At 30.6% G+C, this 58,901-nt stretch overlaps 9 protein-coding genes across 11 annotated transcripts; 4 read left to right on the top strand and 5 right to left on the bottom strand.

Annotated features, from left to right (window-relative positions):
- Window positions 1-5,286: 5,286 nt before the first annotated feature.
- On the bottom strand, window positions 5,287-11,479 carry LOC126842916 (endoplasmin homolog). Its single transcript, XM_050580142.1, has 9 exons — window positions 11,253-11,479; window positions 11,078-11,176; window positions 9,981-10,141; window positions 9,802-9,918; window positions 8,293-8,624; window positions 7,455-8,207; window positions 6,968-7,373; window positions 6,287-6,557; window positions 5,287-6,201 (listed from the first exon to the last, which is right to left on the bottom strand). The coding sequence occupies exons 1-9, from the start codon at window positions 11,311-11,313 to the stop codon at window positions 5,990-5,992; spliced, it is 2,412 nt and encodes an 803-aa protein (XP_050436099.1). The 5' UTR covers window positions 11,314-11,479; the 3' UTR covers window positions 5,287-5,989.
- Window positions 11,480-13,083: 1,604 nt separating this feature from the next.
- LOC126842917 (heterogeneous nuclear ribonucleoprotein H2-like) lies at window positions 13,084-16,910 on the bottom strand. The gene is made up of 8 exons (XM_050580143.1): window positions 16,744-16,910; window positions 15,986-16,183; window positions 15,555-15,713; window positions 15,279-15,422; window positions 14,530-14,668; window positions 13,817-14,234; window positions 13,621-13,740; window positions 13,084-13,537 (listed from the first exon to the last, which is right to left on the bottom strand). The coding sequence occupies exons 2-8, from the start codon at window positions 16,152-16,154 to the stop codon at window positions 13,202-13,204; spliced, it is 1,485 nt and encodes a 494-aa protein (XP_050436100.1). The 5' UTR covers window positions 16,155-16,183; window positions 16,744-16,910; the 3' UTR covers window positions 13,084-13,201.
- A 1,461-nt stretch (window positions 16,911-18,371) lies between these two features.
- LOC126842920 (N6-adenosine-methyltransferase non-catalytic subunit) lies at window positions 18,372-21,148 on the bottom strand. Its single transcript, XM_050580147.1, has 6 exons — window positions 20,822-21,148; window positions 20,458-20,754; window positions 19,600-19,773; window positions 19,312-19,521; window positions 19,055-19,227; window positions 18,372-18,952 (listed from the first exon to the last, which is right to left on the bottom strand). The coding sequence occupies exons 1-6, from the start codon at window positions 20,885-20,887 to the stop codon at window positions 18,709-18,711; spliced, it is 1,164 nt and encodes a 387-aa protein (XP_050436104.1). The 5' UTR covers window positions 20,888-21,148; the 3' UTR covers window positions 18,372-18,708.
- A 334-nt stretch (window positions 21,149-21,482) lies between these two features.
- LOC126842918 (serine/threonine-protein phosphatase 5) lies at window positions 21,483-23,220 on the top strand. The gene has a single exon (XM_050580144.1). The coding sequence runs from the start codon at window positions 21,639-21,641 to the stop codon at window positions 23,118-23,120; it is 1,482 nt and encodes a 493-aa protein (XP_050436101.1). The 5' UTR covers window positions 21,483-21,638; the 3' UTR covers window positions 23,121-23,220.
- A 13-nt stretch (window positions 23,221-23,233) lies between these two features.
- Window positions 23,234-25,890, bottom strand: LOC126842923 (ell-associated factor Eaf-like). Its single transcript, XM_050580149.1, has 6 exons — window positions 25,697-25,890; window positions 25,243-25,477; window positions 24,805-25,023; window positions 24,579-24,705; window positions 23,500-23,674; window positions 23,234-23,436 (listed from the first exon to the last, which is right to left on the bottom strand). The coding sequence occupies exons 1-6, from the start codon at window positions 25,803-25,805 to the stop codon at window positions 23,360-23,362; spliced, it is 942 nt and encodes a 313-aa protein (XP_050436106.1). The 5' UTR covers window positions 25,806-25,890; the 3' UTR covers window positions 23,234-23,359.
- Window positions 25,891-26,187: 297 nt separating this feature from the next.
- LOC126842915 (putative leucine-rich repeat-containing protein DDB_G0290503) lies at window positions 26,188-33,702 on the top strand. Of its 2 annotated transcripts, XM_050580139.1 has the most exons (16): window positions 26,188-26,360; window positions 26,429-26,519; window positions 26,595-26,710; window positions 26,792-26,983; window positions 27,378-27,533; window positions 27,707-27,781; window positions 27,863-28,088; window positions 28,226-28,260; window positions 29,406-31,662; window positions 31,842-31,972; window positions 32,221-32,364; window positions 32,461-32,502; window positions 32,665-32,777; window positions 32,862-32,982; window positions 33,074-33,163; window positions 33,239-33,701. In XM_050580139.1, the coding sequence occupies exons 1-16, from the start codon at window positions 26,289-26,291 to the stop codon at window positions 33,260-33,262; spliced, it is 3,885 nt and encodes a 1,294-aa protein (XP_050436096.1). In that variant the 5' UTR covers window positions 26,188-26,288; the 3' UTR covers window positions 33,263-33,701. The 2 variants fall into 2 exon arrangements, with proteins under 2 accessions (XP_050436096.1, XP_050436098.1); XM_050580141.1 differs by lacking the exon at window positions 32,461-32,502 and having other exon boundaries at window positions 33,239-33,702.
- A 552-nt stretch (window positions 33,703-34,254) lies between these two features.
- On the bottom strand, window positions 34,255-36,247 carry LOC126842925 (transmembrane protein 177-like). Its single transcript, XM_050580153.1, has 3 exons — window positions 35,842-36,247; window positions 34,978-35,206; window positions 34,255-34,913 (listed from the first exon to the last, which is right to left on the bottom strand). The coding sequence occupies exons 1-3, from the start codon at window positions 35,979-35,981 to the stop codon at window positions 34,359-34,361; spliced, it is 924 nt and encodes a 307-aa protein (XP_050436110.1). The 5' UTR covers window positions 35,982-36,247; the 3' UTR covers window positions 34,255-34,358.
- Window positions 36,248-36,701: 454 nt separating this feature from the next.
- Window positions 36,702-44,747, top strand: LOC126842922 (ceramide synthase 6). The gene is made up of 7 exons (XM_050580148.1): window positions 36,702-37,144; window positions 37,206-37,439; window positions 39,161-39,269; window positions 39,381-39,602; window positions 42,829-42,947; window positions 43,506-43,653; window positions 44,056-44,747. Exons 1-7 carry the CDS (start codon window positions 36,966-36,968, stop codon window positions 44,152-44,154), a joined length of 1,110 nt encoding a protein of 369 aa, XP_050436105.1. The 5' UTR covers window positions 36,702-36,965; the 3' UTR covers window positions 44,155-44,747.
- A 354-nt stretch (window positions 44,748-45,101) lies between these two features.
- Window positions 45,102-58,544, top strand: LOC126842919 (coiled-coil domain-containing protein 177-like). Of its 2 annotated transcripts, XM_050580146.1 has the most exons (10): window positions 45,102-45,296; window positions 45,406-45,511; window positions 46,242-46,428; window positions 46,509-46,715; window positions 46,917-47,262; window positions 47,676-47,855; window positions 47,944-48,125; window positions 49,011-49,223; window positions 50,112-50,267; window positions 50,608-51,397. In XM_050580146.1, exons 1-10 carry the CDS (start codon window positions 45,162-45,164, stop codon window positions 50,639-50,641), a joined length of 1,746 nt encoding a protein of 581 aa, XP_050436103.1. In that variant the 5' UTR covers window positions 45,102-45,161; the 3' UTR covers window positions 50,642-51,397. The 2 variants fall into 2 exon arrangements, with proteins under 2 accessions (XP_050436103.1, XP_050436102.1); XM_050580145.1 differs by lacking the exons at window positions 45,102-45,296; window positions 45,406-45,511 and adding an exon at window positions 58,459-58,544 and having other exon boundaries at window positions 46,248-46,428; window positions 50,608-50,666.
- Window positions 58,545-58,901: the final 357 nt, after the last annotated feature.

The raw sequence follows: 58,901 nt of genomic DNA, 5'->3' as shown, positions 1-58,901 counted from the left end.
ATAAGAACCTAGGGAGGCATACAAGTGTTTTCCATATCAGTGATTATGCGGTCCGCCAATGTGCCGTTGGCTTTTGCCATTGCGACGTGTCTGACGGCGACTTTCGGCCACGACGACGACCGCCGAGACAGGAAAGACCTAGAGCAAAAGTACTTGCTGTTGCAAAGCTTGGACACGGGATACGAGTACCGAGTAAGATACGCCGCGGAAGACCTGCCGGAATTCCGCAAAGCCGACATCGGCAACAAGATAAAAGAACTGTGCGACATCATAGTGTGCTACTACGTGTTCTTGACGGGCTACCACGAGCGTCTTGTCAGGCATCACATGCAAAAGCCCGCGTACACGGAGTACCTGAAGAAGTATTCGTTTTTCAGAGAAGCCCAGCTGTTGCTGATAGTGGCGCACGCGATCAACGGCGGCCCGAAAAAATCCACCCGGCCCCTGTGGCTGAGCTTCATGTACGAGCTGTACCTGCTGTTGCTGGCCAACGGCAAGCTGATGGCCGGCCCGGGCGTTTTCCCGGCCGTCCACGACACGGTCATCGCGGAGTTGACGCGGTACGCGGCGGGCAGATGCCACCAGAGAAACAAGTACAACCCCGCGTACAGTCGCTCGGTGTACGAGGGCAACTTGCAGAGGCTGGCCAGGCATCCGCACTCGACGCAGGTGCGGTGGTTGCTGGTCGCCATGAACAAATACCGTATCGTCTACCAGTTGAGCGACAACAAGCTGACCCTTCGCACCGTGGCCGACAACGAATCGTGGTTCTCCGTGGACGCTATCTACATGAACTGGGTGGTGCAAAACGACGATTTCATGGTGCACCTGCTGAGGGACTTTGCCGATCAGCGCCAATGGAAGACCGTGTTGACGCTGATCCGGCAAGACTTCGGGACGATAGCCCAACAGGACCGACCGGACCGGTGGATAAAACAACTAGGGTATTTCCTGGACAAATTCGTCGACCTTCTCAAGGTGGTCATGTTGCGCATCGTCTGCGGGTACGTCGATAATCTTCGGTACGCGGTGCCGACGTTCACCACTATCTGGGCGTTGGGCCTAAGATGGATGTCGGCGCCGTGTGTGTTGCGCAGGAACGGCCAGGCGATTTTGGATTCGCTCAACGAGTTTGTCAAACACTTCGACTTGGAAAGGGACCTTCGGTTCAAAACCGTCGTCCAAGCGTTCGGCGATCCCGTTTGGAACTTCATCACCAAACGAAGGAGAAACAGGCTAGTAGACAGCATAAACGCGATTATGGCGGACATGTTGACACCGTCCAAGTTCAAGATATCCTATTCGTCGAACGGACTACGCGCCGACAATGAATGTTTTCAACGAATATTACACATGAACGCTCAGCACGGCATATTCGCAGAAGAAGGAAACGCCACGCCGAACGCACTGGTCAATCACAGCATCACTATTGCTGCAATTTTCGTCGAATTTCTTAAGAAAGCGTTGAACGGCATAAGCATGAAAGTCATTAGATCGTATATAGAATTTGCTCGAGATTTAGACGATTTTCAGTACTAATAAATGAAATCCCCGACTTCAAACCGTCAACTCGTGGAACTTATTTAATAACGTGTCGTTAATTTTACCGTTTTATTACTGAACTGTAATTGTATAAGTTGAAATAAATAAATTATACGACAAATGGCAATTAGTTTTGTACATCGTCGTCAAACCCGCGTCTCCCAAACTTAGTGATAGACTTAAGTTCCAGTTTAACAAATTGTTCTTTGTTTTTTAAAAATTTCTATTGTCGTTTATTGAATTATTTTTCATTTGAAGTAATGAAATATTCTTGTGTTTTCACTGTATATCGGGTATACTATGTCTAAAAAAATACCCCACTTAGGTTTGGAAATAATTAAACTTTTTTTTCAAAAAAGATATAGCGTGTCGTAATTTTATGATGCAAAATGTGCACACTTTTAGGAAATAGTATTTTTTAAATGCTTGGCCCAATAATGTATCTTTTAGGTACGCATTCTGATCTAAGCTTGCTACATGACAAAGAAAAATAATAATACTAAAATATAAAAACACATTTTTGTAAAACAAATAACTCCCACGCTCCGCATCGAAGCATAAATATATTTTTTCAAAAGTAGGTACACATTTATTATTTCAAGAGTTATACGTTTATACAAAAATGTTGCCTTCCTTGTTTTTTTTATTGTCATTATACTTACATTTATCCGACCTGTAAAATATATTCAACTGATATTCGTAAACAATATAGACACCAGCGCCATAGCAGAATAATATGAAAGTTTGCTCTTACACAGTGGGCCGTGCTTGCAAGCGGTACGAACATGTTGTCCGCCAAAGTGTCGTCGACTATTTTCACAGCGATCTGCCTAATGGCGGTATTGGGCCAGCGGAGTTTAGCGGTCGAGAGAAAACCGCATCTAGTGCAGATTTTTTTGTCGTTACAAGCATTTGACACGGGATACGAGTTAAAGCGAACGTATTCCGAGGCAGAAGTGGCGTTGTGGGATCCGGCCGCTGTCGTGGACATGGTAAAAAAGCTCTACGGACAAGTAGTGTGCTATTATGTGTTTTTGGCCATGCATAACCATCACTTGACCGATTACAACGTGCCAACGTCGACGTCCACTCGGACCGGTGTCGGTGCGTCTTTTGCCGGCGAATCCACAACCATGTTAACGGTAATGTATTCGCAGCTACTCGGCGTCCCGGACCGGATGATGAGCCCGCTGTGGCTCGTCCACACGTACCAGCTGTACCTGCAGTTGGTCCAGCACAAAAGCACGCTGGTCGACGAGCGCGTTTCGCACAGTGTCCGCCGAGAGTTCTTCGCCGCCCTGACCGAGTACACGACCGCAAATTGCGCGCCCGACAACAAGTACAACGGGTCGCATTTGGGTTCCGCGAACCAGAGGGATCTAGTGTTGCTGGATTGCACTTATAGAAACGCGTTTGCCACTTTCGACGAGTCCCTGTCGCGGAGCTTGGAGCGCAATAGAAGCCTGATCGCCGACAGCCGGCGGCACCTGTTGACCAGCGCGGCCGACGTCGGCGGAGAGTGGTTTTCCCTGGACGCGCTTTATCTGAACAAAGTGGTCGACAGCGAAGACGTTATGACAGCCTTGTTGCGAGGATTCGGCGAACAGGACACTTTGGACACGGCGCTGGTGTTGCAGGAACATTATCGGCAGGTGGCGAGACAGAACCGACCGGACCGATGGGCGAAGCGTCTTGGCCGTTTCTTAGACAAGTTCGTCGACGCACTGAAAGTCATCGTGCTGCGCATCGCCTGCAAGCATGTGGTTTATCTGAACAAGAGAATACCGCCGGTCAAGCTGAACACATGGTATACGGGAATTAATTTGCCCACAAAGACGGTGCCGCGTTTGCTGAGAGAGTACAACGGCATATTCTCGTCTAGACTGAACGAGGCCGTCGAATATCTCGGCTTCACCGAGGACCCGGATTGGCGAGCCTTGCAAGACCTGTTCCACAAGCCGGTCAAGATGTTTATCAGAAAAAACGTCAGAGACTCCATCATCGACGACATAGTGGACAAGATGAACGACATTTCGCCATCGTTGGACTTCAAGGTGTCGTGCACGAGAAATTTTCAAGCCGAGCGGAAATCCATAGATATAATAAACGCTTTAGAAGATGCAAACAATTTCGACGTGTACGACGGTTATATCATACAGGATAATCTGATGCAGCGAAGTGCTATGACTTTGGAGATATTCGTTCAATACTTACAGCGAGTATTGGTCGGAGTAGACATGAAAGTGATCAGATCGTTTATTGAGTTCGCAAAAGATTTAAAAGAATTCAAAATAGAACCTCTACATTTATATTAAAATTAAACATGTTGAATAAGTACGTTTTCTTGTTACTATTTATAATATATCATATACATACATTTCTTTAAAAAATATTACAAAAAAACTCCACTATAGTTGATCACAATATTAAACCAGGACAATTTTTATTTACAAACAAATAATTGTTTGAAAACAATATGCTATTGAAATTAGTTATTATTTAAAAAAAACAAATTTTTACTTAAGTAAATTTTTATTTAACCTGTTATTTTAAATAATTTTGACATTACAAATTTATATTATTTGAATAGTTTAACTTTTATTTAAATAATTTGTTTAATTTTAATTATTATTTCCTTTTTTTATCTAAATAAAAAATAATTTATTGATTATTAATTGAAAATTTGTTTTTTTTTTTTTGGTTGCTAAAATTTAAAGAAAGGGGTAATATTATTGAAGTTTTGGTTCAAAAAATTAATTTTTGGGGATCGATTTTAAATGTACAGACTTGTTACATGTAGAAGTCGGCCTAGTAGCACAAAAATAAAATAATATGAACTATAAACACATATTTTTAAAAACAAACAATACTTCTCAGCTCCACATCGAAGCAAAAACATTTTTATTTTGAACAAAAGTACACATTTACACAAAAATGTTGTTACTAATTTACAGTTATCCATACAGAAAACGCTTGTATAAAATATTTTATAATACCAAAATAGGTAGTTGGAAATCGAGAAAAACGCCCCATAAATTGACATCTTTTTTTAATTAAATAGCCAAAATATAATTAAAATTTGACAATATGGTTTTCATACAAGGCACAATAACGTGCTAATGTAATATACAGCCGTTTGTCCGTTTTCTATAATACATAGTAATTAGTATTATTTTAATGAAGAAGACTAACTCACAGGATTTCCGAATGTGATATAAAAAAAAAAAAAAACGTAATACTTATTAGGTGGGAACTTTTGAAAGAAAACAAATAACAATGTACAATCAAATCAACAGAAAATTGTGTACATTTAAACAACTGCGATTTCCGACTAGCAGCGGCTAGCTGCAGTTGGCAAATATTTTCTTAACTAAAACTGCTATTACAATGTAGCCAACTTTAAAACATAAGGTAGCTTTTCTAATTTTCAAATTTAATCATCCTTTTGGTTTTCACCGGGTTGGTCTAACTTCCAAATTTAAATTGTTGTACCTTGGTGATTTTGTCCACACGGTATGCGCCAAAATCCTTAAAAAAAACATTAGGACTATGCTCGTTTTATTGCTGGAATTGTTAAACCGCTTCTCAGTTATGAATTTTAACTAAATTTCAAATTAACTCTTAATAAAAATTAATATCCATGAAATAATAGTAAAAAAGTAGACGTCCCAAATGTAGGACATTATGACTGAAAATCCAAGTTCCCTCCCTATAATTTGCGCCCCTGATAATTTTTTTTACATATTACTAAACACAGCATGTTTATTTCTAATTGTGCAAAACTTAATATCACAAACATGTCAATTACAACTTATGAGGTACACATGTTTTAAATTGAACATCGATTAGATTAAATAAAACTAGTTGAAATTATATATTTCTAAAATTTAAAAATCGTTTTACTTTTTAACTAAGTTGATGACTCTTCTTAAAAGAACCTAACACAATAACCATTTTAGTGTTCCATATCTCATTACACAAATTGTATACAATTAAAGTAATTCTTCTATAAATTATTAGAACAACAATCTAAATAAATTCTTTTGTAGAAAAACTAATTTCAAAATGGAAAGAAAAAACAATTTAACATTGTCTTACATAAAACGAAAAACTATACTTAATTTAGTGATAAACAAATATATATTAGGTATTCTTTATCAATAATAATTTGTACAATACAATATATTTTTTAGTCTCGTCTGATGATTTAGAGTTAAACACTAATTAAAAAAAAAAAAAAGTAATTTCAATAATAAATAATCTAAAGATGAAAACTTTAAATAAAACACACAAACATGTTACTGGCATTTTATAATAGTAAAATATAGACATTACTTATGTAAACAATAAATAACACTCTGACATGTTGAAAATCAGACTTATAAAGAAGATGAACTGATACAGTTTATCTTAAAAATAATATATATTTTTATACATTCAACCCCGTTTACAGCTCTTCGTGTTCTGGTGATTCTTCTTTTTCTTCTTCTTCTTCTTCGGCCTCTGCTTCTTCTCCTTCTTCTTGGTCAGCAACTGGTTCTTCGTCCTCGTAGGTAACCTTTTCATCGAGTGGAATACCTAACGACTGTCGCATAAGTGCTTCGACACTTTCTGCAAAACTAGCAGAGTCTTGGAGCATAAATCCTGATCTCAGAGTGGCTAAACAAACGTAAATCAATAATTTTACAATGAACTTTTTTCAATAAAAAACAGTTTTTAACATATTTATGTACAGCAAACTTACCCGTTCTATACAACATGACAGAGATATCTTTGGCTTTTTGGTCTTCGGGGTCATCTTGCACTCTCCTCAATAAGTCTTTGATGAGAGGATGGCGAGGATTGATTTCCATAGATTTCTTTTGTTTCAAATAGAATTCTCTTTGCGGGTCATCAGCTTTTTGATGAGCATTAGACAAAGCTAACCTTTCCATATTACCAGTCCAACCAAACATACCTGCGACAAGAGCACACGGAGAGTCTGCCAAACGATCTGATACGACTGCCTTTGAAATCTATAATTATTAAATACACATCAATAAGGTTTTACTTTATACACAATCTGAAAGCGCTAATTTACTCTCTTATTTCATTGATTGAATTTATTAAAAATGTTAAATTATCAATCTGTACAACAATATTTTATATGGAGAGCAAACTGCAATTAAATTAATGAAAAATCCACCCAGTAAACCGAAAATGGTGCAAAAATCCACAAATAAACAACTCAACTGTTTTAAATAGGTGCCTACACTGGGTGGTTTTCTCCTCAAAATACATGTCTGTAACTGTAAATACAACAAGTACTTATATTTCAAGAAATATAAATACTCATTGTGCAAAGCCGAACAGATTGTATATAATATACAAAAAATAAAATAAGAAAAAAAAAAGAGATAAATTTTCTAAAGTTATTTGTATATACCTGTTCTTTGAGAGCATTGTCTCCGAGCCATTTGGTGAGTGGTTCGTATTGTTTCTTTAATTCTTCAGCCTTCGCCTTATCTTCGGTCAATGAGACACCTTCCTTTGCAACGTTCTGGAATTTTTTGCCTTCGAATTCTGGTATGGCAGATAACGTATACTCATCGACAGCTTCGATGAGGTACAAAACTTCATATCCCTTGCGAATGATTCCCTCCACAAATGGGGACTTCTCGAGTTCAGCCCTGCTAGAACCAGCAATGTAATAAATGTGATCTTGCTTTTCCTTCATGCGCTTTACGTAATCAGCCAATGACGTAGGGGTTTCTTCTACTGATGATTGGAAACGTACTAACTTAGCAAGACGTGCTCTGTTAGATGGATCTTCAATTATTCCTAATTTAATGCTACGAAAAAAAATATGCGATTAAATTATGAATTGTATTTATAAATAATACTTCTGAGTGAGATATTAGTCATGTACTTACTTAGTAGAATATTCAGCCCAAAATTTCTTGTACGATTCATCGTCTAACTTTTTAAGCATGTCCAATGCTTTACGGATCAACTTCTTTCTGATTATTTTAAGTAACTTGTGTTGTTGAAGTACTTCTCGAGACACATTCAATGGTAAGTCATCAGAATCTACTATACCTTTGAGAAAACTTAGATACTTAGGCAATAATTCATTGAATTCATCTGTAATAAATACTCTTCGGACATAAAGTTTGATGTTATCAGTAACTGTTCCGTATTTGTTGAATGTATCCGAAGGTTGGGCAGTGGGGACATATAACAACGATTTAAACGATACTTCTCCTTCAGCATCGAAATGTGTATAGGCTAGCGGTTCTTTATGGTCTTTTGTCAATGCCTTATAGAAATCGTGGTATTCTTGGTGTTCTACCTCACCTGATTTACGTGTCCAAATTGGCTTATTGTCATTCAGAATTTCCCAATCCCAAACAGTCTTTTCTACTTTCTTTGTTTTTGGTTTATCTTCTTCTTCTTTGTCTTCTTCAACAGCTGCATCAACATCAGCATCTTCATCAGATTTTTCTGACTTATCTTCTTCAGATTTTACTTCTTCTTCTTCTTCTTCTTCAATTGGTTCTTCTATGGTTTCGGTTTTGCTAGCCCATAAATAAATTGGGAAGTTGATAAACTGAGAGTATTTCCTCACTAGGCTCCTCAAGTTATCCAAATCTAAGTTATCAATAGCTTCTTCTTTTAGTTGTAAACTAAACAATTAACATAAAGATGTTAAAATTATTGAAATATAATAATAACACAGGTGTATTAAAAAATATTATTGTTTTTACTAACCTAACTTGGGATCCTCTTTTAAGTGTTGGTCCTCTAGGATCTTCAGCAATTGAAAAACTGTTAGCATCCGATTCCCATATATATTGCTTATCGTCATTGTGCTTGGTGGTGACCAAAACTTTATCGGCAACAAGGAAAGCGGAATAGAATCCAACACCAAACTGTCCGATCATATCGTTCATATTTTTATCTTGGGTTTCTGCTTCCTTTAAGTTGCTCAAAAATTCTGCGGTACCAGACTTGGCAATGGTACCCAAGTTCTTCACTAGGTCTTCGCGAGTCATACCGATACCTGTGTCTGTAATGTGTAACATACGCGACTCTTTATTTACCTGAAAGCATAAAATGATAATTTATTATTAATACTAGATGTGCAAAACCACATGTTAGGTATTAATTGTACAATTACTTATAATTCATTATTTGAATTTCAGTAATAAAATTAAAAAATCTATTAGCTATCAGGATAACAGAAGTCATAACACAAGGATTTTTTTTAAAAATATGTCACACAAGAGGACGCTAGCCACTCATTTATTAAAAAATGAAGTATAGGAAATTTTTCAAAAAATTATGCTTAATTAATAGCATATACTTAAATATTAATACAGTAATGAGGATTTTTTATATATTGTTTTTATATTTTTTTCCTAGACTATCCCAGTCATTTCTATAAGAAAAATTACAGTTTTTTTCCATCAAAATAATTTGCGTTAATTAAAACTAGTGTCTTCGGATTGTAAAATGACCAAAATTTTACAGTAAATAAAGGAAAAGTTTATCTGTGCTTTAGTGCTTTTGAATTTTCGATAATTTAATCTACTACTTTTTAATAATTTATTAAAAAAACAATTTGAAAATTCATAAAAAAAATAATTAATTGATCAACAAAAATGTACTAGGTCTAAGCATAAGTAATATTATTCTCATTTATTTTTCTATGAAAATTTAATAAATTGATTGTCATAACCTCTACAGTACTTATTCTGTGGTGTCTTCTCAATATATTAAAACAATTAGGTATTCGTCCATTTTTACATATAAGTAATTTATTCCAATACGTATACATAACAATAAAAAAAACAGTACAGTGGGGTCGGGGCATAGTGGGGACGGAGCTTAGTGGGGACGGGGAGGTCACAGGTTTACAGGAATTTTTAAATCTGAAAGTGATAAAATGAAATAAAATCACTAAAAAATAGAAAAGAGAATATGCCCTAATACACCACTGAATGTGACACTGATATTTTCTTCATTTTATTATGTCATATACTTCTTAATAAAAACATTTTTTTTTTGTTAAATTATTAATAGAGGAATTTAGAAAAATAGATTTATAAAGTTAATCTTGATACTTTGACCAGAATGAGATTTTGTTTTGTAAATTCTCATTTATTCCTAGCGGACCCAATTAATTAAAAAAAAAATATTTTATGGAATTATAAGAAACTAGCTTGTGCTTAATTTCACTATATACAACTATTAAGAAAACTATCTAGTAAATCATACCTTAATTCTTATGGACATTTCGTTGGTTGCGTCCAGAAGATTAGGATCTGTCAATGCTAATAATCTTATTTTGTCAAGAGCATCAGAAGCATTCGATATGAGTTCTCGCAAAAATATCTATAAAACACAATTAAAAATAAGCTACAATTTTATCAATGTTATGAAACCAGAATACTTACATCTTTGTTTCTGTACAATGAGTTAATAATAAGTTTCATCATACGATTAACCTCTGCTTGGAATGTGAATTTCTCAGCGCTTTCACCGAGTTCACGCAACTGAGCTGCATTTAACCCATCTAGATTTATTCTTTCTTCCTCAATTTTGGCGGCATTTGGATCTACAAAGCAAAATATTTCAGTATCGCATTATGTGATCGCTGGTTAATAAAACCAACATAATATGTTAATATTATTAAGATTTGTTTTCATAAATCTCAAACTAAAGTTATAATACTGTCAACAATAAATTTAATAGCATCATTTAGATAAACTTGTCTAATGCTATAATTTTTTTTTTTTTATAGTTAGTTAAGTTACATAGGAACAAATCATATGAGCTTTGTTCATTTTTAAAAAAAAGTGTACACTAATTAGTGTAGTGTACACTTTTTTCACAACTACTCTACGGTCCGTGTGAAAAAAGTGTACACTGATACAACACTATTTCAAAACTAAGGCTTTGGTGTACACTTATTGTCAAAACGAACAAACCTATTGTTTCAATATTAGTTTGTATGTTATCAGCACCAATAAAAAAGTTGTTATTTGTTTTAACAATAGAGAAAACTCGAAACTTAAGTTGTCATAGTTAAGTTATATAGATAAAAAAACTTGAGGTAAAGACAGCAGATTTTTTGATTTTTTTAGTACCAATAAAAAAAGTGCTAACTCTTAGGTTGGTATAGTTAATTTTTTTAGAAGACGAGTTTTAAGTTTTTAAAAATGTAATAAATCTATCGAGTTAGGATTTTTTGGATCTCTGTATATTGAAAAATACATCTACATAATTCCAAGACGAAAAGAGATAAATACAAAAATATCATCTAGGTTTCAATTATTTGCGGTAAACCCAAAAAATATTTAATATGCAAATTTTAAGCTTTAACTTTGTTTTAGTCTACATACTTCCGACTTCAGGTTCTAATCAGTGTAAAAAAACACTATGATAGCAACAAAAAAGCTAAGGCAGTCTAAAGAGATTTATAATATTTGTTCGAAAAAAATGAATTCAACACTATTGTTGTTGGGAAACTCTGTAAGAACTATAATCGTACCGGTCGTTGCTCCTTCTTTGCTGACTCCAATGTTGGCGTCGACTTTGAGTTCCTCTGAACTATCCAACTGGATACCTGCGTCTCCGGAAACATAGCGATCTGCATGGGAAAAATGTTAAAATTTAATATTAAAATTTTTAAATGTTAAATACAAAAATCGACCAGATAAACTTACCGCTCAGAGGCACGAATGCCAAACACAAAACTACAAGTATTGAATACTTGAGTCCTAACATGTCTGATGGGATTTTAACGATATAAGCATACGAAAATAAAACTATTGTTGGGAAAAAATAATAAAGGAATTTTCAGAATACAAAAAACTGACTACGTACAAATGTAACATGTAACTTACGAACACCAACTAACTATTATACGACGATACGAGACGAATGCACCGCAAAGGGCAATAACTGTTCATTTCAGAAAAAATCAAACCAATGGGATCACAACACGAACGTAAGGCCGACCAATCGCATGCCATTATGTGGCTTCTCATAAGAAACACACGACTTGATGTTAGCGACGCCACGACTCACGTCACGGTTAAATAATATGCCGGTCACACATTTTGTATCACAAACCACCAAAGACCTGACAAGTGATAAACCATAAGCTGATAAGTGATATCACCTGATCTTCAAACGTTCGATAAGGACTTTTCGGATTTTGAGTTTCGATTTTCGTTACCCAAACGTTTTATGAAGAAATCACAAAACTTCACAACTATTATTTAAAAACATGATTTAATAATTTGAACAATTTTTCTCTACATTTTTTTGTTTTGTTTCCTTTTTTAGTCGGGTTAATTTTTGTTTAAAATGCCGCCGAAACAACCCATCGATTTACTCAAGTCCATCGTCCGAGAACTCAGGCATTTCTCGTCGGACAACAAAGTGGTAAACCGGCCATTGGTACGGTGGATTTTGTCCGAATACCGAGCTAATCAAGTAACATCTGCGCAGTATTGCCGAGGTCCGAGTGAAATGACATGGGTAGCCGACGCATACTTACAGTACATACGTGGACAGCGTATATGCCGAGAACTCGTCATTCAGAATCACCGGCAGGAGAAGAGCGTCAAAGAGACAGCAGAAATGGTCGGTTTTAGACTTCCGCCAAAACCAGACGATAAAATTAATTAATTTTTATAATTCATTACATAACATTTGATTGTATGAAAATTGTACCAAACAAAATATATAGTAGTTTTGTAAATAAAATGTGTTATTATTATCTTTAGTAATTAGTAGTGTAAGAAAAAATATTTTCAGTGTAACAATACATTATAATCATAATTTGTATAGAAGTCAGCCAAATATTTTTATTTATAAGAAATTCATGAATAAACATAATATTGTGAATAATTGTAATACTTATTATTGCATGTAATATGAATATATTACATAATATTTTGAGTATTATCTTAACCGTGTTTCAGGTATATTAACCTACCATTTTAAAGTTTCTGTAGCACATTAGATATTTTACATCAAATATTTAACAGTAATAGAATGTAGACATGTATCAAATAATTTATGTTGAATTATCTGTTTTGCCAATTTACTTTCTTGCCGGAAATTAAATAATGTAATACTGTGTTGTAAATAAGTACAATTGTTTATTTATTAAAATTTGAGTACAAATTAGTTCAAGTATAAAAAATGTTCTTGTATTTTAAGAAGTTAATACAAATATTAATAGATTATTTCTGTATTATGAATTACAAAGAGCAACTATAGACTGTCTATGCAAAAACAATATTTTCAACTAATAAAAATAAGGGTAAAATTTTGTTTTGGATAAATTACAATATGATTTTTTATTACTTTGATGTATGTATGCATTATTACTTCTTACTTTCACAGATAACATAAGTTCATTCTTAAACTAGCACAAAAAAAATAATTACTAAGAATGCTTATGAACTAAATAATTTACGAATAGTGAATACATTGTCAAAAAAAATAAAATTTTAGTGTACACTAATCAAAATAGTATTTAACTTGAGGGGAGGAGGAAAATGTATTTCACTTAGTTTAAGATTCTGATATTATACATCAACGTATAGCATAGCATTATAATACTTAGTCAAACAGTTTCTCTTTCTATTTATACATTATATTAAAACGGATTGAATTTCGGGCCGGGACCAGCCATATTCATGGGTCCTGATGGCCTGGGATATCTACTGCCACTCATATTATTAGAAAAAAATGAGTTTGGTGGGCCTGAATTCTCATTACGCCTAGTAAATGTGTTGTTTCCAAAGGAGTTATTACTGCCACTGCCACCACCAAAGGAGTTGCCACCAAATCCTCCAAAGTTCCCACTTCCATTTCCAACATTAGGAGGTCCGATATCGTCTAAACTGAAATTATTACCGCCAGCTCCTGATCCTCCGCCTACTGGTCCATCCATAAATAATTCTATGTATCTATGTTGCATATATGTTTTATCCTAAACATATTTTTAATATATATTATTGACAAAGCACTAAATTTTAATTATATATTACAAATCATCAATAATTTAAAAACTACCTTCGTCATAGCTCTCAAGGCATCTTCTTTAGAAGCAAACTCGACATTAGCTTCTCCGGATGGTCGATTATTGTTATTAAATAAAATATGTATTTCAACCGGATCCAATGGCTCGAAGAACTATATAAACAGTAATTATAAAATTCAAACACTAAATCATGTTGATATTTTACAAAAACTAAAATTATACACTTACAGAAGCAATATCATCTTCATTAGCTTTAAATGGAAGTCCTCTCATATGGACTACGTATACTGGTCTACTTGGTGGAGCATTCCAATTATTGCTGTTCCATCCACCTCCACCTCCTCCCATCATTCCTTGACCACCGCCGCCGCCGCCTCCACCTCCTCCTCCTCCTCTTGGTCCTCCCATGTTTCTACCACCATTCCAAGGACCGCCATTGTCGTAACCATTATTTCCAAATGATTTCATGTTGCGTCCAGCTCTCATTGGCATGTCGAAATATCGGCCGCCGCCACCACCACCTCCACCTCCATTGCTTCCTCCCCCACTAAACCGGTCCATTCGATCATAAGGAGTTTGTCGAGGACGCCTTTGTAAAGCTTGATTTCGAATTTCAGCTAAACTACTGCGGAATATCTCAATATATCTGAGAAAGCATACATATACATAAATTAGCAATATATTCTATGGATATACAACAATAATTTTATAATATTAATGCCTAACAATATTATGGAGTAAATACAAAATTGTATATAAACAAAAAAAAAATACTAGTATAAAACTCACAATATAAATTACCACTTAAATTATTTAAATTTAACAAACCACAAAAAAGGAGGAGCGAAGGATGACTCTCCCAGCCTCCCTTTACATAAACTACTAGTGATTATATTACCCGCCAAAATATACATCGGGATAAATAGAGGAAGACACCCCACCTGTGTCCTATTTTCTCCTTGTGTTTCTGCAGAGCTTTCTCTGCATTCTCTCTGTCTACAAATTGTACAAAAGCTTCCCCCGTACTCCGCCCCGTGAAGTCGGTTGCTATGGTTATACCGTCTGGTGTCATCTCCAACCCTGTTGCCCACAATACAACCAATCATAGATAACCCAATTAATAGCACATCCAAAAACAAACATTTAAAATAACAAAAGGTATTATTTATAAATATTATCAGAAAATGTACAGAATATATTCGTTAAAAGAAACAAGGTGATTCATGAGAGTAACATACTAAATCCACATTCTACTAACTCAATCATTTTCATCAGTTTTATTACATAAAATAATAATTCTGCAGTGGAAGAGAATTAAAATAAGTATACTAAATAATATAATATACATCAATAAGTATTCTTATAGTACGACTAACAATAGAGTTGAAAAAGTATAACTATTTCTTTTAAACAAACGCCAACCTAGGTGCAGCAAATTAGAGCAAAACAAAGGTGTTTTTCTCTTACTTCAGCACTAACAATCAATTACTTAAGAGATAGAAATTTAAAAATACTTGTTTTAACTTATGTTTATAAGTACAGTATAAATATTGACTTGATGTGACTATATGAATGTATGTAATTAGGAAGAAAAAAATGAATCACCATGTGCAAGTAAAATAATGAAAATTTATCAAAATAAAATAGAACTTGCTAAATTGTTGATGTTAAAATTAATCAACAAACATACCTTGGAAAAATTGTACAATGTCATCTTTAGTAGACCCAAATGGTAAGCCTCGTAAACGTACACAATTGTCATCAAGGACACTATCAAGCGTTGAACCAGTTTTTTTTATAACCCACTCCATTTCAGAACGTTTAGATCGAAAAACTACAAAAGAAAACAATAGAAATAAAGATGTTAGAAAAAAATCAAGTATGTCAATTATAATATATTATATTACTTTAATAAAAATATATAATTGACTTTGGTTATGTAACATGAATAAATTAAAAGTATAACCTTCAATATAACGGTTGCCCATATGCTCACGATCTTTTTTTAGAGCAGCTTTAAGATCATCTTCTGATTCCATTTCAACGTAAGCTTCACCACTTGGTCGTCCTTCTCTTGCCATTGTCAAATGAACACCAGCTGTTCCACCTTTTACTTTTGCTTCTCCTAAAATAGTTATAAAATAATTTAAATTGTTCAACATCTGCAACTAATTTTGAGTTAGCAAGTTAGGATTACAAAATAGTGTGATCTTAATATTGATCAAACAAAGTTAAAGACCTGTGTTAAGGCGACTATTTCCTCGTTAAAATTAGCTTGCTTAGCAATAAGTTACAACACATGTCGCCTCATCACACTCGGGCATACTATTTTAAAATTGTTTGTGGAAAATATTATTAGATAGTAATATCAACAAATAAACAAACGGATAATATTACCTAAAATGCTCAAAAACTTTATGATATCATCAGCAGTTGCTGACCAGGGCAATCCTCTCATTTTTACAACAAAGCCTTCATTGGATTGGTTGTCTTCTTCCGTCTTTTCACTAGACTCTTTCTGTTCTTCGTCCATTTGAGGTTCTTGTTCCTGTTCTGGTTGATTCATTTTGGTTGAATAGCATAAAACTCAGCTTACTGCAACAATAATACACTGTTCGTAATCTTGATATTTACACTATATCATCATAACCCTACACACAACTATGATACACAAGATAACCATTTTTTGATAAAAAAAATATAATTTTATTAAAATCGCCAATATGACGTACCTGAATGAAAATTTAAGAAAGTACAAGTTTATTTAAGTCTACGAGTTATGATACTTTACATAATACATCAGTATTCAGTGATCACACTTTCACCTGCCAAGGAACATATTTTAAGTATATTCAAACTATTATTTTACATAAAAATTTGCGTTTTACTAGTTTTAAAAATGTATGTTTAATAGTCAACAACCCTAGGTGATAAGAGTTCTTTCGAACGTTAGAAACTAAACTAAAGAAAACAAAATATAAGAATCGATATAAACTTTAAGCCTGGTGAAGAAACCAATACTTCTAAGTACATGTCTATTCTTTCAACTAACGTTTTTAGAGAGTCGCTATAATTAGAGAAATCGTTGCATTTTAAACGACGACCCTTCTATATTCTACATTTTTTAGTAATTATAATAATAACAATATACTTACAAATTATATAAGATACCTTAGGATAACCGTGGTGAATAAAACTTAACAAACGCCAAATAATACTCAAATCACAATTTATAACAACCCATTCATCATTCATCAAAAATCTGAATTCCCATATAAACTGAAACCGAGAAAATAAGCCTCGAGTCAAAATGGCTGTCCCGTCGGTCGTCTAGAGCATTTGTTTATACCGCTATAATGCCCATAACCACGGTTAAGGAACGGCTCTCTCTTCCATGGGTGTTGGTTTTTTTCCATTATTCTACGAACAGAGGTAGTACCTATACAAATTGGGAAATGAAAACTATAACTTATTGCCATTATAAATTATTTGCTTGAACTTAAAAATCATGATAGTGAATTTTTGTTTTTGAAAAAGCTACTTAAACCACCAACGTAATATACATGCTTTTTCATGGGTAGGATAATTATTACTTAATAGTCAAATTGGTAATTTTTTTATAGATAAGCCGTGTTTCAAGTGGTAGTTTTTTTAGGCGATGTAGTGGTATCAACAATAAAAACGTTTATTTAAAAAAATTACGTTTATTGTTTAATATACATAATAAAATTAACAAGTACATGTTACGTGTGCTTTTATTTAGAATTTATTGTTAATAATAAAAAAACAACTTATAAAGGTTTTAAAAACACAAGTATTAGTTACAAAAATTAATTTTTTTTTCAGTAGTACTACTTCGTGTCATGATAAATAAGTATATTATTAATGTCTCTGGACATAAGAGTTTATTCATGCACCTATTATGGAATTATCACATTTAAAAACTATTACATTTATAGCCTATATAGTTACTGTTAAATGCTATAATTTACTCATATTTTTTTTTTTAATGAGTTAATAATTAATTTACATCTACGAATAGCAAAATATACATAACCTAGATCTTAAAATATTTATTATGGCGTATACTAATTTTAATCTTTAATGGCCAAATGTTTGAAAAATGTAAATTATAAATCAATTACACTAAAAAAATCCTATTATTAACCAATAATTATATTATTTTCCCAAATGTTTTTTTCTTTTTCTAAAACTTCCAATACTAAATATATATTCAAATATTCTATCTGAACACAAATGATTCATTCAATGTAAAAGTATTGCTATTATGATGTCAGCATGTGCTACATTTATCATCAAGTTGTTAATTTGTTTTATAGTACCAAGCATTCACAATCCGTTTTAAAACAACAATAAATATTAAGTGACACACATACAGTGTACCAGTTAGACTAATATTTTAGTGATACACCGTACTCTGTCAATATTGGTTGAACAACAACACACACTTCAATTTATTTTTAAGTGCAATCAACAATTATTAATAATTTGACATAATGATGGCAAACTATTAGTAATCCAATATTTAATCTTTACCAACTAAAAACATAATTAATACAATGGAATCACAACAAATATGATATATATTGGAAACAATTTGTTTACACATGTTAGGTGGTTAATAGACATTTATGGAACAAGAGTCAATAAAGTAATAATTTTGACACAAATTTCAATCCATATTTTTTTCCAACAGCCATGTTAATAACTCTGACACATAATATTAAAATTTGATTTATGTTCTAGATAAATTGTTTGAGGTCTGTTAATAATATAAATAAAAAAAGGCAAATACTTTAATAAAAACAAACAATTGTGAATAATCACGATATTCAAACTTTTATATAACTGCTGTACACAGCCAATACATCAATTATTACAGAAAATGTATACAATTTTTATCATTTTTAAAAATATCATGTACATAAAAAAAAAAAAAAGTAAAAACAGACTTTAACTCATATCAGTACTATATGTCACTTTAATCCCTACATCAATATATACAATTGATATTATAAACATTACTAAAGCCCTCTATGAAGCATTAGGTAGAGAGATAGTATAATAAATAACTATTTTCAGTCTTGCGTATAAAAATTTCAAATTCGCCCTCTTCCTCTGTTCATACAGGAAATATTTTTTCTGACACCCATTTGTATTTTACATTTTGGCGGAGGAGACTTTGGCCGTAGTACTTCAATACGGTCAGTACAGCCAGTAGTAACATGACCGTTATTAAAATATCCGTTGTACATTTCGGTATTAAAATTAGAATTTGTCAATTCTGGACCTAATGTTAACCAGCCTGGACGAATTGTACTGTCTCTACCAAATAAATGTAACCTATATAAATAATGAATAAAAAAAAAAAGAACATTATTTATCATTCTAAAATGTTAATTTGTTAAAAAAAATACTATTTTAAAAATACAACCAAATCAATACCTTCTTTTACCGAGACAGAAGTGTTCAATTATGTGAAAAATTTCAACTGGTTTTTCTATCAAATTCTGTTCATTTTCTTCACTTATAATTAAATCAATGTCAACATTAGCGTGTATAAAATCACCATCAGTAGAACGACGTACTGTACCTTTAATACCCATTAAACAATGTTCCTTAAAAAAAAAAAAAAAATAATAATTTAAAAAATAGGATTATTAAAATTTATTAAACGTAGAAATAAATAAAAAATTGATTACTTTAGTACGTTGGAAGAGTGCACTTGGTTCTAAATTTTTAGAATGACCAGGATTTTTTGCATTGGTTCTTATCCAACAGATATCTTCACAGCGTCTGAAACCCCAGCGTCGTAAACAGTCCCGGCCCATATCTAAGCCGTCAGAGGAACCACACCAAAGAAAAATAAAACTACGATTAGCAGCCAATTCTCCTATTTCTAAATCCATTATCTGTAAAAAGTGTAGTTATATATAATTTATAGATATTAGAATACAAATGGTTACGTATTGAAAAAAATAAAAACTTACCTGTTTCCAATTCCACAAATTAGTATTTGACACTCCCATAGTACGTTGATATTCTTCAAGTGGAGGCTCAATTAGTATAACATCAAACTTGATGTTTAACGACTTAAAACTAAACGAATTGAGGTCACACTTTAAAAACATCGGAGGAGTAGCAGTTTGTTGTATAAGTTCATCCTGTATTGATAAAAAAAAAAAAAGGTTAAAATGAATAAACAAATATTCAGTTTAACAATTAAATTTAATGGTTCTTTTTTTTTAACCTTATTAATGTTATATAAAAAGTCAAGAACGTGAAGGCATTTTAAATTAATTATATATTTTTCCAAAGACATTTTTTTTGTTATTTATTTTATAGAATTTAAATGATTGATGAAAATACATATTTATTTTTTTTAAATGTCTTTTACAAATGGTTTAATGATTATGTACAAATTTAAGTAAAGTAGTTTTTAAGTAGAAGTAAATATTATTATTTTTTAAACATTTATGTGATATTTTAAAAATTTTTATATTATTGGATAATTATTTGTCTTTATAATTGACTTGAAAGTTTTAGAAACTTTTTTAGGGAGTTTTTTTTACCTTCCGTCGGTGTCAAAATTTTTTATTCATATATGGTAGGGCTTAAGATGAGATATTATTAACCCGTGCCACTGATTAAAGGTTATGTCTTTTTTGGGTAATTAACTTCCGAGCCCTAGAGATAAGTTATAAAATATTACATAATATTTAAATAAGTTATAAATTATTTCAAGAATTAATTTTAATTTATTTGTAAATAAAATAAAATCATAGCAAGAGATTATTTGCATCCAGTAAAAACTGTGGATTATTTTCTTAATTAGGTAATATTATTACCTTCAAACGAATTAGTTCTCTAAGTTTGGGATATTCTTCAAATCTATCGGTAAGACCAACATCTCTAATAAAGTTCTGCGGCCTCTGTCCAGTGTCAACAAAATGTTGACAATAATCATTATGTGGATTGGAAGACTGAGTGCCTTTCAGAAATGTTGAAGAGTCCTTATAGATTACTTCAGGAATGCTCGATTGTACTGTACATTTGTTAACAGCTTTAGAAATTGGACGCACTATTGTTCTTTCCCTTCGAGTATTTAAAGCACGTCGTAACTGTTGCACTCCAGAAAACCCAAGCTATAAAAAAACATGTGAAAATTTTATATTAAAGTTAAATTTAGTAAAACCCCATAATGTGATTTACTGTTTTTGCCAATAATTTTTTCCTCATTTTAGACTGTTCTTTTAAAGTTCTAAGTGTCTCACTCATTGTTGTAGTTATCTTTCTTAAATAATAGTCATCACCTAAATTGTCACATAATGTTTTTTAATTCTCATTAGAACGTGTAGTTACGTAGTTATCACTCTTATTTCTTTAGTTATTTTAACATAATAACAAGTTCTAATACATCATAATCGATAAACGTAACAAAGCATACAACCGGTTACTTTTTTCAAAAAGTAAAAACTCAATATTAATAAATTATAGTTTATATCGGTAAATTGTATGGTTTGAGAAATGAGTTATTACCGATTTGCGATTGCCCATCTTATCACGTGTTCATCGCTTATCTATCTCAATAAAATTTCCGATTAGACTATAAAATGAAAATTGCCAACATAAAATCTAATTTTGAATTTTAACAGTATAATTTACCAATTTGTAATATTGAAAATATTAAGATTCGATGTTTTTTTCCCAACTACAAATTTTTAATTTATTATTATTTTTCTAGGTAAAATGTTTTTAAAAATTATTTTACAAGTTCAAATTCTATTGGATGAATATTTTGATAATTCTACTTCACGTGTTGTTTATCAGGAACACACTGTAAAAGTTTTTTTTTTCTAATAAATAAATAAACAAAATACGATTTTATTCTCGCAGCTTGCCAAAATTGAAATTACCATTTTCCACATTTGGCGTTTGATTATACGTTTTTTTTTTAACCGTAGTTATTGTCACTAATAATTATTAAATTCTTTAATTTGTTACCTCTTTTTATATTTTTTTTATCACAATGAATGGTGAATGTATGTTAGACTACCGCGAAGCGGATATCACCCATGCCGAACGCATGAAGGAAGAGGCAAACGCTCATTTTTCTGCCAAACGATATGCCGAAGCTATTGACAGTTACACTAAGGCAATTGCCATGTGTGAAAGTTCGTCCAACAAGCCTCACAACTTTGCCGCCTACTATGCTAACCGCAGCATCGCCTATTCCAAAACCGAAGCCTACGGCTACGCCTTGGCCGATGCGTCTAAAGCCATACAACTAGATCCGAAGTATTTAAAAGGCTATTATCGAAGAGCAACAGCGTACATGTCTTTAGGGAAATTCAAAGAAGCGTTGAAAGATTATGAAGTCGTAGTTAAAGCGTTACCAAACGATAAAGACGCTTATCAGAAATACACAGAGTGCAATAAGTTGGTTAAAAGACTAGCTTTTGAAAAAGCTATTTCAGTCGAAGATTCCAAGAGTGTTTCCGAACAAATAGACATTGAATCAATGAGTATCGAAGATGATTATAGTGGTCCAAGTTTAGATAATGGTAAAGTTACACTAGATTTTATGAAAGAACTAATCAAAACTTACCGAGAACAGGGTAAGTTACATAAAAAACATGCTTATAAAATATTGTTGGATGTTAAAAAATATTTAGAAAAACAACCAACACTTGTTCATATTAATATTAAGGCTGAAGAAAAATTTACTGTTTGTGGTGATATTCATGGCCAATACTATGATTTATTAAATATATTTGAACTCAACGGTTTACCATCAGATAACAATCCATATCTGTTTAACGGCGATTTTGTTGACCGAGGATCTTTTTCAGTAGAATGCATTTTTACCTTGTTCGGATTTAAGCTCCTTTTCCCAGACAAATTCTTCATGTCTCGTGGAAATCACGAAAGCGTAACTATGAATCGTATGTACGGGTTCGAAGGTGAAGTTAAATCTAAATATTCTGTAGAGATGGCTAATCTTTTCACTGAAGTATATAATTGGCTTCCACTGGCTCATTGTATCAATAGACGTGTGTTAATTATGCACGGTGGATTATTTTCAAAAGATGATGTCACTTTGAAAGACATTGAAAATATTTATCGTAACAGGCAACCACCAGAAGAAGGTTTAATGTGTGATATACTATGGTCGGATCCACAAGACGCCCCTGGCCGTTCACCGAGTAAACGTGGTGTCGGAGTACAATTTGGACCAGATATCACCAAAAAGTTTGTCGAGTTGAACAGTTTAGATTACATCATACGAAGTCATGAAGTGAAAGCAAATGGGTACGAAGAAGCTCATGACTCGAAATGTGTGACTGTATTCTCTGCTCCCAACTACTGTGACACAATGGGTAACAAAGGAGCGTTTATTACACTCGAGGGTCAGTGCCTTAAACCAAAATTTACAACATACACAGCTGTACCACATCCACCAGTGAAGCCTTTAATGTATGCTAACTCCTTAGTAAACCTGTTCTGTTAGTGAAATCATTTTCTTAATTATTTTTTTTTTTTATTTATGTACAAGTTATTCTTGTTGATTTGTTTGCCTAACACAAAATAAAATGCATTTTTTTGTATTTTTTGTTATTATTTTTATTTAACTCAAAAAGACTTAAGTAGGTATTAAAGTACATAATAATACGGAAAAAAAAAATATTGTTGACGTACAACTGAGTGGTTTGAAATTGGATATTTGGTATGTATTCCATAAAATGTTAGTCAGTCAGAGTCCGTTTCTGAAAGTTGAAGGTCTTCATCTAAAATACGTCCAGGATCGACTAAACGTTCTTTAAAACCTAAAATACACAGTAATTTTGGGTTAAAAAAAAATTTTTTAAACAAAATAATAATTGACTAACCATTAGTAATTGGTGAATTAAACGTGGGTTTAGTATTTTTAGCTGTATTTTTAGAAGGCGGAGGAGGTGGTATTGAATCGTCACTATCACTGTCGGACGAACTACTTGAACCAGAATCGCTAGAAGATTCACTAAGTTCTAGACTTCTAGCTGCAGGTACCAAATCATCAAAGGGCTGAAATAAATAATAACTTACTAAAAATTGATACATTGTTTTTAATTTTAAAAATAATTGATAATTAAATACTATACTACAAATTTCAATTTTAAAACTAATAAGACGACAGCTGTACTTCAAAAGCACTGTGGCTCACAAAGCAAATTATAAAAAAAAACATTCCTAAATATTTATAGACTATAGTCAGAATTTTAAGATTTCGACAGTGTAATTGGTGCCTTAATTTAATAATATGATATCTCGAAACTGTATAAAAAACAAGAAATAAATGAACTTTGAGTTGTTCATTATATAAACACACAAGAGGTTTTTAATATATTTTTTTTAATGTTACAGTTAGGTATTAACATTTGGTTTTATTATTTTGAAGTAAAATTTACAATTCTAGAAAAAAATTTAAGCAACTTAGGGTTATATACATAGTAACATAGTAAAAAAGGAATACTTAAACCCTTAACCATAAATATAATACTCTATGCGTATATGTATTTCGGTAACAATATTGTCATCTTTAGCAATAACAACAGACTCAGTATATGCTTAAAGTGTATTATTTTTATGGTTAAGAGTTTAAGTATTCATTTCTTTACTATTCACAATAATTGTCTAAAATTGTATAGGAAATACTTAAAACATTTTTTTTTGACAATTAAGTGTTGTTTTAGTTTTGAACTAAATGTGATTGTAATACAAATGTTATTAAAAAACATCTGGGATCCTATCCGACTCCTAGTTAATACATAAGAAGCCTGCTCTTCAGGACAGCAATAGCCAATAACCTTTAAATAAGTAATTGTTTAAGTTACCCCCCCATCCCAAAAAAAAAAATTAATAAAAAAAGGTACAAATAAATGATAATTTTTAAAAACATTCCATTTTTCAATTATATAATAGAACTTACTTCAGGTTTAATTTCTGTTTTGATGTCAGACAATGAAAAACTAGGATGTGCTTGGGAATCAAACCCAGTCATAGAGCAATCGTCATCATTCAGAAGCGAAAGACTGGATGACATAGGAGATTCAGACCTGAATAGAAAACAACAATTTTTTTTAAAGTATTACTTTAGCTTACAGAAATAGCTATTGTGTGCGGTTAATAACGTGAATATACAGGAAATTACTTACATACAAAATTGTGGAGACTTATTAACATGTTGAGCATTACTAGGTGGTGACAAGTTAGCCACTTTAGGTGATTGGGATGTTTTCTTGGGAGACTTTTTTATTTGTTGTTTAAGTTGCGTTTTTCCTTTTAATCGTTTATCTATAGGCGTTGGTCTATTCTTTTCAGACAAAACTGGATTAATTTGCACAACAGGTTTTTGTGGTTTTTCGACCGCATTTCTAAAAATAATTAGTTATGTGTACAAAGCAAAATTGAAGTTAGGTTTGACTTAACTATAAAAAATATTACCAATTTTCCCCAACAACCAAAATATATTAATGTTTAAAAATTTAATTTTATTGTTAATATTTTCAAAATTAAGTTTTGGCAAAATATTGTTAAATATTTTTTGCTGTATGGGCTACATTTTAAAAACTATGTATTTTTTAACATTTTACCTAGTAGATTTGAGTTGTACATTAGTAGTGAGTTTTTCTAAAGTAATTTCTCCAGTCAAATGGTCAATAATCAGTACACATTCTTTAGTGTAATCTTTGTGCGAACCCTTGTACAATGTGTGCGCTGCACCAGCACCCTCAAAATTGGGTACTTTGACAGTGACCTCACGATTCGACGGATTAATGTCAACACTTGCGGGTTTGTTAATATCTACACTGGCAGGCTTAAAATCATCTAAAACGACAAATAGGAAAAATTTTACAAAATCTGATAGCATTAATAAACTAAGTAAAGTAAATTATGAATTTCAAGACATTATTATATTCTGAGGATAAAATTTATTGACAATACTGTCAGTAAATAATAAAAATAATTTGTAAATTCATAAAAAAAAAAATTCCCAACATTGAAAATGGCAAGGCTGAATTACTAAAAAATAAATGATCTACTTACATCGAAGCGTATGGAAACCAGGGCCTTTGCCTGTAAATGTTGAACCAAATTTAAGTTCAGCTGGTTCGCTACCAACTAATTTTAAAGGGTCCGACAGTTCATCGTCCATAACTTGTAAAAGAGTTAATTGAAAATCTTGAAAGAGACACAAAATGTAAAAAGTGAACGTGATGATGTATTCAAAAAAGTATTGACGAATCGTTATCAATAAACCTGATGTAATTTGGTCACGTTCAGCATTTGATAATTTAAGAACATTTTTCTTTCACCAGTGTACATATGATTAATTTAAAATAAATATTCAATTAAAAATTTGTATTGCTTTAAATTATGCATTTGCATTATTATTCAGATGGAGCATTGAAAAAATATTTTGATTAATTATTATATTATATTATATTTTTAAATCAAATTGCTGAACGCATCGTTATACCTTTTTAAATTGACATGTCAACTACAGATAAGGTTTGATAAGATAAATGTGTGCGATAAGAATTATTTACTAAGAGTCAATATTGAATATCATAATCAAATCCAAAAAGTATTAAATAAAAATTCTCATATAAAGTTCATATTATTATAAATTATAAAAATGTTTAAAAAACTTAAAGGTTCTATTGGGAAAATCGACGAATCCAAAACACAACCAAATTCTGTAACTCAAGTAATATTATTCGTGTATATTTTGCTTTTGTAGCATTTTTAATTTACCTTTTTATTTTAAATTTCTAGAATCGTCCTTCGCTGAGTGGATTTTCTACATTATCACCTTTAACTACAGAACCAAATGATTCTCAGTTTTGTATCGATGATGAAATAGAAGGTACTTTAATAAATTGTAATCAAAGTATTGTATTTGTTTAAAAATAATTACATTTATGTTACTATGCATTTTTAGTCACACCAAAAAATTCGCCAGCCCGAGTGGCTGTTAGCGAAAGCACTACAGTTGATCTTGGAAAATTTAGCCAATCTTCATCATCGTTAGCGAATGATCATCATTCTTCATTTAATGTAAGTAACTAAATATTTTACTCGCATTGTTATTTTACTATCAAATAATCAAACATCTGGAAATACATTTTAAAATTTCAGACTGATTTGGAATCTGCGAGTGAGATAGATGACAATGTTAGTGTTGTATCAGAGTATGCCAATGAAATTACTAAAGAAAACTTATATGCAGCTTATAAAAAGCTTCATGGCCGTTACCACAAACATAAAAATAAATATGCAGAATTAGCCAGTAAATTTAAACAGACTCTATTAACACACGACAAAGACAAAGTAATTTTAATTAATTGTTATTTAGATTCTTTTACGACAATATGGTCTAAAGGACAAGGCATACACTATGCGATGGAGAAATATTTTATTCATCCAATGTGCATGCGCAAAAACAGCTGTCACCTTTATTTAATGATAAATTAAATTTTTAAGTTTGGTGTAAAAACAACACTATATTTTTTTTGCTCAAAAAATAGGTTTTTAATGACAATATTAGGATTTATTGCTATTTAAAAGAAAAAAAAATGAATAAAATTACCAACCTATAGTATAAATCTTTTATTAGCTCTCTTGAAAACTACGAAAAATGTTGCTTAGACTGTTTTGTCGTTTTGTTTTATGTGTTTTTTACGATTTTTTTTTTAAAATAATAAATGTTTTATTTATTTATTAGATAACAATGACCAAAGCTCAAGATAAATTACTTCAGAGAATCACAGAGCTTAAAGAACAATGCACCTTAGAACAGGCGGCCAAAGCTCATATGGAAGAAGCATTAAGAAATGATATTGAAGAAAGAGATCATATAATATCTACTTTAAACACCAAAGTATGAATATAATTAATAAATTACAAACATCAAGTATCTACAATTAATTTGTAGTGGTCAATTTAAATGTATTTATAGAGACTATTGGCTACTAAAATTGAAATTAAAAAACTAATACCTTACAGTATGTTTCAAAGCTAAAATTGTGGTTACTACTTTTTAAATATATTTAGATTGAATTGTTACGAAAAAATGGTGAACATGAGGACGACTCAATATCGCTGTCAGCAGATTCAACTGATCTATCGGTGTGACATACTATTTTTTTCCTATCAATTAAATTCAAACAATAATGTACTGTAAAAATGTATTTTGGTGTGTTACTATAGTTAACATGTGAAAGATTAAATGAAGAATTAAGGTTATCAAAACATGAATGTGATTCACTTCAAAAACAAATAGAATGTTTAAAAAAAAGTGAGGAAAATACATTACTAAGTTTGGCCGAAAACAAAATGGCTATACATAAAGAACTTGAGTTGAAAGAAGACCAAATTAAAAAATTGGAAAAAACGATTAATGGGTTACAAATGGAAAATAAAATATTGTCAAAAGGTAAAGAGTGTGTTTAATATTTATAATTCAGAATTAGGAGAAAATATAAACATATTACTATTATTGTTCTCAAAAATGTACTATTATTATAATGGATTCAAGTTGGTGTTGTTTTTTTTTAAATTTGTTTTTTATAGGGAACACAAGTCAATTACTTACAAATGCCAATCAGGTAATTTTAATAATTATCATTATGGTTTGGGATTAAACACATTTGCTTATTGTTTTGGATTGAGTACTATGAAAATTAATGTCATATTACAATGTCAAATATGAATTTCGGAAATGCTTTTATTGCTATTTCGATGATAATTTGAAAAAAATTTTTATTCTTGTTTTTTTTCTGCTTCAATGCATATTTTCTACTCAAAGGACACAGGCCAATGACAATAACACGTTTTTTTTCCTCAGTGTGTGTATGTAGTAGAACTAAAACTTAAATTGTCTTCATCTTTGTATTCTTTCACCTAGTAGTAATACCCAATTCGTACTCGTTTTGTTTTTTATGTTACATGTTATGGTGGTCGTTGCTGACTATGAGACCTTAAAAAAAATATTCCTACACTTTGATAACATTGCATAATGAATTAACAAACTATAATTGATTCCTGGTAAATCGGTGATTTTAACCTAATCGTTAAGAGGACCTAAGTGATACCCCCTATTTATTAAGATTTTTTCACGTTTTTTTTTTTTTAAATTATTACTTACTGACTTTAAATAAACAAATGGACAAAATGAAAACGCTATGAACCGGTTTAGTTCTTCTCTGTATACTGTAAACATTTTGTAACTACTAATATTACAACCCAAAACACCTTGTCCGTCCACACGGTGTTTGCTGCCAAAATACAAGCAGCGGGGCTTTTAATTGTTTTAGGTTTTAAATTTGTTTTTTAAAAGTGTAAGCATTCAAAAAGTATTTCATTAGTTTAACATAATTTTATGTTAATGGTTTTTGTGATCTTAGAAAAATATACTTAGCATATGCACTGATATCTAGTATTTTAAAATATAACAGGAAAAACTTGTTTTCAGTATTTTTTTTTTTTTTAAGTGGGAAAGGGTTGCTATTTTTGAGATTGCTTTTTTTTCTTATTTTTTTTTTTTTTTTTAAGAACTTAATTATATAATTACAATGAAGTTTTAAAGCGCTCCTTATGATAATTTTATATGCTATAAGTCCCAAACCTATTTATCATACTTTTTTGGTATTTTAGAGTACCCTAATTATTAAAGAAATAATACGTTTTGGTTTTGAGTTATAACTATGTTATTTCATTAACTTAAATTAATAAATTGTATTTTTGTACATAGATAAAGATTGACGAACAAGTCCATCAGGATATGACTCGGCAGTTAACTGACTTAGAAGGAGAAATGTCTTCAGTATTTGAATGTAAAGAAAATGAAATAAAAACATTAAAAGATCAAATAAAGCTATTAGAAAAACATTTAGAATCTCAAAAACAGTCAAACTCATCTGTGGGAGAAATTGTTAACTCCAAAGACAAAGAAATTAAAGATCTTAAATCAACAGTAGCACGTTTGGAACTGAATTTGAATGATGACAAAATATCAGGGTCTAAAAAAATTGACACGTTTTTAAAAGAAATTGGTGAGAAATCACAAAAAATAAAAAATTTAACCAACCAATTGAAAGATGTGGAAAAAGTGAAAAAAGATTTTGAAAAATCAGAACAACAAGTCAATAGTTTTAAAAACGAAATTACACAATTAAAAAAATTAGTAGATGAAAAGGATATAGAAATAAATAATGTTAAAGAACAAAATAAAAGTATTGCTGAACTTAAGCTAAACATTGATAAGAAAAATGATAGAATAATAGTTCTTGAAAAAGAATTAAAAGCCCTCGAAGAAAATTCGAATTCTGATAAAGAATATGACGAAAGACTGAAAGACATTGATTCAAAGCTAAAGGAAAAAACTGAAGAAGCACAAATCATAAAAACTCAAATGGAAACTAAAGATAGAGACATACATGATTTAAAGTCACAACTGAAAATTATTCCAGAGCTTTCATTGAGTTTAGAGCAAAAAGATAAAGAAATAAATATGTTAAAAACTGAAGCTAAAGAGTTAAAGGAAAAGTTAAAAAATCAAAATGAAAAACATGAAGGAACAATTAGTGAGAAAGTTGAAGAACTGAATCTATTAAAATCCCAAATGGAAAAGGAGAATGAAGAGTTGAGAGAACTAAAATCTTCAAAATTAGAAAATGACAAAAAACTAAATAAAGAATTAGAAAATAACACAGAGCTTAACAACATAATAAATGAACTAGAAGACAAATTACAACAGAAAAATGATTTAGGACAAAAGGCTAAAATCGAATTGGAAATATATACTAATGAGATTAACAGTTTAAAAACTCAGGTTAAAGAATTGTTCGACGAAATTAAAGTCAAAGACGAACAATTAAATGTTATTCAATTGAATAATAAAGATCAAGAAACTATTATGAATAACAAAATATGTAAACTAGAAAAAATCATTGAAAATTTAGAACAGCAAGTAAATAAAAAAAACAATATAATTAAGGAAATTCAAATAGTAGAAAATCACTTAAAAGACCAGGCAAAGGAAATTGATAATGAGAAAAATCATTTGGAAAGTGAAATAATAATTTTAAGAGAGAAGGTTAAAAAAAATGATTCACTTGTGCATCAATTGCAAGAAGAAATAAATGTTATGAACCAGTTAAATGAAAAAGCCAAGAAATCTACTCGTAATCACAGTAATGAATTAAAACAAAAAGAAGATGAAATCGATAAATTAAAAGAGGAAGTAAAAATGTTGAATAACAGTATTAATGAAAATAAATGTTCATATTCTAACCTAATAAATGAACTAGAAAATCTAAAAGCAAAGAACAAAAGTTTAATAGAATCTGAAAAAGATTTGAAGTCGCAAATTGTAGAACACGACAATTCCAACAAAAGATTGCAAGAAATCATTAAAGTAGTTCAAGAAGAAAAAGAACAGGAAGCAAAAACTATGAAGAAGATGATAGAACAAAATCAATTTGAATTTGATCATTTGAATAGTTTACACAAAGAAATGTTAAGTCAGTTAAATCAAGACAAACTAAACAAAATTTCAGAAGAACGCAGTATCGAATCTGTTGTAAAAGATTTTAGTCTGCTAACGGAAGAAAATTCATATTTGAAAAAAGAGAGGCAAAAAGTTCTCCTAATGGTTCATGAAATGATAAAAACAATCAAGTATGATTTCAAGAACTTGAAGTCTTATGTTTTTAATCAATTTACAGAATGGTCTTTATTATTTGTTTCTTTTTCTAACCAAATTAATGCCGATTTAAAAAATAATGTTCAATACTATAATGATAATTTAGAAAAATCGAGAAAACAAAATACTTCAGTACAAAATGCGTACTGCCAGTTGAAAACTGATTGCCTTGATTTAATAGATTATTTCAATAAAGATGTATTGGACAAATATAATGAAGACGTTATGAAAAGGCTGTGTAAATATAATGAAAAGCTTGAAGAAAAGAGTAACAATGTAGTAAAATTACAAGAAGAGTTTGATAGTAAGTATAAGAGTAATATTATGCAATAACTTTTGTTCAACTCTTTTGCAGTAGATGTTTAATAATGGTATGCATGTTTTTTTTATTGTAATATTATTTATACTTCAAACTAATCAATTATTGCTGATCTAATATATCATGTACATAAAACTGCATGCTAATGATTGATCTTTTAACAGGGTACAAGAAGAATGAACAGCTGGAGGTGAAAGCTGAAGTAAAGCAAACTATACAGGAATTACAAGAAAGTCTGGATAATCAAAAGAATGTAGTTAGAGACTTGAAACTCGAGCATGCGGAATACTTAGCGGTAAAAATCACCTTTCTTTTTTTTTACAAATATACATATCGACTGTGATGCTACAAAAAGGCAAAGTCAACATTTACAAAAATTTGCCATAACCAAAAATCATTTTATTAATAATATCCCAAAATTGTAATGCTGTTTTGGGAACTATAAGAAATTAAATTGTTCCAAATAGGGTTTGATAAATTCTTAATATGTTATACTTCTTCTTTTAAAGTAAAATTATATCAAAACGTAAAATAATTTTTTAGACGGAAAAGAAGAAATGGACTGATAAGTTAATAGAAACAGAAAATAAATGGCTAGAAAAAATGGATAACTATAAGAAAATGATGGATACGGAACATCGAGAAGAACTAGATGCTCTGACTGAAGAATGGAACAATGAACGGAAAGTCAGTAAAAATGATTTCCTTTATTAATTATTTGCTAATAAATGGTTGTCATTTGTTTTTTGTTTGTTTATTATTTTAATTATTTTTGTTTTGCAGAAACTTTCAGAATTAATGATCACTGACAATAAATGTGAAGAGGTGCTTTTTATTATTTTTTTTATTTTTATTTAAGTATAATTATAAACGTTAAATAAATGTCCCTTTATGGAATAATTTCACACAAATAGTGGTTTGGACAACATCCTAAACTATTAAAATAAATAATTGCTTTCATTACTAATGTATAGCTTTATAATACAGGGTCTTGAAAATATTATACAAAATGTCGAAACCGTATCCCAACGGGAAGAAATGTTACAACGCCAAATAAATAAGCTTAACAAAGAGCTTTCTGAAATCAAAAAAATGTATAGGTAAGCAATTAATTATTTACAATCGTTTCCATTAAAATAATGGTTTCTGTTTTTCAATTATTAAAATTGTCATATTTTTTTCAGAAATGAAGTCCACAACAAGCTTAGTACAAATGAAGATGACGTCAACGATGATAAGTGCTTTGTAGAAATGGAATATCTGAGAAACATATTATATGAATATATGATGGGGAAGCAACCAATGGTATGTTTTTTTTTTACATGTGTAATGGTATATAGTTTTTACTAATCAGATAACTAATATTTGCATGTTACTTGCATCATAATATGTTAAGGTATTGGTCAAGGTCTTAGCAGCAATTGTCAAATTCGATACAGAACAGTTAACTACAGTACTACAAAAAGAAGAACAAAAGGTTTCCTTAGTATGTATTCCTACATTAATATTATAAATTTATACTAGTATGTTTTTACTAGACTTAATTTTTTTTTTTTTTTAGCTAAAATCTCTTGGACTAACGTGATGCTGTTTCAAAGGAGATTTAAAATTTTAAAAAAATGTAAATAATTTTCTATTGTATTATTATTTATTATATTATTTAACCGTATAAATATTAAAATATTCTTATTCTTAACTCCGCTATTAATACAAAAATTATATATATTTTACTATTATTATTTTTTATCTTTTGTTGTGCAATTATTTCAAATGATACTTTCATGGTATAACAACTTAATTGTTCAACTCATAGGTTTACCATTTAACCCAAGTTTTAGAACCTAATTAAGTCACATTTTAAAAAATTGGCTAAAGCAACTTAATTTCTTTTAAAATAAATATATTTTTAGACGTCAAGGTAGTTGATTTAACATGAAAGTATCTATCATTTTTATCTGTGTTTCTATAATTAAATTACCGATCTATATAGTTACCATATTAGGTAGGTAATTATATCACTGTTGTATTGTGTTGTTTATTTATTATTATTTTTATTTAATTTTTATTATTGATTTATTATTATTATTATTTATGTTGTTGTTATTTGAATTTAATTGTATCTATAAATAAATATAAAAAATATACTACTATTTATTAGATAATTATATTTTATAATATATTATTAATATTTTTAAGTATAAACTAATAGAAACTAACTTGTATTTTAGTTTTTGATGTCAATTACCAAATGTATTCCAATAAACAATACAAGTATTACTGTAGTATAATAATTATTAGATAACAATGTAATGTTACTTTTGAATACAATCCACATCCACTTGGTATACTGTTGTAATCTGTAATTTACTCTATAAATTAAATTTCATCCTATTCTCAAATGATTTAATTAACTGGTCATACAATAAATAGTTACATTAGAACTAGAAATTACACTAAGCATACAAAAGTATACATTTGTCACACTCGATTGTTTTTATTGGACAACTTAGTAAATAATGGTGTGTGTTTTTTTTCAAGCGAATTAGATAATAATAGTTTTAAAGAAATTAAACATAATCATCTTATTAGTTTTATTATAATAATTATGTTTTATAAACATAGACTTTTAAAAAAACTCATATCTATTAAATAACTAACTTTAAATAAACAACCTACTATTACTATAATGGTAGTTCTTCAGTATTTTTTTCAGCCAACTTTTTTAAGTTACGTTCGAGATGTTTTTTCCTATATGTAAATGCTAATTCGGCAAAAAATCCAATTTCATCACCTTTTTCGGAGTAGATTCTATCACCGTTTGGTAGTATATTCCTCAAGATAATGTTTCTTTGAATTAATTTGTCATAATATTCCAACCCACCTTTGATATACTCGTCACCCATTTCACTAATTACCGTATCCGTGTCATGTTGATAGTAATCGTTAATATTTTTTCGAATAATATAATAGAACCACATTCCAATGTTGCAAAAAATGAAAAATGCGAATGCTCTAATTGACGAAGGGTTTGCAGGCAAAGAACTAAATACTGTGTGGCCTACGGCATACATTGGCATTAAAACCAGTGTAGGTGTGACAGCTTGAATATATAACCGTATATTGTCTGTGTTAATTAATTCATGAGCAATAGCATATTTTTTTGCAGACTCACTAAGAGTTAATGTTTTCATTAATTGTTCACTATACTCGGGGTTAATGTTGACTTGCTGAATTTCCTAAAATTATGAAATACGTATTAAAATACAAAAAAAAAAATGAAATATTATAATCATGTTTTACTTCAGAATCTAAACTTTGTAATTCATCAACAGAGTTGCATTCAAAGTAATTTGGTATTCCAATGTATGCGCCACTGCGAGTATTTATGCATCCTATATTCGTTGGTTTTAAACTATCAACCACAAAAGGTGCTACAAACGCCATTTGGAATTCTGTTAACTTAATATCTTTAACAACCTCATCGTATCTTTTTTTCAGTGATTCACTTAACTTAATTGGATTACCGTTTCTGTAAAATAAAATATAATAATAAAATATTTTAAAATAAAAAAATCTGCTGGGCTGTAAACTATATTAATATTAATTTTGTTTTTACTAAATGATTTTTTTATTGAAAATTATTTACTTAAAATGTTTTGCCAGTTTTCTGGAATTCATATTTTTAAAACCTTTATTCAAAAAATCTCTACGAAAATTACTACAATTAGAATTTTTTTTCTATGCCTACAAGCTTATGACAATTGCTTTTTTCTTTATGATCATTGACTTCACCACTGTCAGACAAAGGTAAAATTTCATACAGTCTATACATTTTAATTTTTATAAGCACGATACAGTGTAGGAAAATCTGACCTAAGCATAGTGTCATAGATTTCAAAGTGCAATAACCTAAGTCATTTTCTTAGTTTCAAAGATGTACTCGGTCTCAAATTGTTCAAAAATTAATCAAGATTCAGAAAATCTCAATTTTCGAAAATGACAGGTTCTTTTTTGCTCTCCGTATCACATAAAAAAAAAGTTTGAATACTGTACAAGTTTCAATAATTAATAAGTTGAACATAATCAATATTTATAAATTGAAAAAAAAACATAAAATCCTAGTTATAATAATTGGGTTAGTAAGTAGATTCAACAATAACGTACTTGAACGCTTCTTTGTATGATTTTATATAATGATTTAGAAAGGTATTTGCAGTGAATTCTAATACTCCCGTGCCTATCGTTATAGTACACAACGAGTTGACCAAAAAATCCGAAGTCACGTTTAACTTAAACTTCCTCATTATAATTTTTGTCTAAATATCCAACGTCAGACGTATGGTAAACGAATATTTTCAATTTTCGAATAACATTTAAAACTCAGATTCGGTTCTTTTTTGACGAAAACGAAACACATTGAATTTTCGTTGTCAGTAATCTCTTATCAGTTATCAGTTTATCATAGCTGATCATATTATTAATATATTCATATTGCCGATTGCGGTACAGATAACAATAGTATTATTGGCGAAAATATATTATATAGGTATGTCAGCAACTTTTGATATAATCTTTGCAATGGCCACTACCATGACTACTGTTTGGAGCATAGACCTATAAAGATATTTATATTCTTTATAGGTCTATGGTTTGGAGTTCTAGGACGGCCGTGAATTCCTTACAATAGAAATAGCATGATAATTGATAACACAAGTAATAATAATTGCTGGTATACCTATTCGTCACGTGTTTTTTGCCTATACAGTAATAATTACAGCTGTTGTAGTGCTTTTTAGGTTACATCACGATTTCGATTTTTCCCCCTCTCTTGTCGTTTGGGTACCGCGCACAGAAGAGATTACATACCTCTGCTACCGGCCGGCCGGCTACCGGCTTCCCCCACCACTAATCGCTAGACACCGATGGCCATGCTCATAACGTGATACAACCCCACCCGAATTGTTTATCATTTGTATACATATATGTATTTATATATATATATATAGAACATTTTTTTTTCTTTGATTATTTTATCGTCGGTGTGGTTATTATTTAACCGCCCATACTCGTATCTCGTTTCGGCATTAGTGCGGTTACCGTGCAGCATTAATTTTTTTTCAACGATTTTTATCTGTTTAATTGTACATTATTGTTGTTGTAGTCGGTACTGTTGTTTGGCCTTACTCGTCCGCCGGCTATAAAACAGGTACAAAACGTCTGACGCTTCAGCTGTCCCGCGGAGTGTTGGTGCGGATGATGATTTGTACCCTACAACTATCAGCTTTGTAATGTGGACATTCCAACAAGTTATCGATGCATTTTGGACATCTGACATTTGGTTGCCCCCCAATACAAAATGGTCAGACTTGGAACCCAACGACCGAGTACAGTACACCGACCATCGGCATTTGTTCTATCCGCTTCCGATGGCCTTAGTCATGCTCCTTCTTAGATACCTTTTAGAAAAGTAAACGTTTTCCAACGGTACATTGTCAGCTTTGTATAATTTTAGAACTTATTTTTTCCAGACATTGTTTCTCGCCATTTGGTGTTTCCTTGGGCATTAAGAGCACAAAACCAAAACGGGCTCCGTCTAATGATATTCTAGAAGAAACGTTTGCAAAAAATAGCAAATGGAATCATAAAGAAATTGTCGGCCTCTCCAAGAGACTTGATTGGACTGAAAGACAAGTAGAACGATGGTTGAGACTAAGGAGGTCACAAGGAAAACCATCAACTATAGTTAAATTTTGCGAAAGCTGGTGAGACATCAGTTATAACAATAAACTATTCTTATTTTCAATATAAAGTATATATATATATATAAACAAATTATAGATAACAAATATAAATAACAAAAAAAAAAAAATGTAATTCATGACTGTATTATATAAAGTAAAAGTAAATAATAGTAATAGTAATAGTAGTAGGTAAAGGGTATGATAAAAAAATGAGTCATTCAAACAATGGTTGACTCATTGTAGTAAAATTAAAGAGGTGAATAGGTCGAGGTAACATTGGTCACTAGTGCAAATTTAATTCATTTTTATAATACACTAGCTCTCTGATTGTCCTCTTTTTTTTTTTTTTTTTAAAGATTTTAAAATGAACAATTTTATGTAGCAACCAATAATTTGTTAAGAATAGGGAAAATTAATAACATGATTACTAGTGTGATGTAATTCTACTTTTAAACAACGTCACTTTAAAAAGGTAGGACGAACAGTGCATACTAGGCTGCTTAATGAGTGAAAGAAATAAAAACTTTCATTGATTTCCATAAAGGAGATCTTCAGTTAATTTTTTTTTTAAGTATATTATTATTTTTTTTGAAATATTCCATCGTTTATTTATTTGAGTGTTTTGTACATCATATTTTAACAGATAAATCTTAAAACATTTTAAAAGTGAAAATTAAATTTTTTATTTTTAGGAAAAATAAGTTAGGACTATAATGTAATGTGAACTTTATTGTCATTCTCAAAAAATCACATAGCAAGTTTATTATTTCAAAAGTTAACTTATTGACGTTTAAATTTTTGGACTCACAAACTTTTTCACAGTTATTTGTATTTTACATTATTGCTATAATTTGAATGTTTTTAAATGCAATTATAATAAGTTGTTGCACCAACAGAGATAATATTACCTATCTTCATTCAATTTTTTTTTTTTTAATGTGCAATTGCATAATTAATTAGATAATTATTATCTTTGGTCGTTACTTTTAAAAAAGAGAATGACATAAAAGTGTGTAGTTCGGAAAATGTTGCGAAACCATTGCTCGGACATTAAAAGGTTAATTATTTTATTGCAAGGCTAAACTAAATGAAGTTGAGTATAGTAGGTATTTGTTAACAGTAACCTAGTGGAAATAAAATTTTATTGCACTTAAGTTATAAAATTGCTACAAATGTATTTATAATTATTAATATTAGTTTTTCAAGATTAAATATGTATAAAAAAATGAATGCAACTGCATAATCAAGTGCAAATTTTACTATCAGTACGAGTCTTGTTAATTTTACTAGTACTAATTGTTATTTTATTATTACTATACTACACAACCTTACATATTCAAAGAATTAAGATTAGTCAACAGGTTTCTGCTAACCATAAACCTGTCAACCTACTTAACCTTCTTTTAACTATTATCACATTGATTGATATTTATAATTATAACATTTTGCAATGAATCTTCTTCTAATATGACGAATAAAATAAAATTAATGTTAAAAAATACCTAAAAATAATTTTCAACGAGTTTTAAAAATGATTGAGGTATATTTTTTTAATGTAGTCAAATGAACGTTTAAACTATTATAGCTAAACGTATAAACTGTTATTTTACTTAAAAATCAAAATGTAACAAAGCAGTGGATCAATGTGTTTAAGCACATTTAACATGCTTTTGATATTGACAGACGATTTTTTTATGGGTAACATTTCATTATTAAAAATGATGACCATCTTTTTATTTTAGTTGGCGATGTTTCTATTACACTTTATCATTCCATTACGGATTATTGTTTTTATGGAGTAAGCCGTGGCTATGGAACATTCATTATTGCTGGATCGGATACCCACATCAGGTATTGTATTTTGCTCGTAGTTTATAATAGTTTTTACTGTTAAATTAATTAAAATGTAATAGGTAAAATGAACTCGTTTTGTATCATTATTCATTTTTTATTTTGCTACAGGGCGTCACAAGAGACACATGGTGGTATTATATGCTTTCATTATCATTCTACTGGTCATTAGCTGTTTCCCAATTTTTCGATGTCAAGCGCAAAGATTTTTGGCAAATGTTTGTACACCACATTTGTACCATATGCTTGCTGTCCTTTTCGTGGATATGCAATTTCCACAGGATCGGAACGCTAGTACTTTTGACACATGACTGTGGTGACATATTTTTAGAGGTAATATCAATATATTAGACTAAGGGACTGTGGCGCATTCCGTAGTTAATTTTTGAGATAACACAAATACTTTTTAATCATTGCCAATTATATAACAATTAACAAAAATAATATACTAACGACGATGTTGTTACTTTTAACAACGGTATACTAGGAAACATAATTTATTTAGTTTTTGAAAATCAAAATTCATAAAAAGGTTTGATTATAAAAACATATTTTTTCTACTCTATACAAATTTATTTCATATTATTTTTCCGTCTGCATTTTGGTATGTTTAATATCAAAGTTTTGAAGGTTATATTTCTCAATTAAAATTTATTAGACCAGAAAAAAAGATTATAGATTACTGTGCGGATTCTCTATTGTTGCTATTCAATACATGTGATTTAAAAAATGATAATAATAACCTTCAAAAAAAAAAAAAAAAAATGTATTAATGTAGGTACTAAAAAAATGTTTCTATAACATGTAAAATACAAGTATTTGAAATTAAAATAATATACCACAAACGACATTACTAATCAAAATAATTTTTAGTTAGATTTTCAAGGACTATATAAGTAGTATTTTCCCATCACAAATTTGACCATTTTAGAAGTTTTCCGAGTTTTAAATTTTAAAAAAATATATTTTACTAAATAAGATTATTTTACAAAAACACTGGCTAAAATCGTCTTGGCTAATTTTTTAAGGAAAACCATTAAAATCAAATAAATTATATTGAAAAACAAACTAATTAAAATGAATATATGTTAACGATAATTATAAAACAAATATTAATAGCATGTTGATGTCTGATATTATATTTTTATGGAGCACACAACAACAACAACAAAAAATCAGACATTAGGTAATAATACTGATGAATTTAGGAAGTTTTTGTATAACTCATTACAAATTTATGTTTACATTTTATTTCATTTGATTTTGTACCAAAACGGTTGTTCATAAGTTTTAAAACGATTTAAATTACATTTTTTGTAAGTTTTAACTTTGACAATGATCTTGAATTCCCTTTTATAATAATACGCAAATTAGAATAAATATTTTTAGAGTTTTAATATTATTTTACACAATAGACTAAAAAATACAATAGTAAAGATAACTTATCTCTTCTATGTTATATGCTGTTGGTACTTCTATATATTATATAACAAATAAGTTATTGAAATTAATTCACATACCTCCATTGATGAATACTAATTTTAAAATAAATAAATTGATTTTTTTTTTTTTATTTAAACTTATAGTAGATTAGTATGTGTGTATATAATAATAATAAATGAATTTTATCAAATGATACACCTACAGCGGACCGACTTATGAAAAGGTCAACAAGTTACTGATGCTGTTGTTTAGTAATTGAAATAAAACCATATAAGATGCCGCCTTATTATTTATAGTAGCTGTTGCTTGTATTGCGTCCATAAAATAATTTACAATTAGTTAAATTTTTAAACAAGTTTATGAACAAAGCACAAATTTAATAAGGAAGTTGCATAAATATATACATATATATATATATATATATTTGTTTTAATGTTTTTACCAATAGACGATAAAAAAGGTTATGCATAGAAAGTAAAAATAATGCATTTTTGTGAGAGTTAGAATTTTTATTTGTTAGTTGGAAACTGTTGATTGCAACTTAAGCATTTTATTTCTGTAATATTTAAATTGTCTGTTTCTTTTAATAGATGCGTGTAAATGAGGAGTTATACTTGAGCTAACAGCTTTTAAGTAGTTTATAACAGAAATGCTGATGTTAATATATATTTCACGTGTATTTTGCTTGTATGGTGTTAAGATGTTTTACAACTATTAGGACAAATTTGGTCTTTATCTTTGGCAATGTGGCATGTTTGCACTAAATGTACATTATCTATTTTAATTAAACCAAGCACAGCAATTTATAAATTGATTAACTTTAAATTGCTCTTATGTAATTTTTGCTAATAATGATTTATATTAATTGGCCATCAATCATTTGAATTGTAATTAAAATCTACATTAAGTTCACAATAATTTGATTAATAGTTTAACAACCCCCTTGGTCACATAATTACTTCTATCACACTTTCATCTTTGGAGAGCTAATTAACTTGTTTTTCTATAAACTCGAGGTAAAAAGAAAGCATTTGATCAACTTTGACTTTCCCACGCATCAACAAGTGAAAATTAGGCATGTTCGCACCTAATGTGATTAGGTTGTTTATAAACTGATGTACACAATGGCATCAAATAATAATGTGTTAAACTTTGATCTAGGCGCTATAAAGTGTTTTATTGATTTATTAAATACAACACGCATGATGTCTGGAAATTATCATTCTACACTCATTGAACTTAAACAAAAAAAAAAAGTAAAGATATGAACACCAAGATGCAATAGGCACCTACTACAAATACATCTAGTTTGTATTGTATTCATTAAATCACATTTAATCATTATATTAATAAGTCATAAATTTATTTACAGTACATTAAACTAAAACTTTATATAAACCAATAGTGTATACACAACTATTGATATAAGAGACTATTAAAAAAAAGTATTTAATTATTATGGTCTGAAGTCCAGTGTATAATGTGTTCCAATGAATAAGTCATCTTTTGTTTTTTGATCACTTGTACCTTTATACAATTTATAGGAAAATGCATATTAAATGTTTGAAACTCTTTTATATTTTTTTGAGAATTGATTCGTCTTTCATCACTAAAATAGTTATGACTTAGAGAAAAAAATAGTATACACTAAAAAAATAACCTGAAACTTTTATAAATTAGCACCAGGAAATAAATTGACATGGTCGACATTTATTATAACACTTTTTTCTCATAAATTGCCTATATTTTGCTCTTCAACCAACACGAAATTGGCCCTTAACTAAAACTGACAAACATAACAACTTATATATAATGCATACATACTATTATTTGAGGGGGTTAAAACCATAGTGGTGTAAGTCACATTAATCATAATTAGAGAAAAACAAGGTTTAATAAAAATGTTAGTATTGTGCTGCCATTTGGTGATAGAGGTTATGAGTGACGGCTTAATTCACTTTGCCTTTCGATAAATTGATTTTTAAAGATATGCTTACAATACTTAACTCAACTTCTACAAAAATGTGATTTACACCATTATGGCTTTAACCCTGTCATTTAAGAACCATCGTAACTTTTTTATTATTAATACATTTGCGTTTTTTACTTATTTTAGGTGGCTAAGATGGCCAAGTATGCTAAGTACCAAAAGTTATGTGATATCATTTCAGTGATATTCATTGTTGTTTGGCTAATTACTAGAATTGGTTTGTTCCCGTTTTGGATATTGTACAGGTAATAATTTGACATATAGTCTTAATCAGGCTTAGACAAAGTAAAATTGTAAACAAACATAACAGTTCTAAATAGAATTGTTAGTACTGCCGATAGTCTCAAGGCCATATTGATTAAGCATCAGTTACGGTGTATAAATTGATTATAAGAATAATGAGTTGCAATCTATTTTTTATGACATCCAATTAATAATTATCTTCTTTAGAGGATATTAGAAAAAGAACATAAGAATTGAGGGCCGATCAAACAGAATATGTTTAATATTACTTGTTATAGATGACGACCTAATTTTAGTTTAAAAAAAAAAAAATTTTTGTTTAAAAAATTATGAAAAACATCACTTGGTCTATTTTGTCTTGCTACCCTTGATATATATAAAAAAAAAACAAATTTTGTTTTATGAAATTCTTGCTACAAATCAAAAAATTGTGTAATTAAAATAATTAATTGGAAATTTGATTTCTGTCAATAAACTTGTTTTTTTAAAAAAATCTCAAGTTCTATTTATCTCTTTTATATACGTCATAATTAAGTTTTATTTGTTTTTATTATTTCTAGTACTTCAGTGGACGCGCCCAGAGTCGTCAACCAAATGTTCCCTGCGTATTATATATTCAATGGTCTTCTGTTTCTTTTACTTCTTCTACATCTTTATTGGACGCATTTAATTTTGAAAATTGCGTTTATATCATGGAATTCCGGAAAGGTAAGCATGGAAATAATTATTGATAATGTTTTATCACTAGAGCACAAATAAATAGTGCAATTATGTCCCAAAATTTTGAACAATTCCTAAAAAATGTTATACCAGCTTATGACAAATATCAGTGTAAACTTCTGCAAATAAGTTCACATATTTTGTTTACAAAATTTACAACTTTATATAAAAATTAATTTACAAAAAATTGTTTATCATTTCGCAACTATTTTATACAACTTTAAAAATAACCAAAAAATGAAATCTATAAATAAATTTGTAGATAAACATAATGACACTGGTATAAAAATCTATTTTTCCCTAATAAATATCAAATTTAGCTAAAACTTGTTCCAGAGCCTTGCTTGTAAACAATAAATATTAAAATATTTTACAATTTTTAATTTCTAGATGGACGGCGACATTCGAAGTTCGTCTAGTGACTTAGATGATTCTAATGAAAGCATATTAGACATCCCTAATGGAACTATACCGAACGGCACAACTTAAACAATCTCCACCATCCATTATTGTATTTTTTTTTTTTTTTGCATTTTCGAGTTTTTGTTTATAAGATGATTTCATATATTAATATAAGCACCTTGTAGGTATTCATGTAAATATAATAATAATATGTGTTCCAGAATACTAAACGTTTTATTATATTGTCTACTTAAAATGTATAAGATAACGTATTGTGTCGACTTATTAGAAAATATTAAATTAACTTAACAAGTTATTATGGAAAAAAAGTAGCTACTTAAAACAACAATTCTCCTGTATACATTCATTACGAGCAAACACCTAAGAACGTTTCAGATTCGGCTCTAGTCATCCATAAACAAAACTATTTCCCACCAGAGGTAGATTATTAACTTTAATATTTATACATAAATATCATTTTTTGTACGAAGTAAGTTTTTTTTTTTTTTAATTTTACTAGTATTTTTTTTAGTTTGTTGTTTTATATACCTTACCTACTATAGTTACATCATTAATAATACTACGCATAGTTTTTATTTATTATATAATCATTATAATATAATACGCTTATTCAAATTATCCTTCCTCTCCCCCTCAAAAAAAAAAAAAAAATTATATATATATTTACACATGTGATTAACAACACCTTAATGAGATGTTTGTATTTATCTATTATTTATAAGAAAAACAATAATAAAAAAACTTTTTTTTTACACTTTTATTGGATTTTTTTTTTTTGTTATTTCGGTTTGTGTGTACTTTTGAAAACGCTATTTTTTTTTCGCCATCGCCGTCCCGTCATAACACTAGGTCTATATCGATTCGTCTTTGCCTGGTACCAACAGGCACGGTCGACGCTGTTCCGCGCACATGGCATTGTTCCAGTAACACTGTTTCGTTTTTTTTTGTTTGATGAAAGGGACAGAGGCGGGCGCGCCGATTCCGTTATATGTGCATCGCCGCACAATAACGGAGCGGCGGGTAGGCGTGTAATAATAAATAGGCATCAAAGTATCATATGCACAACGAAGAAAATGGGTAGCAGTGTGACGGAATCCACGTCTTCGGATGTGTTGGACTTGAACAACTTTGACGCGTACGGTCGTTGGAGCCCGTACGTGTTGACCAGCCCCCGGTCGCTGTTGGCGTGCCGAAAGGCCAGGATAAAGGCAAGTGTGGTTTATTATTGTTCTTTCGTCCCGCAGCAGCACCCGGGGGGGGGGGGCTTCTATTGCCGCCAAACACCCGCGATAACACCCGACCGTTTCGTTTTCGCAGCCAAATGAGTTGTTGTACAAGAGCGCCGCGGACGTCGCCGGAGACTTAGGGGTTTCGATCGAGCTGGCCTATCCGGTGTACAAGGAACACGAGAAGATCAGACAAGGTAATATAATATAGTATATGTATACCATATCGGCCACTAGTCCACGGTTGAGACGGTTGTTAACCGCTGTCGACCGGTATTGGGAATTTTCGGTGGGCAAGAAGTGTAGTGGAGGGTCGATAAGATGATTTAGCCGGAGGGGACCGAGGAAGATGGTCTTTACGCGGTATCTTCAGAATATTCTCGAGTTATATCTCGATCGGCGAGTCTTCTGGCTCACAAAAGAAACAAATTCGCTGGGGTGAAATTGCGGGGCAGCTAGATCGCCCAATATGATTAGGTCAGGCCAGCTTGGGCTTTATGATACACTTAAGCGCCCGCGGTACTTGTGTGTTTATTTGCTCAAAAAACGGAAATATAAGTTGTGTTGTTCGAAATAAGGAAACTTCCAAAAGGGGGGGGGGGTGTTTACCTGTTTTCAAAACATAAACTTCTGCATACTGTAGTATTAAAGATAAAATGTTATACATTTCTTATGATCAATTTCGGCAATTTAACCAGAGATAGGTATTCTTTTTTAAAATAAAACGAAAAATGTTTGATTATTTTTACGTTGTTTAATATTAGCATATAAAAACGATACGGGTTTTATATACTTAAAAGCGTTTAAACGGATTATTATGCAGACACAATTAATAAAAAACCTCTTAAGATATTTGGTCTACGGACTCATAATTCACTGTTTTTGGTCGGATTTTGAGCCTTTGGTGATTGTATGATATGTTTGCAGAAAAACTAGAAGCGTGTCGACAAGAGAGAAATAAATTTGTAAATAGCGATATTAGTTTGAGTATAAACGGGCGCAAGAAGAAAAAGAAGTCATGCTCCAGAAAAGCCATGGGGTTCTATCGAAACAACATCGCTTCCAATATGCGACGTACGAAGTCTATACAGAACAAATTGAACGAGGACCAGAAGTACATGCATTTGTTACCTATATGATTTTGTATTTTTAACGGCGACCGCCATGCAAATAATTGCTGTTATCGTATTACAGAACCGTAAAGTCCACCACGAGAAAACCTCAAAGGCGGTGTAGGAAGTCTAAAAGCGTTAGCGACCTCATGAACTTGAAAGAGTTGTGCAAAAAAGTCGACAGAATCGCGATCATGGAGCGATACGATCCGCCCGATCACAAGACTGTTGACAATCATAAGCCAATGAAGAAACGAACAAGACCGAACACTAATAATGCTTCCTCTCGGTATTGTATGGACTTGTAAAGATTTTTTATTTGTATTTGCAATTCACATAAAAATGTAGCTTTAATTCTCTTCTTCGTCGCCGTCGAACACCTCGTAGGGGTGTCGGTTGGCTAAATGCCCCGCTCAATTAGACATTGCCTCAATGAGTAGTTGCCCACTTTTGGGGAAACTATTTATTCAGTTTTTTATCGATTCGATAGGAGTTTGGTGGACGTTAGCGACTCTCATATACCGGACCAAGACAAAAAGATTTTGGAGAGTATGCGACGGAAACGCGACGAACAGCAACAGTGCGAAGCTCTTTCGCAACGGGTAAATTTGTTTTGGGAACAGATGCGCGAAGAAGAGAAACGATTGACGGCGGAACAAAAACAGAAATGGCAAGATTTCATGACGGCCAAGCGCAACGTCGAGAACGGGGTGAACCAAGTGCGGTTAGAGGAACTTCGCCAAGCATTCGAGAATAGCCAGAGACGGTTAGAAGAGCAGATCCGGGTCAGAGACGAAAAAGTCTCTGAACTCAAGCGACAAATTTTGGAACGCAAGGTACGCATTGAAATTCGAAAATACTGTTGCATGGATATTTTCAATAGATTATAACGATGGGTTCAATATTTAAATGAAGCTTTCGGCTAAAAACCAGACGGGGGCATTCATTTATTTTTATAGAAAAACTGTTTGAGAATAAGCAGACCTAAACATAATATAGTACATAGATTATAGTAAGAGAGTGATATGAAGGAGATGAAATTGTTTGAGCGAGTAATGTTTAAGTTTTTGGGATCAGTTGTTGTGTGAAAAAATGGAGTAACCGAAGAAGCTGTGACGAGTGAAATATAATTTTGTCAGACTAACTGAGCTTACTATAGCAACTAATTCGGAACAGATGACAACTCTGAATTTCAGTTTTAAAAAGTTTAACATAATTCTGCGCGTTTGTACTTTGATTATTATTTCAGGAGTTTGAAAATTCAATGAAACGGGACACGCAAGCCAGAAAACTCGAAATGGTCAACGATAACTTGTTTTGCGAACAAATGAACACATTAGCGCGCAAAAAAGAATTGCACGACTTGAGTAGGCTGAAGCAGGAAAACGCCAATGAAACTAGAAACCAATCGCTTCAAATGACACAAGAAGTAAATGCACACTTTGTAATAAAAAAAAAAAACGAATCTCAAATTATGTCTCTGCATTATTTTTGGAAATTGTGCTCGGTTATTGCAGAAAGTCATGACGCTCAACAGAATGGAACAGCTGAGGCACGCCATGCAATTGGAACGAATGCAGGCGCGCCACGACAATGCCATTCGCCGCAAGTTCGATGAGTGTCAAGCAAAAGAGCGTAGAGCTTTTCAGAATCATCTGGACAGAATGGCCACTCGAATGAGAGAGCTGGCCAACAAAAGGTACCTAAAGGCACTTATCAAAAATAAGTCGACATTCCCAACTTAGAAAATATTTTTACCTGTGATTTCTCACAATGTTCATTTATTAATGGTGTGCAAGTGTATTGAGAAGTATAAACAACTTCTATATACTCGCTTGAACTTTAAGGCTTGAAATATATTAAAGTTAATATTATTATCTTACACGCTTGATAAATTCAAAAATTATATAGAATTGCACTATAGCGAGACACAGGGTACCTAACTAATATGTTTCTTTGCTTAGAAAATTAGTATGTTCAAACATTACAATGAAAACAATATCTTTGAAATTATATAATATTTAATAAGATATATCTAATTTTTTAAGACTTATTATTACTGAGCCTTTTACTACAATTATTATTTCAATATTGATTTAATTTTTAGTTGTTACTACTAGCTTCATTATTCAGTTGCTTTGAAGCTTCAAAACTGAACATTTTATTTTAACGGTGTAGTTATCTTTAGTCTATATTGATTTATTAACATTATATCATCATTATTTGATTTATCGACAATATTATAATTTATAACACTAATGGGGTATTGCGTAATAAGTAAACGAACGGTTTTATTAAGACTTATGTCTTACTCGCAGGTTAAAGGTTGCCTACCGTTAAAAACATACTATTTAGGTAAAAATAATTACTTGACGTTTGAACTCTTTTTTTGTTAAATGCATTATCGCTTGTTGTATATAATTGTACTATAATTTAACTAAATTTTATCAATCACTTTTTAGACCCGTGTGACTTCCCATAGTGTGGTTATTTATTAAGGGGTAAAACATACAACATTTGATTGGCATTTTTAGAAGGCATGTGTAGCTTGTTTATTTCAACTTAGATTATTTTCTCTATTTAGTTTGCAGAGAGAGCAGCATATGGGTCAAGTGCACAGGGTGGCCAGAGAATTGGAAGACGGTATGCAAAGATGGCAAGACCGTGTAATGCTGATGCAATACGAACAACTGAGAAGAGCAAAAGAGAACGCAGCTTTGTATACAGACAGCAAGAGACTCAGGGCCGAAATAGAAAATAAACGCAGAGCTTTAGAACATTCTGCTAAAATGCAAAGGTATTTGGATGATGATACTGTTTTTCTAAAATTCCAAATTATTTCATTTTTACGCTTAGATTATTGAGACAAATTTTGACCTTACTGTGCTAGCCTTATATTAATAATGTTGTAGATATTTATTACACCTATATTTTCGAATGCTATATTCGAAAAACCGTCCAATATTTTCTAATAGGAAATGGGTGACATTTCAGATCTCAGAACTTTAGCTTCGCATTGTAATGACAAGTTTGAATGTAAATAAACAAAGGCAATGTAATTATTTTAGACACGCGCCTTTATCGAATTGAACATACCTGAGTTGTCCAAATCTAGATGATGACTATTATGGTCTACTGTCTTGCATATTATTCAATTATTGATATTATGGAAGTAAAACGTAGTTGAAAATTTAAATATTTAATTATCGTTTTTAAGAAACCCGAAGACGTCGCGGCCCGCAACGTTATGGCATTCGATAATAAAATTAAAACATAGTTTAATATGACCCAATTCGATGACGCCGTTTGATTCCCACTTAGTTTTAAACAATGCATTGACTTGGGAGTTTTGCCTACAAGACAAAAACAAAACGACTGCATAATATGAAGTGATGGATTTGAATAAATAATGTACATATTATTTAGTTTTATTTACATTTAAAGATGTATGCAATAACGGATGGATTAACAATGACTATGCTATACCTATAGTAATTATTGGTAAATAAAAAAAATAACACCTTAGCCTCTATAATGAGAATTATAACCTTACTAAATCTATACCAAAGGAAAAAACATTTTTAGTTTTTCGTAAATAAATCGCTTCTGAACACTTATCGAGTAAAAATATTAGTCAATTTTGTCAATTAAAAATTATTGTTTTATGTAATCGGTTTCCTTTCAGATTAAAAGAGCTGGAACGTCAGCGTTTGTGTTCTATTAAAAAAGAAATCGAAGATGAAGAAAAGAAAATTAGCAGGATAAAACAGAAAAAGAATTGGGAAATTCAAATGAGCCGGAAGTTAGCGTCTAGTACAGCCGAGCTTCGAAACGAAATTCGGTAATTGAGTTTATCTTTCTGAAAAAATAAACAGTGTCTCGTGTAATGTGCAGACTTTTAATGTTGTACACAAATAACTTTTTAATAAGACTCAAAGTACAAGATCTAGCACGTAGGAATTTTTTTTTCGAACATCCTTAATTCAATTATTTTAAGCAATTACTTTCAGTTCCAATGTAATAGTTAAAGTGATTATGGGAACCACGAGTTAACCATGTTTAACCTCTACTTCTCATTTAGTTTATTAATTAATTATTTATTAATAATCTGTTTCACAAACAAATCATACATTATTATAAAGGCGTTTGCTTCACTAATTATTTGTTATTCATCTTTTCAGGCGCAGTACGGACACTTTCAATTCACGGTCGTAACCATTGTTGACTTTTTATAGCTTAGGTAAAACGTTCCGTCGATTTGTATATTTTATTATTTAGTCATATTAAGTAACAAAAAAAAAATATAGAATTATTATGATTTACACAATCGCAATGCTACACATAGAGCGTTTACGGGTCATGAGTGTTATTGTTTGTTATTAACATAAAATATTTATCTTATAATGTTAGAAAAAAAAAACGTTTACTATTATCATACTTATTGTTATATAACATGAAAAAAATGAGTGTATTTATTTAAAGTCATTTATGTTTGTACTCGATACGAAATCGAGAAAAGTATTTATCTTGAAAAAATTGGGCTTTCTGGAACGCCGAAGGTACTAACAATTCATACGTTGGCATTATATTTGCAAAGACCTCAATGTCACTGTTATTATATTATTACATGGTATTATATGCATTCGATGGTTCTAGTGAATTGGAAAAAATTGGAGCAGACAATATTGTTAAAAGCGAAAACTAATATTAATTTGGAACCAATGAAGTTTTTATCCGTTTTTATACCTATTTATGATATTAAAATCCATACTTGTAATGACGAAATTTCTAGGTGTTGTAGTTGCTAAAAAATAACAAGTTAACTAGGGTTAAGTACTTGGGTTTAATTATTGATTGCAATTTGCGCTAAGACATAAACATACCGAGCCTTTGAGTAATGCATTTAAGATCTTTCACAGAACGTTTAACATAAGTCCTTGGTACACAAAAAAAGATATCAGTAAACTAACTGCTTAGGTTCATCTATTTTTAACTCAACCATTACAAATAAAACATTTTTTGTTAAATGCAAAGTACTTCTATAATATAATAAATTGTCCTTAACTATTTTTCATAAAGTTTAAAGTAAAAATTGATACTTGTATATTACGTTTTCTATAAGTTTACTTATATAATACCTATTGTGAAAGTTTTTGATTTTAAAATTTGAATTTGTCAATAGTAATTCATTTACCTCGCCACAATCTATGCTTATCGGGGTATTTTTATTAAAATATTTTTATATTTTAATTTAGTTTTATGTATATGAATTTATTTTGATTCTCCCTAATCAAAATTGTTTGAATTTGGAAAATGATATTTATACAATACAATATTTAAATATAATAATTGATAAAGTAATTATTGCTGAATGTGTGTTGCATGTATTCTAATATTATACTATTTTAGCTGCTTCATTGATGGTCAACAATTTACAATAAATATTAAAAATTAAATAAGAAATCAATTTATTTATTAAATTTTATAAACAAATCATTGGCATAAAAAATATCGTACTCAAATTCATCAAATTGCTGTATAACATTGATATTTACACCAGTTAATATTATTCCTAAATAGTCAACAAATACTTTTGCGCACAAAACGCTGTCTTGCGCTAGGCCTACTGTGTGTTTATCGGTAACAATTTCAATGGCGTTTTGTTTAGCGATGTTTTCAAGGGCAGGAGATTGAATAATAATGTTTCTCAAGGATTCTTTTTTGTGGTTCAACACGCCTTTTAAAAATTCACATTCGTCGTATTTTGTCAGCAAATTGATAATCTGGGACTTAGCAATAATCAAACGAATCGAGTATTTTACTTGCCAAGAACTTAGTATATTGATAATTCGTATAAAATCATCATTTTTATTTAGATTCAGGACATAGACTAATCTATTCATATGTCCTTGCAAAGTTAATGCTAAATTGGTCCTCCGCTTTTTGCTCAATGAATGTAAGTTCTTGATAAATGCCAAAACTATCCGTAGCATGATTGTTTTTACTATTTTGAAAAAAATTAAGTGAACGTTTTGAATCGAAACAACGAATTGGCGCAACGACGTCGTCGGATTTTTAACCGTTTTCACTTTGTCCGACAATATTTTCACAATTTCATTTTCATTTTCTAAGCCCACGAAACCTGTAATTAGCGTGTTCATAACTGCCGTGTTGTCAATCACAGCCGTCATACATAACCGGTCTAAATCATAATCTTCAAAACCTTCGAAATAGTCTACGTCGTTTTTAAATTTGTCCAAATCAGTACAAACCTGGGTAAACAGTTGTAATGTCGCATCCAGACTTCGTTCAGCAGTTTCCAAATCTTTCGTGTATGAATCGAACTGATGATGCGTCTGGCAATTTCTTTTCAAATCATCTTGTACACTCTCATGTAAAATACCATGAAGCTTCATAACGTCGGGATTTAAGGCTTCAGTTTTGTCACCCTTGACGTGTAATTCCACCTTCTTTATGTAGAAATACAATAGCCAATGTTTAACTGGATATCTTTTAGACTTGCAGAAATTCACATTCATTTTGGCTATTAACATTTTTTGATCCCATTTTGCGCAAATACCATCAACCTTATTGAATAAATATTCTTCGGCGTAATCATCCGGAGAAATCAAACGCAGAAAAACTAACATGTTATACAGATAATTGCAATCGAGTTCCCAGGTAATGGACTTGGCACGTGTGTTTATATCGTGGATGAGAATTAATTGTTCGAGTTTACCGTCGTTGTCGTCTTCGCGTTCAAACTTGCCTCTGTTGAAAAGGCGGACGTATTGACATTGACGTAACAACTCCTCTCTAGTAAATCCATCATAGTTGTCTCCATTCGTCGACCCGACTATAACCATTACAATTGTCGCCATCCACAAACTGATGTATGCCATTTTCGAATGACTTTTTTTTTTTTTTTTAAACTGAAACGTATATAAAAAATATGACCGACTACTTTACTTGGAAATTGTTTTTATCTAAGTAACAAAAGCGACAATGGAATAACAACTGTCTTTCAAAAAAACAACAAAAATCTAGTACATATTTGCATTGAAAATCGCTTATACAAAAATATAATATTTTTAGTAACAGATTTTTACTTAAAAAATGTAGGTACCTAGTGTAAAGTTTGTGTTTAATACCAAATGTTTATGTTTTAACGCCGTATTTATTGACATAAGTGTAGAAGTGAACCGATGTTTACCAATAAGCAAACACATGACTGAAGAAATAATAAAATACAATTAAAATATTACTAAACTTTTGTTTGACCAGCGGTTTACTTATACAGCCATAACGGTATATACTAGTGCCTGTGATTTTAAACGTGTATTTTAAATACACGTGTACACGAAACTCGTGTAATTAACATACACGTGTATTAAAAAAATATTATTTTGTCAAAAATTTTAGTTTGAGTTAGCGTATTTACACAATTATAATTGTGTTTGAGTTTGTATTATTAAATAGACGTGATATTAAACGTAAAACTAAAATTAATAACAAAAATATTTTTTTTTTGAATACACGTGTATTTATAATTACACGTGTTTCACGTGTAATCGAATACACGTGTAATAGGGACCTCTAGTATGTACTCAACAAATTCGGGAAAATGCTGTTTAATTGAATCTTTATCGCAAACTATGATGTGGTGTTATGACCTTCATAAAGTTGGCAGCACAATCTTAGCAGACATTAAATTAACTTATCTAACAAAACAATCAAATTTTTTCCAATTTCGTTGATTGAACTCTACTACGATAGAATGTTATCAGATACAGTGGTGTACATATAGGGATGGGGGAAGTTGATGGTATAAATCCTCTATAAAACCAAAAAATAGATCATTAAAATAGCCAATAGGCATAATGAAATGTATAAACACGTCATGAAAAGCCCTTCAGTATAATAATGTGTCTTTCAATACCTAAATCCCCCTTATTAGTAAGCTGAATGAAACAAACGACGTCGGAATTATTTCATTTTACACAAACCAATATACTTCAATTATAATAAACACAGATTTCCTTGCTGTAAAATATTTTTGTAAAAAAATGTACCTTATCAAAAAAATAATTTCAAAAGCCTTTAAATTATTTTGTTAACAGTTTCAAATAATAATACTGCTATATTTTTATGACGCTATTGCAAATATCAGCTACTACAAATATTAGAAGGAAACGTGGCCTTAGTAGTTTTCAATAAATCAACATATGAAATCAAATTTTTACCGCCGACATACAAACGTTAGCTTTGCTCGGTTTTATAAGTATTTTTCGCCTAAAAAATAGGTTTACTCATTTTCCAACCGACTGAAAAAAATATAATTAATAAAACAAGCTGACCGCCGCCGTAAGGATATATTGCCGTTAAATTTTTTCACACAATAAAATATCCCATTAAAATGAAAAGAACAATTTTCGGGGGAATTTTGTCGCGTGAAAGCTACCCTGTTCCTTAAAGGAGCGGTTGCATGGTTTTATTACATTCAAATACAAATTATATGGTTTGTGAGTGGGAAAAATGATAAAAAATAGGAAAATTATTTTGAAATCTAATTTTTTCAAAAAATTTGTTAAGGTATCAACTAATATAGCGAGAAATCTTTGTCGCCTAAAATGTCCATTAACAGTCGCCGTTATTATCACGTTTGACGGTAAAAAAAAACCCTCTTAACAAAATGTAAATTAATCTTTGTCCAAACAATTGGTCATTTTACATGATTCCATAGGATCTAGAGCGAACTAGAGCGTTTGACATAATTTCTTGTTACACGAATAACGATTTCGGTAAACACTTTTTAGACTACTTACTTAGGTCCATCTATTCTAAACTCTGCCATTGCACATGCAAATTGATTGTTAAATAATGTAAATTTTTAAAATAAGTATGTATGTAATATAAAAATTGTCCTTAACTATTTATTAGATAGGTAGTAAATCTAATAAAAATTGTTTGATCTTTAGAAAAATGAATTTTCTACAATAAAGCTGTTTAGATATAATAATTAATAATGTAATTATTGCTGAACTTATTTTGTATCTATTCTTATATTATACTATTTTAGCTGCTTGATTGATGGTCAAAAATGTTAAATGATTATTAACAATTAAAGAAGAAATACATTTATTTATTAAATTTTTATGACAAACTATTGACAGAAAATTCGTCAAACATATGTATAACATTGATATTTACACCAGTTAATATTTTACCTAAATAGTCAACAAATACTTTTGCACACAAAACGCTCTCTTGCGCTCGGCCAACTGTGTGTTCATTGGTTTCAATACTTTCAATGGAATTATTTTTAGCAACGCTTTCAAGGGCAGAAGATTGAATAATAATGTTTCTTAAAGTTTCTTTTTCGTGGTTCCCAGCGTCTTCTAAAAATTCATATTCTTCGAATATTTTCAGTAAGTTGATAATCCGGAACTTTGCAGTAGCCAAACAAGTCCAGTATTTTACTTGGCAAGAACGTAGTAGATCGATAATTCCTATGAAATAATCATTTTTATTTAGATTCAGGACATGGGCTAATCTATTTATATGTCCTTGCAAAGTTAATGCTAGTTCTTTCGTTTGCTTTTTTTGGAAAGGCTTCAGGTTCTTGAAAAATGTCCAAGCTATCCGTAACATGATTGTTTTTACTATTTTGAAAAAAACTAAGTGAACGTTTTGAATAGAAAGAACGAATTGGCGCAACGACGTCAACGGATTTTTAACCAATTTTACTTTATCTGTAAGGAATTTCACAATTTTTTTACCATTTTGTAATCCGCCAAAACCTGTAATTAGCGTGTTCATTACTGCCGTGTTCTCAATCACAGTTGTCATACATAACCGGTCTAAATCATAATCTTCAAAACCTTCGAAATAGTCTACGTCGTTTTTAAATTTGTGCAAATCCGTACAAATCTGGGTAAGCATTTGTAAAGTCGCTTCTGGATTTCGTTCAGCCATTTCCAAATCTTTCGTGTAGGAAACAAACTGAATATGCGTCTGGCAATGTCTATTCATATCATCTTGTACACTCTCATGTAAAGTACCATGGAGGTTCCTTATGTCGGAATTTAATTCTTTAGATTTATCACCCTGGACGTGCAGTTCAATCTTCTTTATGTAGAAATAAAAAAGCCAATGTTTAACTTGACATTTTTTAACATTACTGAAATTTACAGACACTTTTGCTTTTAACATTTTTTGATCCCATTTTGCGCAAATACCATCAACCTTATTGAATAACTCTTCGTCGGCGTAATCATCCGGAGAAATCAAACGCAGAAAAACTAACATGTTATACAGATAATTGCACTCGAGTTCCCGGGTTATGGTCTTAGCACGTATGTATACATCGTTGGTGCCAATTTGTTCAAGTTGACCGTCGGTGTACTCTAAACGTTCGAACTTGCCTCTGCTGAAAAGCCGGACGTATTGACATTGATGTAACAACTCCTCTCTAGTAAATCCATCATAGTTGTCTCCATTCGTCGATCCGACTATAACCATTATAGTTGTCACCAACCACAAACTTATGTTTGCCATTTTCGAACGAATTTTTTTTAACTAAAACGTAATAGAAACATATGACCGACTAGTTTACTTGGATATTTTTTTCATCTAAACTACCCAAAGTGGTAATGGAATAACATCTGATTTTTACACGGATAATATTGTATCGAATAAAACAATAACAATAATCTAGTATGGATATGAATTTGAAAAACGTTCTTACGAAAAACAACATGTTTTTGAATCACAGTTTTTTACATATAACTAGTTGAGAGTTTACAATTTGTATTTGATGGTATTTTTTTGTGTTTTAACGCCGTATTTATTGACATAAGTGTAGACGTAAACCGGTATTTACCAAGAGGTAAAAATGCGACTAAAGAAATAATAAAATACAATTAAAACATTAGTCAATATTTGACAAATTGAGAAAAATGCTGTTTAATTAACTTTTTATCGCAAACTATGAAGTGATGTTATGTTATAATATATTTTACCGATTTCTAATATCGTGTAGGACAGATAAATTTCAAGTAAACTACAAATAAAACAATATGACAAGGTATAGGTAGTCTCTCGGTTTATTTTCACATTAATAATCGAGTACTCTTAGTTTCGATTCCTAGTTAAGAAAAGTATTAATTTTACAATGATGTATTTTATTTTTGTATCTGTTTGATGGTAATTTGTATTTTGTTTTCTTGATCATAGTGTTATAGGTTACAAATAGTATCTACGTCATTGATATTAAGGCAAGGTAACAATTGAAAATGTTCAATGCTTCACTCTTTAAATCAGAAAACCCCTCGAAAATGTTTTCAATTTCAAATATTGACTTGTTAAAACGTTGCAACAGATCGTATCGACAATTAACGGATCATTAATTTAGCATGCTCATAACCGACAAAAGTCACAAACTCAGTTTTTCCAAACTTTTGTAACAAAAAGTCTTTTAGTTATTAGTTAACAATTATAAAAGCTTAAAAATATCTAATTAGTAGTGAAGATAAGTTGTATTTTAAAGTGAAAGGAAAAATTTTAAAAAAGTGCACATGAAAAATTAATTCACTAGGGTCTCAACAACTACAACATTTTTTTAAAAATTTGTATTCAGAAAAACTATACAAGTACAAGTACAAGTATAAAAGAAAATTAAATAAAATCAATAAAAATAATACTAAATTAAAACTGAGCATTAAGATTCGAGTGAAGAGTCATCCAACGACAACACTTCGGCCAACTATAAAACTACGCTTAGATACATTTGGATGTGTTTGTAAGTTACATTTGTAACGAAATCATGTATTAATAGTTTGATAGTAGTATATCAATATTGATACTTTTTCCTATTTCTGTAGGATACTCCCATAGCCTATAAGAAAATATTAATTGTTAAACAGACAAGTGCACGTTTTACTGTGGTTCTCGCGGGCGATAAATCCATTTGGGTCGACACATATTATTTTGTTCCTTATAAATTAACTTGGTCGGATATATTTTTTGTACAGCGTGCACAGCCACCGTCTACACAAAAGGATGATCTTCGCAGCCCATCAACGTACGCGCACATTCATAAATCATAAGTCAGTCGGCCGCATAAAGGCAATAACAAATAAATATATGCCTAAGGTAAGCTATACAAAGGTATTCTATAAAATATTTTCCATCTATTTTTTTTTTTTAATAATAATAAAATGTCAGTCAAAATCCAGTAGCCAAAAACGATGACCATTGTTGTCCGGTACACAAAACACATAATAATAAATCCGTGACCGTACAATTATTATTGCAGTAAACATTGGCTGCTGTATTTACATTATGTATAGATATAGTTCCATTTGAAAACGCATTTGACCGGGCAAAGGGTAATACCAGTAGTAGAATTTTTTGGCGGTCTATTGGAATTATATACATGTATATATATAAAAATACACACTTGTGTTTGTATGCA

This window comes from Adelges cooleyi, unplaced genomic scaffold (assembly GCF_023614345.1).
Source record: "Adelges cooleyi isolate 19-005CV unplaced genomic scaffold, UGA_ACOO_1.1 ACOO_flye_CR_arks_rails_tigmint_CR_PRNA_574, whole genome shotgun sequence".
NCBI lineage: Eukaryota > Metazoa > Arthropoda > Insecta > Hemiptera > Adelgidae > Adelges > Adelges cooleyi.
The sequence above is the reverse complement of the archived record's forward strand: the minus strand, read 5'-3'. Positions and strand labels throughout refer to the sequence as shown.

Coding starts and splice junctions, on each gene's coding strand:
- LOC126842916 (XM_050580142.1), bottom strand. CDS start 11,313: ATGTTAGGACTCAAGTATTCAATACTTGTAGTTTTGTGTTTGGCATTC. Junction 8,208..8,292: donor AAAAGAGGATCCCAAGTTAG/GTTAGTAAAAAC, acceptor TTAATTGTTTAG/TTTACAACTAAAAGAAGAAG. Junction 6,558..6,967: donor ACAATGCTCTCAAAGAACAG/GTATATACAAAT, acceptor TAATAATTATAG/ATTTCAAAGGCAGTCGTATC.
- LOC126842917 (XM_050580143.1), bottom strand. CDS start 16,154: ATGAATCAACCAGAACAGGAACAAGAACCTCAAATGGACGAAGAACAG. Junction 15,714..15,985: donor AAAGTTTTTGAGCATTTTAG/GTAATATTATCC, acceptor TAACTATTTTAG/GAGAAGCAAAAGTAAAAGGT. Junction 13,538..13,620: donor CCTTGAGAGCTATGACGAAG/GTAGTTTTTAAA, acceptor AAATATGTTTAG/GATAAAACATATATGCAACA.
- LOC126842920 (XM_050580147.1), bottom strand. CDS start 20,887: ATGAGTGAGACACTTAGAACTTTAAAAGAACAGTCTAAAATGAGGAAA. Junction 19,774..20,457: donor GAGAACTAATTCGTTTGAAG/GTAATAATATTA, acceptor TTATCAATACAG/GATGAACTTATACAACAAAC. Junction 18,953..19,054: donor TTCTGTCTCGGTAAAAGAAG/GTATTGATTTGG, acceptor TTATTTATATAG/GTTACATTTATTTGGTAGAG.
- LOC126842918 (XM_050580144.1), top strand. CDS start 21,639: ATGAATGGTGAATGTATGTTAGACTACCGCGAAGCGGATATCACCCAT.
- LOC126842923 (XM_050580149.1), bottom strand. CDS start 25,805: ATGGACGATGAACTGTCGGACCCTTTAAAATTAGTTGGTAGCGAACCA. Junction 25,478..25,696: donor TGGTTTCCATACGCTTCGAT/GTAAGTAGATCA, acceptor TTGTCGTTTTAG/ATGATTTTAAGCCTGCCAGT. Junction 23,437..23,499: donor TAATTCACCAATTACTAATG/GTTAGTCAATTA, acceptor TGTGTATTTTAG/GTTTTAAAGAACGTTTAGTC.
- LOC126842915 (XM_050580139.1), top strand. CDS start 26,289: ATGTTTAAAAAACTTAAAGGTTCTATTGGGAAAATCGACGAATCCAAA. Junction 26,984..27,377: donor TAACACACGACAAAGACAAA/GTAATTTTAATT, acceptor TTTATTTATTAG/ATAACAATGACCAAAGCTCA. Junction 33,164..33,238: donor AAGAACAAAAGGTTTCCTTA/GTATGTATTCCT, acceptor TTTTTTTTTTAG/CTAAAATCTCTTGGACTAAC.
- LOC126842925 (XM_050580153.1), bottom strand. CDS start 35,981: ATGAGGAAGTTTAAGTTAAACGTGACTTCGGATTTTTTGGTCAACTCG. Junction 35,207..35,841: donor TCATACAAAGAAGCGTTCAA/GTACGTTATTGT, acceptor TTTATTTTACAG/AAACGGTAATCCAATTAAGT. Junction 34,914..34,977: donor TACAAAGTTTAGATTCTGAA/GTAAAACATGAT, acceptor TCATAATTTTAG/GAAATTCAGCAAGTCAACAT.
- LOC126842922 (XM_050580148.1), top strand. CDS start 36,966: ATGTGGACATTCCAACAAGTTATCGATGCATTTTGGACATCTGACATT. Junction 37,145..37,205: donor CTTAGATACCTTTTAGAAAA/GTAAACGTTTTC, acceptor TATTTTTTCCAG/ACATTGTTTCTCGCCATTTG. Junction 43,654..44,055: donor TATCATGGAATTCCGGAAAG/GTAAGCATGGAA, acceptor TTTAATTTCTAG/ATGGACGGCGACATTCGAAG.
- LOC126842919 (XM_050580146.1), top strand. CDS start 45,162: ATGGGTAGCAGTGTGACGGAATCCACGTCTTCGGATGTGTTGGACTTG. Junction 46,716..46,916: donor ACTAATAATGCTTCCTCTCG/GTATTGTATGGA, acceptor TCGATTCGATAG/GAGTTTGGTGGACGTTAGCG. Junction 49,224..50,111: donor CATTCTGCTAAAATGCAAAG/GTATTTGGATGA, acceptor GTTTCCTTTCAG/ATTAAAAGAGCTGGAACGTC.